Source organism: Poecilia reticulata, linkage group LG7 (assembly GCF_000633615.1).
Source record: "Poecilia reticulata strain Guanapo linkage group LG7, Guppy_female_1.0+MT, whole genome shotgun sequence".
Classification (NCBI taxonomy): Eukaryota; Metazoa; Chordata; class Actinopteri; order Cyprinodontiformes; family Poeciliidae; genus Poecilia; species Poecilia reticulata.
The window spans coordinates 16,009,436-16,080,309 of record NC_024337.1 but is presented as its reverse complement, the minus strand read 5'-3'; the positions used below and the strand labels follow the sequence as shown (position 1 = coordinate 16,080,309).

At 38.3% G+C, this 70,874-nt stretch overlaps 1 long non-coding RNA gene across 2 annotated transcripts; it reads left to right on the top strand.

Moving 5' to 3' along the window:
* The first annotated feature begins 11,490 nt into the window (after nt 1–11,490).
* LOC103467803 (uncharacterized) lies at nt 11,491–35,210 on the top strand. Of its 2 annotated transcripts, none has more exons than XR_534123.1 (5): nt 11,491–11,531; nt 12,840–12,953; nt 23,414–23,487; nt 25,083–25,192; nt 34,465–35,210. It is a non-coding gene; the product is annotated as an uncharacterized LOC103467803 (long non-coding RNA). The 2 variants fall into 2 exon arrangements; XR_534122.1 differs by having other exon boundaries at nt 23,414–23,536.
* The last annotated feature ends 35,664 nt before the right edge of the window (nt 35,211–70,874 follow it).

Sequence of the window (70,874 nt, the reverse complement as noted above, 5' to 3'; positions counted from 1 at the left end):
GCACAGGGAGAACATGCAAACTCCATGCAGAAAGACCGGGACCGGGAATCAAACCCAGAACCTTCTTGCTGCAAGGCAACAGCTCTACCAACTGCACCACTGTGCAGCCCATGAAAACATTTAATATGCTAAAGAAATAAACCAATACTGAAGCTGTTTTTTCTGTTCAAGGACGTAAGTTGTTCATATTTCCTTTAACAGAATTAAGCGTAGAAGTTACACCAGATAGCTTACATCTCGCAGGAGAAACCTCAGGGGAAGGGGAACCGTCAGTCATTCAGAAACAAACAACCCAAGGTCATCAGAAGAGGCTGAAATCGGAACCCTGCAAATAGCACACATCGATGCAGGGCAAATGAATTCACAAGTAAACATTAAGTTAGTGTACAATAAACTCCATAAATCAATCCCAAAGGTCAGAGAGGCTTTTAGGTGTCATCAATCACACTGCAGGCTGGTGAAAATACAAGGAGCACTCCGACAGCGAAAATGGCTTCAGCTTCTCTTTCTTCCGATGTCGGCTCACTAAAGCTCTGAAATTGCACACATATGTCCCTGTTATTCCGAAGAATGCTTCTCAGAACGATGTCTTTCGCAGGCTTCTAGCTGTTGCTCACACTGTAAATCAGGGTGTTATTTTTCAATTATTTGTGTGAGAACTTTCATTCCCTTTCCTAACAACTGGGCTTCTTTTTTGGTCTGTTTTGTTGTTTGCTTCCAGGACATGCAGTTAGTCTAACTTTGAGAAATCTTTTTCAGTTTTTCTTTTCCTTTTCTAGAATTTTGTCCTTTTACGATGTTCTGTGTGTAATTCCACAGCCTTGCAGCAGTTTGTTTTCATGTTGCTGTGTATTAATCTTTGTATGGTGTTTTCCTTATAAACTCCAAACCACATTCAGTAAATTCACTACATCAAACCTTCACTGGCATTCAGCTTAGAGATGCATTTCAATTAAATATTATTAAATGGAAAAAATACAAAATGTTTTTCTCTTGATAGAATATAGTGTTCATATTTTTAGAGAAACATGATTTTGGATTTGATACCTGTAAACCAAAATTAGCTAAATTTACACCGATAAATGTTTGAAATATATACCTAACTACGAGTTTCACTTTCTGAGTTAAATCCAACCCCTTCTGTCAAAAATATGCCAGTAAGAGTTCATTTATGTGCTGCTAGTTTGGCTTTCCATCTGGCTTTGTGTAGAGTTTACTTTAAACATTTATCTTTGGAGCACCCAGTTATGAGGTTACAAGTGCTGCCGACAAAGTTTGACACTTAAAGAGGTGTAAAAGCCAAGGCTGCTGCAAAAAGTTACAACTAAAGAAGAAGAAGAGTAAAACCTGTCTGAAAGAAAAATTGGGAGACATACAAAAAAACGTATCAAAAAAGGTGAAATGTGCTGCTGCACCCAGCTCATGGCCACCCTGTTATTGTTTGTGGTATGCTAGAGTATAAATAGAGAGATACACAGGCATGATGAGGTACCCAACGCAAATAAAGGCCATGGTCTCTAGTCAGAAAAGCTATCCATAGTTTAGAGTCTAAACAAATGATGCAGCTTGCTTCTGCCATTGCTCTTCTGCCCTTATCTCTCCGCAGTTGTGCAGAGGTTTACTACGACAGTTTGGAAACAAAACAGGCCAAGACAGATCCATAAGCAGGCGCGGTGATAATGATCCACAAAATAATTGTGGGGCTTGGGATAAATGTTTTGTGTGTGTCGAATGGAAGTGCAGAAGCTGTTTTTATTTTGGATGAAATAGTCTCCTGCAATATAGTTTTTAAAAAGAAAATGTATTTCTCAGAACCAATAATATTTCGTATTTTCAATTTAGCCTTGAGTACACAGAATGTTTTTATAAAGCTTGACGTTTTTCATTAGATGAACAGTAACACTCATAGAGACAGTTTCCCATCTTTATTGAGTTTTCTTAAGTTCAGTGTGGATTTGTGGGTTTTATTAAGATACCTTTATTAACTTTTCAATTAAGGACTGAGCAATTTATTTAAAAAAGTAAAATAAAAAGAAATCAGAAGAAACATTTTTTCTCCTGGAATAAATTAAGACAAAATCTGATGCATAATGATTTAAACTTTAAGCAATATTTATATCTATAATTTATGTACTTTTTTGTCTCTGTTTCAGTCAAAAAGCCAACAACACAAGCCATGACTGTAATGTTTCTTCTTCTCTCTGCACTATAGTTGTCTGGAGTTGCATAAACAGGATGAATCATTGTTGCATCCCAGCGCTCGGTGTTGTAATAAAGCTGACATCTTAATACAGCAGGGATCTGGCTGGCTGCACCGTTTTTAAGTAAGATGGATGTCACAAAGTATAAACTACTGAGGGGTGAAGTAAATTAGGCTCACAAGTGAACTTATAAATTTGACCGTTAAAACCAAAATGCAGCAGAGAGGACGAGCTGAGAAGCTCCCACAATACAGAGGGTCAATGTGATATAAATAAATCAAGCCCAAGTGATTTATGAGGTGCAATTAATATTTTTGAAAGAAATATCTCAGCTTTTATGAGACTATTTATTGAATAATTAGTATTATCTGAATAATGTAAATATACCTTTGGATAAAAACACAGTTCATGCTTCACGCTTAACTGCATTTATAAATAAAATGACATTCATACATTTTTGTTCTTAATTGTTCATAATTATGTTGCCCAGTCACAATTTAGTCCAATTTAAACATGTGTAAGTAATGTGAAAAATCAAGTAATTCAAACAGAATAGCATGTGATATTTGGTAGTGTTACCTGGCATTACATATAAAAATTAATTAAGCTTTTTTATTTTCTGTTATTAAAATTAAGGTAATTTAAGAATGAATAATCTTATCTTGATGAAATTGTAACTTCCTCTGTAGGTTTAATTACCTAAATCAATTATCAATGTTTAGCCCAGTCATTTATATTAGCATCTATTTAAAGTAGGAAAATAAATTAAAGCTTTCATTGGGTTTACACCACTTCAAGATGCATGTCCTTCTTTTCAAATAAAATTCTCCTTCCAAAATAAAAAGGGCAAAATCTTTACTTGCAAATTCGTTCCAAATGATCAGACTACAGGAATTATACAACGAGCAACGAAAGGACAGAGCGAGACAAAGTCTTCTAACAGCCTTTCCCCTCTGGTTAGAAAATGTCAGGGTGTCACGCCTTTCTACTTTGCACCACTTGCAGGAGCCTCATTGGATCCCCAATAAATGTATGACAACATTTCAGTGAGGCAGTCAGGCAAAGACCTGGGTCGCATTTTAAAAACATCTCCTGACCTTTCCTCAGAGACGGTAATTGCTAATGCCAGACAAGGAGGGAATGCGAGTCTCTTATGAGCCCCGGCATCAAGGATAGACTTTGTGACTTTGGGAAAGGAACAGATAGTCACTCTTTCATAGAAAAATATTTAACACTCATCTTCACTCTGCTGTAAGTGCAACCTAACGATTCCCCACCTGAGAAATCTCTGATCTGATGATGAAAAGAAACTCTGCAACATATCCTTGTGAGAAGACGCTCCGTCTAAGACAGCCAGGTTTCATTTTCTTTCCCTTTCCTTACCCTTCGTGTCGGGTGGGGGGGCTTAGACTAGATGGCACCTTGACAACAAATCCTCTCTTCCTTTTTCATCCCCACTTTTGCTCCAGTTCAGTGTGGCAGAGCTGTGGCAGACAGAGATCAGAAATGAAATTAGAGACGCGCATAGATGTCTTGAGGGTTGGTAAAGTATCTACAACCGGAAGCAACAGCTACTCTTAAGAGCAGAGTTAGGAGTCTCCCATCTAAGGGAATAAATATGCATTTTATTTAAGCCAGAATCTTCCCTCCAGAAGCTGTTCATACTAACAAGGTGCTTCATAAAGTCATTATTTCTTTCACATAGTTGATTTTTTTGGTTTCAGTCATGAATGGATGTGTGTGGATATATATGTGTGTCTGGGTATATAAAGAACAAAAACTATTCTCTCATCCACCTGATTTCAGACTTAGGCAGGGTGGGTGGCTCTTCGTCTCAAACTAGGGCAGTGGTTCCCAAACTTTTTCTCCTGGGCCCCCCCCAGTGGTTTCCAAACATTTTCTGGATGGATCACAAATAGCTGTCTGGTAGAACGACATGTGTGAAGGGGAAGGGCGAGGATTCTTAGAGACTCCCTATCTCTAAGAATGGGGCCGGACAGGAATCAACTCTTTTTTTGGGGCACAATGAATTTACGTAGCTGGACATAAACAATATCGATGGCCTACAGGCTTCTTGTTAAGCTTAAGGTGATGTTTTGATATTAGCTAGTCATCTTTTAACTAACTTTACCTGCATCCAACAACTTTACTCAACAGTTAGTTTGGGGGGAAAACTGTGAAAAGTTCTTGGTGTTTTGCTGGTTTGCTGCCATGATTCTAACAAACCTGCGTAGCTCTGCACAGCAGCAGCAGGTCTCTTTCGCTGCCGCACCTCATGTTAACAATGGTTTAAACAGTTTTAACTGCTGATAAAAGTGACAGAGGACACAGATATGGGAAGTGTGGAAGCCCCTACTGTATCAAATTGACATAGGAATAACAGAGAGTTGGCCATTCTAAGGTAAAAACCCAGCGCATACAGCGTTCATGTTTTTTTTTTTTTCATCCATCCAGAAGGCTTCCCGCACCCCCCTTTTGGGGGCATGCCCCAAAGTTTGGGAACCTCTGAACTAGGGTCCTCTACCAGAAGCCCGGCGGTATCTTAGGACTGCACTATATTCTGGACTAAGATGTCCTGAAAATGTCCAACGGGCTGCCAAATATTGACAGTGGTGACAAGTAGCTACTATTTGCACTTTAAACTATTTATTCGCACAATAAACTGGTGTGGTGTATAATATTGCACTAAGTTCTGCTGTGAACATATGTAGAGAGGCATATTGTTGCCAGCTCTTCTTGCTAATAGTAGTTAATGTCACAGTAATTAACAACTCCAACACGGTGTCTGCCTTTCAGAAAGCGCTCTACCTGGGTTTGGCATTATTCCCAGATCTGGGTTCAGACTTCTGAGATAAATGAAACACAAGATTATGCTGCTCATAAACACTCATTCTGTTAACAGATATGCTTCTTATGAGGGATTTTATTTGACTAAAGGTTCAAGCAAAAGAAACATACTTGTGAGATCTTTTGAAAACGCACCAATTCAAAATCCTTTAGCTAAGAAATGGTTATTTAAACATAGACTATGAATGAAACTTAAAATGTTATTGAAAAATACCATTTTAAAGCTAGGAACTTAAATTTTGACAAAAAGAAACTCATGAAAGTCTTTGAAAAGGCGCATCAAAGTTTTCTGTAGTGAGCACCTTTTCTGTAAGCGGTGCTGGCTGAGAACAAATGTGAGGCCATGAGGGTTAAATGATCTAAAGTGTTCAAGGGTCACCGAAGACAGATTTTCACGTAAAAAGCTGTATCAGCTCCCTCACAACTTTGAAAGACAGACAGCTCCCTATTTGCCTCCAATGATTGGTCCGGGACCTCAGACAAACCCCATCCTGAAATTTGGTACCTGTTTGGAGCTCTCCATCTCGATGAGTGAGTGCAGCCAGGTCCCAGGCAGACACTGTGAAATAGGCACTGCTCTGGATCAGAGAGCAGGCCAGTGAGCCCATCACACCCATATCTGGTCCATTTACCATGACCCATTAGTGAGATCATACTTTGCAGGCTCCGCAGCCCGGCTATTCATTCATTCTGCAGCTCTAACTGTGTTTGACCACGCTAATGTTGGAGGTACTCTGCTCAGCTCACTAGGTAGCGGCAGCACTAATAGCTCTGGGCTCTGCAGGCTAGTAATGACTTCAGACCTGTTTGGACATGTAGGATTGATAGTTTTGATTAGATAGTGTATCTTAGGGAATGAGATGCTTCGGCTTATTGATTTGTTTTGTGTGTGATATCAATCATGACAACAGCCACATATTGAAACATTCTGGGTGATTAAATTCTTATTAACTGCCAGGCTGTTGTCTTTTAACTGACAAAACAAATGAGCGATGAAAAAAAGGAGGTAAGCATCAATAGAATAAGCTGTGGTTCATTGCTACATCAATTATTAGATTGTCTAATATGTTGTAGAATTGCTTGTTGGGTTGTCTGCACATACATTAAACCTGTTGTTTGAGGGTTTGTCACATTGTAAAGGCCACCATTCCTGTCATGCCAGTGATTTATTACCTAGCCATACACCCTATGACGAGTCTGCGGCCATCTCCTCAGGCCACACCGTGCAGCCCCATCAAATCAACAAACAACCCAATGTAGCCCCGTCTTCGCTTCACTGATGCAGATGACACATGAATCTGCCAGCTGACACAACAGGGTTATGCTGGAAACCCCCGCAGGTCAAGCGCAGCAGCAATGGGTTAATGTAGAAATAGATTAAAACCCATGAAGAAATTTGTCTTGTGTTTCACACAAGTGAGGGTTAGTGCAATGCAAAAGGTGCAAAAGCATGCCGGAGAGTAATGATTTATCAAAGATTTAAAGTGCAAAACTAGATCTTTGTATTTTTTCTGATTTTGTTTAACAGAATGCTTGGAACTAGCTTTCTATGAACACACACTCTGCAATATTTAAAATCAAGAGATGCGCGCAAATGTTCAAGGCGTTAAAAGAAAATTGACTTTGTAATTTAAGTCATAAAGCAGTTTTATAACAATTGAAGGTAACATAGTTAGTTGGTTGTGCTATAAAATGGCGTTATGTGCCTGAAAAATACATTCTACTGCCATTTTAACACAAATAGTGATTCAGCTAATCACACAACAATAATCCAGTGCATTTATCCATCTGTGCTTGGCGTAAACAGCTTACTAAAGTTCAAACCCATCATCACAATGTGGAAGAAATGGGATTAGAAATGTGGATTACAGCGCTTTGTTGATGTGAAAGGTCAGAGGAGAATGAAGAGACCAGTTTGGGAAGAAACAAAGACAAAGTGTGAAGAAAACCATCTCTGAATGCACAACATAGCCAGTGGAAGCATAAAATTATGGATCCACCTTGTCGTGTTTAAACGTTTCTGTCGTGTTTAAACATTTCTGGCTTCTGGTGGTGTAACCGTGTGAATGTTTTTTTTTGACACACATCAGTACCAGCTGAACTCTGAGCAATCTATCTGTGTTTTGTTAGCTGTACATGCTTTTGTGACCAGGCAGGCTTTGTGGCCCTCATGTTTCAGAAAAGGTCCACAAAACTCCTACAAGTAAAGGCTATAAGGCACGATTCATATTGTAACTTCATCTAAACATCAGTTAAATAAGAATGCAGAGTTTTAATCGACTCATTCTGCTTTCTCAGCACATTCGGCACATAATCTCAGGATTAACTCATACCTATAAAGTCAGGATGCAGATCCATGAGAGATTATTCTTTGGAGCTATAAGCATTTCTGCATATTTTTTCTTTTCACACAACAAAAAAATGATGACAGGTTACTTCTCAGATTAAGTTTGTTTAAGCTCTGTTTCAGGTCAGCTCTGTGCAGCAGGAACAGTAATTATGGAGGAATTTTACACTTTCTGAAATTTCTCCACACTGCCTTCATGTTTTTGTTATATATTTGTACACAGTGGATGTTTTTTCACCAAATGATTTGTTTTGCTAATGCATTTGTGTCATTTAAACATATTTATTTCAGTCATTTTGAGGAATGTTACTGACAAGAATGTCAAATTAGATTTTTTTCAGGGAAATTATTTAGAGCAAAACCTTTGTCAGTCAATCAAAAGTTCTTAAAAAAGAAAAAAAACTAAATGGAAATGTTAAGTTTTTATATTTTAGGAAACTTAAAGATTATTTTTGATTTTTGTAAGAAATACATTAAGTCTATCACCTACAGTTGACTGATTCACTCAGTATGTGTTAATTTATTGCTAAATATGTTAAGGATCACATGTATTTCTGGTTATGCAGCAATAAACAAACATAAAAGCATAAAATATGTGGAGCTGGCAAGGTATTTCCACATTTAATCAATCTGCATTTATTTATACATAGTTTTGACATTAAAAAAGATTGTGTTGGCACAATAGGAAGCTGATGTAATTCCCTGGAACTTTTATTTCAACACATGCTCTCTAACAAGGCTAACGAGAAGCAGTGAGGGCTACTAAGCCGGCCCCCTGGGCAGAGGCTTGTTAATGTCACTGTCACATTGTCGGAGTGTGGGCCACCAGATCAAGGGCGTAAGATGGTGGTCCACATGGGGGACACGGAACCAAGGGCTGTCGGCATTCTCCAAAGCAGAACATCTGAAATTTTACACATTACCTAATAGCTCAGAGAATTATTAACCTTATTAGGGAGTTAATGCCACATGGTTCTTTGACAGCCTTTTGTCAAAATCCTCTGCATAATGGGAAGATTTTAACAAGACTTTTATTGCACAAACAGTATAAAAAATATCTACATAAACATTGATTGATTCTTTTATTAAGTGTCTTGATATTTTAGAGTTTCTGGCGCTATGCTCTATAATAGTCCACTATGCTGAACAGGAAGATGCTTTTCCACATTTACATCAGACCCACCTGAAGTGTTTGTTGCTGAAAAGCTGAATCTGACAACATGATGCCAATTAAAGACCTGGAGGAGTTTGGAAAACTCCGCCTATTTCTGTTGTTGATCGTGGTACAAAAACAGCTTATTTTGTGGCATTACTACTAAACATAACAGATTGCTGTTAAATAATGGTTGTCATGGAAACCTGGTGATGTAAATTTTGCTGTAGCCTCATTTGGCATCACTGCTTGAAATTAAGATCATATTTCAGTCAAATTTAATTAGTTGCAACAGATTAATTTGTAATAAATAATTTTCTTTTTTTTTTTTTACAACTGAACTAGTCACATAAAATGTTTACATGTTTTATATTATGTTTCTGTAACAACATATGAATTGAAGGTTTGTTTTTTAATATATAATTTTACCAGAGGAGCCAGTAATTGCAGAGCACTGTACAAGAATATGACACTGAATAAAAGGAGCTTACACAACAACTTTGCTGCTGTTGTTGTTTTTACACTTACACACACACGCATACACAGACATAGCCTGCTAAAGCAGAACACTGATAAAGATATTTAAATCATTTCAGTGTATTCCTGTCTTAGTTTCTTGGTGCTCTTCCTCATTTCGTTAGTTAGATAGTATATATTTGTAACTGGGCTGTAGATCTGCTTTTCTGTGGTGGGATGAAATCTTATTCTCTGTGGTGAATAATTCAGTATACCTTGAATGAATAATGATCTTCAACTGTCTTTGTAAGTGACATTGAAAATGTCAAACTCCTTGTGCATCTGAATGACTTATTTTATAAGAACTTCTGGGGCCTCTTGCGCTTGCAGACATAAGAAAATTTAAAAAAAATCACAAATTTCTTATTACTTAAGTGTGGGGGAACGTTCAGTTGTTATTGACTAACTTTCATGATGAACTTCTCAATTTGTTGTAAGAATCTGCATAGTTTCCTGTAACCTTTAAGCAATGATCCTGAGGACACAGAAGGATGTGTTTCACCTCCTGACACTGTGTGAGCTATTTCAGCTCGGATCCCGTTAACCACAGTTGGGTTCCTCTGCCTGGAAGCAGGCCAGTCTGGACAGTCACTTTATAAATGGGGCACCTCTGTGATAAATGTTCTCCTGTCTAAGGATCTGAACCCTCACACTGTAATGCAAGGGGAAATGAGGCCATTCCAAGATAAAACCAAAGATTAATGTACAGTAAGAGTGAATAGGCTTTCCAACMAAATTACTTTACCAGATGAAAATTCATCCTTCATGCATCTGGAAATATGTTCAGAAAAATTGCTGCTACAACTGGAAGTACAGAATTATGCAAATGTGTTCTCTGAATTGCTAAATAATTAACTACAAAATATGACAAAGCAGATTTTATATCCACTTTTAAAAAATGATTCACTTGTTCTACATCTATTACCAACATGTTCATCCATTTTATTTTTATTTTTCGGTCGATGAGAAACCGACAAGTGCTGTGGAGGTCCAGAAAATGTGTTAATTAAATCTTACAATTTGTGCTTCACACTACAGTGATRTTATTTCATGTCAGTAGGACATACAAGTATAGTTATGCTATGTTGATATCCTCATCTCAAAYAGTGTATTGAAAGAAAAGACAACACCAGTGATTATGTGACACAACAAAAAATGTCAATGTCTCAATAGTGTGTCATGTGCCTGTGAGCATCTATCACAGCTTGACAACAWCGTCTCATTCTGTTCACAAGTTGACTTATTGTCTGCTGAGGCATGGTATCCTACTCWTCTTGAAGGGACATCTTCAGGTCGTTGAGGTTCAGTATTACCAACCTCCTCATGGTGACACAGCTGGGATTCAGAATATTCCTCCTACACAGACCTCATTGTTTTAGGGGGTTTGGGATCTGTTCTAGATTCACGTTCAAGAACTGCAGCCTTTTGCAGATTCAGCAACCTGAGTGGCCCATCCCAAGAGCCGGCYGGAGAGGAAGAGGAAAACCAAGGTAGAGAAAGTGAGTGTAATGTGTGATGACACACTATGATCCAGATACCAGMATGGAGTTTGTTAAAGAGCTCTGGTTCCGCATTAAGAACCTACTGTTTGGTTCATTACATTAAATTATGTCCAGAAACATTWAAAAAAATCTTCCCTGGGTAAATAAAAATTAATGTGCATTTTAAAATGGTTGCAGAAAGATTTATTGCCTTTGTCTATGCCCTTCACCTCAGTAAGTGTGTGTGTGTGCGTGTGTGTGTGTGTGTGTTTGTCTAGTTTTGTTCTTTCCTCCGGTGTGTTCTCTGCTGCATGTCGGCATCATCTGGCCTGTTGTTTCATCAGGGGGTTTGGGTAACTTTGTTATTTTGAGCTGACGCTGCATTCTGTAGGTCAGATGTCTCTGCTGAGTCCCATCCTGGAGCCTTCAGGTCCCCAGCGGGCCTCCCAGCCAAAATGGCACACTTGCCACCAGGCTGATATAACTCCTGCTGCTGACATCTCACAGCGACATCTCTGTAATTTAGGATGTAATTCGCTTTTCCTCTGAGCTGTATAAAATCTATATTGCCGCCATAAAACAATACAGGATTTGTTGTTAGCCTTTTTAAGTATGCAGAAGGATATTACTGGAAATGTGCAGCGACAAGCAGTTCTGACGTCTGAAAGGCCAAGACACGACAAAGCAGCATGAAGTCACGTCTCTGGTCATCTTGATGGAGCTCATTTTTGGCCCTACTGTAGAGTCTAACTGTAATGCAGATCTAATTCATAGTCCTCTCTCTACTGTAGCTTGTTTGTTGCTGACATTTTAATCTGCAGAAGACTTTTTTTAAAAGCCAGCCTCCTCACTTGCACCAYAGACTTAAAAGCATTTTGAATAGTTTTGCATGTGATGGTAGTCATTATTATTGTTGAAACATTCCTCATTTTCCTCCCTCCACCAGGACATCCTCTCGGAGCACTGGATGATTTGTGACAAATACAGTAAGTGAAATAATCATCATCATTATTTTTCTGGTTATTTATCATTTGCCTGACAGAATGTCAAAAGCACTGAATTTCAGCCTTTCATTGTTCTGCAGTAAGGCTAATTACGCATGTCTAAGTCTCCAGCAACCGTAACAATTTGTGCTTATGAGGCTGCTCATTGTGGCAGCTCCATGTGTCTGCTGCTGCAGAGGCTTCAGGCATTATTCCACTTCAGACTGACACCAGTGTCTCTTCCAATTCCATCTCATTGCGTTAGTCATTAAGCTCGCCACTGACACCACCCATCATATCATCGCCTTAATCACATCTGAGCTCTGCTGTGTACATATGACCATATCATTACCACAGACTTCCATCCCCCGTTCCTCCGTGCCCCTCCACTCCGCTCGTGCTTTATTTTGTCTAACAGATCTGACCCCGTGTTTCATCCATCACACCGGGGTACTACAGTGACAAATGGCATTCACTTAACACTGATTCACTCAGTGATTATTTCCCACCACCTCATATGCAAAATTATTCATCCTAAGGTAAGGTTTTGGGGTGATGGGGGTGACTAACGCTGATGGAGCTTGATGTATGTTCCCAACCTTGTGCAAAAAGAATCTCCATATTCCTGATATTAGCCATGCACCAGAGCAGTGAGATATRGCAGGAGTGGGATTTTTCCATCTCCTGCCTGCTGGGGTAATGATGAGGGAAGTCTCGCCAGCCACAATGATTATTCAGTGTTATTCAGTTCTGCTTTCTGTGTGCATGTGTGGGTGTGAGTGTGTGTGTGTGTGAGTTGAGGTAATAGTCTGAGGTGGTAATTACAGACAACCTATCACCTGTTTGTATTAGTCTGCTCCGAATGGTGAGGTCAGGCCCCATCAGCAGGATTCTAAAACCAAAATGTCCCCTAATATTTATTTGCCAACAGCACCATTACAAGACATTTAGACCTCTCTAACTTTTCAAATATTTTAGGTCACATCCAAAACTTTATCAGGATAACTGTGAAAGGATAATTATTCAAATATAAATGTGATGTTATGTGCATTTGGATTCCGTCAGCTAAGGCTGCATTCACACCAGCCCTGTTTAGTCCACTTTATTCAAACTCTGGTTCATTTGCCTTGAAAGTCCAGTTTGCTTGGCGTACATCATCCACGTGTTTGCTTTGTCCCATATGTGGCTTGTGGCAAACTTTAAATGCACGTTCTTGTGGCTTTGTTGTCTTTCAGCAATGCTTTTCTTCTTGCTACTTTGATATAAAAGTAGATTTATGGATTAGAGGACAAATGGTTTTTCTGTTGACAGATTCATCAAACTGACTGTGGATCTCTGCAGCTCCCCAGCCAAGAGACCCAGTTACCGTGGTCGTCTTGGCTGCTTCTCTGATTAATGCTTTCCTTTCACACCTCGACAGTTCAGGTGAGCCAACATTTCTTAGTCAGTTTGCGGTTGTGGATTAAATTGTGTTTACGAACAAAAGTTGGTAACTTTTTTCTAACCTAATCCTGACTTAAACTTGTCAGGATATTAAATATGACCTACCTGATGGTATTTGTTCTCCATCAGACACCTGAGGCGTTTACAAAATGGAGGTAATTRTACTAATAYTAAATTAAACTCACATTAACACTAGTTGCTAATTAGGTGGCTTCTAAARRAGCCTGGCTGCACTGGATAATGCATCAGGGGTATCAGAATGACGTGCTGAATACAACTGCATGCCACACTTTTCAAATGCTCATTTGTAAAAGAAAAAAATATTTATTTTTGCTCTARTTCACAATTATGCACTAGTTTATCACATAAAAGCTCAATAATTACATTTAAGTTTTGACTTTCAAAAGTGGCATGAATACAAAATAAGTCTGACATCTTGTACATGAATAAATGTGATTGATATCAAAGAAATGTTTTAACAATCCCTCGTTTTCAAACAGCAAAGTTATATAAAAGGTTTCTTTTGAAAGAAAGGTTGGGAATGTTTTCATAATGTATAAGGTGGGCTTTTGATGCATTAACTCACCCATCCTTCAGTGACTGAGTTACACGGATTTACAAATCTACTTCACGAAGATGATTCCTTCCAAGACTAGGAGCTGAAATGTATCGTTCAATTTGTTTCCTCTACATTCCTCTGCATTGTGGCACCCAGAGAAGTTGTGCATCAAACTATTTTTAGAGCTGAAACCTGCAGACGACATCATTCCTGGGCATGAATACATAAATGAGTTTCATCTGCCGGGTGACTGCATATACAATGTAGTGCATATAAAAGTGACAAAGGGTAGAGAGTGATTTTATTTGGTTCTCAGCTTGTCATATATTTGTCGTCATTCTCATTATGCGGCCCATATTTCCTTGCGCATATGTACTTGGTGTAGCTTGGTTAGTTGCCAAACTCTGGGCTCCACTTTTATCTAATTTATGATGTATATATGCATGTCATTCCTTCTTTATTTTAGGGTACAATGTGATAAGCCTTTGTGATTTTTTTTGTCATGACTGAATCTTTTGCAGCAAACACAGGGTTTGATGGATTAAATGCACAGATGGTGTGACATTTTATCACTGAATCACTGGAATCACTCACTTGTGTACCTACAGCACTTTGTTCTGAGTTGCTCTGTAGCACTTTGAAAAGAGTGACAACCTTATGGACCATCCATGATTTATCTTCTAACGCTGCTGAGGCTCATATGAAATGGTGGAAAATAAAATATTTGTTAGCTTTTGTTTCATTATCTAGTAGGAGTAGCACTACTTCAACATATTTTACTCAAGCAAGAGTAAATACTATGAGGTAAAAGTCTACTCAAATACTGAGCATCTGATTTTATGTTTCAAACTTACGTCATCAGACAGACAAAAAAAATATAGTTATTATATGCAAAGTTTGGTACGTTAAAGACTAAAATGAAACATTAAAGACGTGCTTTTCCAAATATTTGTTTTCAACATATAACTTGTTGAACTAATGCAGTAGGTATGTTGGAACAGGGTCAAATATTTCCAGTGATAATGTACAGTGGATCTTTCTCAACTTCACAATTCTCAGCAGACTCACAGATACAAACTAACATCAGAAGAACAAAGCTTGTGTTCAGATGGAATAAACATAAAGTGTAACTGTGTGTCTGTATCCAGTGCATTTGTTTTATTAAAACATGCTTGTTATTCATTTATTGAAGTTACTCACAGTCAGGTTTTGTGTTGGGGCATCTAACTGTCCCAGTACTTGTTGTACTGTAGCAAAAAAAAAAAAAAACAGAAAATCAGCAATCAATATTCAATACTCTGTTCACAACAGCATTGTGCTAATTCACTAACTCAGACCCAACATACAAGCTAAACAGAGAATTGAAATGTTTCCTGCATTTAATCAAATCAAGGATTATCTATCACTCAGTCATTGTCTTCTAATATCCAGTCTGATTAGTATCAGACTTGTTGATGATACTAATGACTTGGTTCTTGACTTCCRCCATCCATATCATCAGACCTATGAGATGTAACTAGAAAAGTCAACTGTTTGCTAAGATAATCCAACATTAGAAATCCTTGTCAACCACTGAACATACAAAAAAAATCTCTCTTCTCTGAAATTATTTAATTTCTTTTTTAAATTCAGACTTTTCCAACTCTATTTTTACACTGTGGAATTTTTTGCATGCACTGTGAGGACTCTGACAACATAAATGCTATCTCCTCTCAAGGCTGAAGTGGATTTACTCTGTCTGTAATTTGACCCATTTTCAGATCTGATTGATGGTTGTCACATCCCAGGTCCTCTGGAGACACCACAGTCCGCCGCAGTCAGAGGTTTATGAGGAATTAACACAGCTGTRGTTGATGGTAAATGACAGATGCTYATTTCCACCAGGGACCTACCRTAGCCATATAAAGGTATTTCTGCTCTCTGCTTCTTCAGCCCGTGTGATTCACTGTAATGAGCTCTGCCCAGCCACTCGTGTCCTTAGAGAGACAGAAAGTCTCCCATTGACTCTCCATACTGCACTGACAAGACGTTACGGCATAATTACAGGAACATGGCGACACCATCTGCAGCAGAGCTATGGYTGTGACCAGGGTTGAATCTAATAGATGTCCCCGTTCTCGATAACTCTGTTAACCAGATGTACAACAAAGGTTTGCATAATAAAAGACAGAAAATATTGTTGAGTTTTCCACTTTCCTCACAATGACTGCCTTTAATGGCATCTTGAATGACTGTCAAGAGAAGCACGTTTTGTTAAATGAGGCAAATGTGAATAATTTAAAAAGAGATGAAGCAGAAAACTGCAGAGATATGGCAAGTTGATAATACCGGATGTGAGGAGATGTGTGAGGCTTCCCACACTTAACAAGAAGCAGTAACCCCTCGGTGCTGCCTGAGTCACTGCTTTCTAATTTTAGCAGCAGTCACACCATCCTTCCACAGCTGCAGACATTTATCATTGCTAAAAGTTACTGGCAAACATTATGAGTTTCTTTACTGTTTTTTTTCCCTACAAAATATTAAAAAAATATTAGATCAGGGCTGCACTGGGGGAAGTTTCAGCACTGCTGAATTGCAACAAGAAGGTAAAAAAGTGCACATTGGGTTAAAGGATCACTCTGAAATTCTCTATGTATATCGCTGTGTGTCTATTATAATTGACTGATTAAATCTCCAATTTGTGCCTAGCCTCTCTGACACCGGGGACAGGCAAATAGTCCTCTGCAACCCTGCAAAGATTAAGATACTACAGAAAATAGATGTATGGATTTAAATATTATAATGATATGCCCATATCTGTAGCTCCAGCTAAARTTCATACTTTATKTTTATTTATTTTGAACATGATGGCAGTAAAAATCATGCACAAGAACAAGGAATGCAAAACACACATAATTTTGTACCACAGTGATCTTAACATGCTCGAAATATTTTATAAATTTGCTAAAGGCAAATGGAAGGATAAATTCACAATTAGCCCTTGTGTTTACGAATGGGGTCCAACCGACTCCACACCCAATAAAATATTGTTTATAAAACATTGTAAACATGATCCACAYGAGAATCTTCAAAACCAAGAGTACCAGAACTTGGGATTGAGGTCCAACTGTGGCCCACAAAACATCAAGGTTCTCAAGAAAATCTCCTGAAATTAAGTCAAAGTGAGATAAATCAAAGTGCATTATGCCAATTGAGGGGAAGAAAATATGAAATATCAGGACTAAATAAGCACATTTGCAACTCATTTAAATCATAGAATTGTTTTTGAGTCAGAAATCTTATTGCACCCAAAACTGTGATGATATATAAACATATTATATTATAAATACTCTAAAATAAGTGTACAGATTCTAAAACTTAATTTAATTCTACCTTCTTAGTTTCACAAGTATGTATGTTTGCTTGACTATAAATTGATTTTATGAGGATTTAAACCTGAAGAAATTATGTAAATTTTATGAAACATGAAGTCTCGTCATGTCTGCAACGTTTTTTTTTATTATCTTTTATGAGGCGCTTTTATAGTGTGGATTTATCAGGGTGAAGCCTGTATAATTTATAGTGTGCTGCTCCCTCATAAGTCAGTTACTGTAAATGTCAATTTTTTCCCACAAGATTGTTTTTCCATCTTRCACAGAAAGCTCAAAGATCTATGAATGTCCCTCAAATGGTTAAATTATTATTTACTGATTTGATCAGAAAACAGGTTGGACTGCACAATGTGAGTCTTTCTCCGTGTACATAAAATGAGATTTTCTAACATTATGTGGTTATTGTTGTGATATTTAAATACCAGTTGTGTAGATTTTGTAAGCAGTGGCACTAATCTGTCATCTGTAAGTTGTGAAGCTTATGCTACATAGCTGTAKCAGCTGGGCCTACCAGACAAGCGATGCTGCAGTACCAGATGTGTAGGACGATGATGCCAGAGTTTTATTCATTTGAAGCCGTGTACTTTTCTACTTAAAATGCAAAGTTAACACGCAGCAGAATAAATGGGTGATGGCAGTGATGATCATAGCAATTATTTGCAGATAGTTAAAAAAAAAAACTTTATGTTGGCTTTCATTCAAAGTTTGACTAAACTATTTTTATTTAGTTTTGATTTCATCATTCCAGCCAGCATTACTATTTCTTTTTTATTGAGATCTCTGAGTCATGCCGTCTTGTTCTGACAGATATCAAGCTGCACAAACACTGTTTATTGTTCATAACCCTGAAAAAAGCAATCTCATCTGAGTTTGATGGCAGTGCACCCTCTTGACAGATATACAACCTGCCTTTTGACTTGAAAAGCAATACAGGGGATGCAGGATGACAGAAGAWATTACAAACAGAAATCCCAAAGAATCCTGCCTGATGCTTTATGCTGAAAAACAGGATAAAATATATAATAACCAGATGTGCTGAATCTTTGCTTTGTTGTCTCTGAAAATGGTATATGTCTAATATCTGATTTAATGTGTGTATTACTCGAATATGAATGTCCCTCAAATGGGATATAGGGTATGAGATCTGACCATATAGAACATGCATGCATAAAGACTTTTACATACTGAAAGTCAAAATCTCAACATTAATGTGTAAAAGCCTTGGATAAAAGCACAACAGCTTCAGTGACTGTTAGCTTGGAAATATTATATCTACGCATTATTATTATTATTATTATTCCCAGACATAACATAACAGAGCTAGATCCAATGTAAGTATAAAATCTGCACAGTCTTGAACTATCCGGGCATCTGTCCAGTAAATACAATTTTTAAATGCAATGACCTCAATGCAAGTGGCAGGTCTGTCCTATTCAAAGGTCTCCCCTCTCTGTGTGTAAACAGATCTCTAAAAGGCAATGCCTGGACCTCACATCTATATCTACAAACTTATGTTGAGCTGGAAAAAAATCTACTTTAACTAYRCTTTATAAAGAATCTTTAGCTTAAACACAGAAATATACACTAAATTTCTGGACATACTTCATACTTCTATAATATTTTGGTCAGATTGTACTTAAAAAAACAATCTGGTTGGTTCAAAATGTTGTTTTATGTTTGTTACAGGAGAGGAAGAATTATGTAAAACATTTTTTCAGCTTTAAGTTTTCATAAACGAATCCTAACAGAAACTGAGTCCTTAAAACACTCTGTAGCACTACATTCGATTGTTAGAAATATATATATATTTAAATGCCACCTGGACAAATAGCAGGACTCTCTTTCTCTAACATTTTGATGTTTCTTGTCACTTAGCTGAGGCCTGACTGTGTGAAATCAATGTCAAATTTAAATGTTAATAGAATCTTAAATTATTCACCACATAGTAAAACCCATTTGACCTGTTCTCTGGGTTCAAATGACTCTTCTATATAAATATATGATGGAGAATTAAGAGTCTGGCCAAAGTCCAACCTGTGCTCTGTGGTAGAGATGAAGGTTCATTTAAATAGTAGCAGAATCTCAGYATATRTTAAGAATATTAAGCAAAAAATKTTAAATGCTAGCTTTAAACAGCATGGAAAATATATTTAATTCCACATTGAATTTTCAAGGTTCCAGGCTTACAATGAAATGATCAACTTTTAAATTTTATGGTAGGATAATTACAAGCTGGAGAAACAAATGCTTAAAAAAAAATCAAAGCGAAAAATGTATATTTTTTTACAACCAGYTTGTAATTTAGGCTAACCTTAACTTTGAATGTGCAAAGAGCTGTTATTTTTTTTCTATTCCAATCTCTCCACCGACATGAGTAAGAGATRYGTCAAAGGATACCAGGGGAAGAAAAACAGAAGATCTGAACATGGCTTGGGCTGCAAATCCAYCAATAGTTTAGGTGGGCGATGATTGTTGGCAAAGTTTTTTGGAGATGTAGAGTAAACACAAATCAAACAGTGAAATGAAGCTGTGCATTGCCAAGTGACAGCCAACAAACCTTATGACGGGTGTGTTTTTTTGACAAACTTTAAAAGAGTTAAAGTGCAAGTAAGTTTTGTTGATGTCCGTCATGGCAGACACTCTCTGAGGAGCGTGACGTCACATACGATGGGTTAAAATGTAAAGTGGTTTAGTATTCTCTCAAACACAATTAGCCAAAAACTCTTAAGAAGCAATGAATAAAAACAACAGGGGCAATCAACTTTTTTTGGGGGGGCTAAATGAATGTAAGTAGTTGAACATAGACAACAACATCAGTAGCCTATAGGCTACTTGTTAAGCTTAAGGTGATGCATTGATATTATTCATCTTTTAGCTAACATTACCTGCATCCAACAGCTTTAGTCAACAGTCGGTTAGTTTGGGGGAAAAACTGTGAAAGGTTCTTTGCGTTTTGCTGGTTTGCTGCCATGATTCTAACAAACCTGTGCAGCTCCGCACAGCAGCAGCAGGTCTCCTTCACCTGGCGCACAGGTAGCGCTCATGTTGCGTTTAAAGGCGGCTCGGAAAAACAGGTTACACATGTTAACAACGGATTAAACAGTTTTCACTGCTGATAACAGTGACAGAGGAGACAGATACGGGAAGTGCCGAAGCCCCTACTGTATCAAATTGACATAGGAATAACAAAGTTGGCCATTCTAAGGTAAAAACCTAGTGCATTCATGTTTTTTTTTTTTTCATCCAAACGGCTTCCCGCACCCCCCTTGCAATGTCACGGCGCCCCCCCACAGTTTGGGAACCTCTGGCTTAAGAGCTGATATACTCCCCTTTATGGGGATCTGAATGCCTAATGCAAGATTCTTCTACACTCTTTAATGTGTGTTATATGTGTATATATTTACACATATAAATGTGTAAATAGTTGTATTTACACATTTACGCAAATGTGTAAATACAACTATGATGAAATGTATTAATGTTTTATACCCCAAACCATTTTGACTTATTTTAAGGGGTTTTCAGGCATTAATTGAGGAGTAGCACCTCTCCATTGTGGCTTTCTAACAAACCAAAATCCTTATGGGTCAACTTATACATTGGCAAATGACAAAACGTTCTTAAATCCTCAAACCACATTATAGGTGTAAAACCATGGTCAGTTCTTGTGACCATGCTTGTTAAATGCATTTAGTTGTTTTATGTGTTCAGGCAGGAGTTAGAGCAGGTGAAAAGAGGCTTTAGATGCCAGGAGAATTCATTCAAGGATGAAATGTCACCAGTGAGGTAAAACGCCTGATAGATGTGGGTGTGAATAAGCTGGTGGCATCTTCTCAGAATATAATTTCTTCTCCCAGAGAGAAACAGATGAAACTTTCTGTGAATCACCAAGAAATCATTTATCACTTTTATTAGTCTCACGTTTTTGCTATGCAGCCTGCAGCGATTCAAATAAACACAGCTAGAAGACGGAAAGATTGGAGCCATAATGGCGGCAGCTGAGAGACACTTCCAGATGTTTAATGATTGGCCATGATGGCCTTCTTAAAAAGCAGCAGCAGCAGCAGCAGTTTTAGCCTGAAACTATTAAACTGTCTGTTTTCACCCATTTGTGAACAATGAACTGCCCCAGAGAATACTAAACATCCATCATGTCATTAGGGACCTGCTCACCATATGCTCAATCCAGTGTCTTTAAAATCACGATAATAATGGTGGGAATGGTGGACGTAAATGGAAGTTGTCATGATTCCATCTGTTCCCCTCACACAAACTGACAGCGGCTGCCTAGTAGTTCTGGAATCTATACAGAGAACCACCTGCTCTTAATACTGCAGGAACTATTTTATTCTTTTCAAAATCATGTTTACGTTTTATGGTGAGGCTTTAAGCACAGATTCAAAGTGCAGAAATATGCAGTCAATCGAGGCATGTTGTTGTTTTTGTCATCACAATATTTTTTTTTTCCTACCATGGTAACCCGTAGCAAAATATACGGTTTTCATTTTTTCTCCCAAAAATGTAAAAATGTAGAAAATAATAATATTTTTTCTTTAAACAGAAAAGCTATGTTTAATGCTACTTCAGTAATGGTTGTTACAATTATATTCATTTTGTCTAAATATAAATTAAAGCAAGATTACACAATGTTTAATAAGCTTTGAAAATTGGTAGCAACTTTCCAGACCGATAGCAAAAATATCTTATTTCTTGTGTTGTTCTGCAAAGAACTCTACATTCTCTATTGGGCTTTTCAGGTTATATCATTGGTAAAGCTGACACCTAACAGAAACAATTGAGAATTTTATTGCAGTTTTCTAGAAAGTATTTGCAAGCAGACTGCAGGAACCTGTTATGTTAAAGTTACATTCCCTCCTCAGCTGTGATGCATTTCTGCTGACTGAACTCACCTGGTTCTTGTTTTACTAATCCCCTACAAAGCTTTTATAAGCCTGTTTGTTTCCTGCACTCCTGTTAGACCCTTGCATTAAATGCCATGCATGATTGCATGTCCTCCTGCTGCCTTGCCAGCTCAGCATTGTTCTGGACATTTATTCTCCAGTTATCTCATATCTTGATTATAGTAATTAAGAAATACTATAATTTTGAGTATTTCTTTTAGTAATTATCAGTCTGTACAGTGCCTGGCTCTTAACCTACAACAGTTCATGACATAAATGTGTCTTTATTTAACGCAAGAGGAAAGGGAAATATTGGCCGTACAGAACGCAGCGTGGGAGGATCATCACATTTCTCTGTTCTCCATAACAACAATGAAAACCATCAAATCAGGTGACATTTTCTGACGTTATTGGAAACGTTTAGGAAAAAATGTTCCCCTTCTCAACCAGTAGCAGTTGCTAGTTTGGTTCCTGTGCCACCCCAAGAATTTACAGGTGTTATCTATTAGATGACCTTCCACTTGTTCAATGTTTGAAGGTCGTCAAATTTGAAGGTCTAGCCTCTGTAAATAATGAAGCATAGTGAGCATAAAAACAGAGGAGCTTCAAGTTCTAAACATATTTAGGATATTTAGGATATTTTTCCCTCCCATACAATAATTTTTTTCTCTCCTAGAGCGTCTGTCACATTCAAACATGCAAAGTTTAGCATCTTAAAGTTGCTTTTTGGACATCTGATAGCTACTTTTCTCACCCAAGAGTTGGTATTTAAAAAAAAATACTTTTAAACTATGAATTATATGAATTTTCTTATGCAACTTTTTTTTTTTAAAGTCTATATTCCTTGTTACATGCCTAATAAGAGAAGCGAATCATTTGTGGCAAGTCTTTTGTAGTGCATTAAAGTTTTACGTTGACTTCTAAGATCTTTTCTACCAGCTGCTCTGAATTTTCTTGGCACCTGCCTGTGACATTGTAGCACCCTGACAAGCTGTGTCCCTGTTTTCTCTGCTGTGACCTTCAGACTGTTTCCGGCAGTTCCATATGCAGGCTTTTAAGGAAAACCACACATCACTTTTAATGCAGCTGCTGTTCTGTCTTGTCAATTTGATGCCTAAAAATATGTGACAAGCTTTGAAAACAACAAAGCCCCCACACTTCAATCAAGGAACTAAAGCGCACGCACACACGGGACAAAAAAAACAACAGACATGCACATGTGTGTGCACAAACATAAAGCCATTCACAGATGCCTATAAGGTGTAGCAATCACTCCACTGAGCTGGATGAGACACCTCAGCAACAGCCGCTGTGCTTGTTTCTTCCCTGAGGCACAGTCATTTAGCCAACAAGACCCGACAGCGGACAGTCAAATATTAGTTTTCTCCGTCTCCCTCAGTACATACCTAGAGGGGTTCTCGGTGCCTCATCCTCCCCCTTCTTCTCTGCTGCCTTCTCCCTCAGCCCCAATCTGCTGCCGCACTCATTACTTCTGCAGGATTGATGTTTTCTTTTCATAAAGCACCAAGCTGATATCCCATGGATTTTGAATTAATAAAATATGAAGGACATTAACATTCCCGGCATTGGTGTTTTTTGCTATTATTGCAGAGAGGCTAGGGAAGCCTGCGACTCACCCACCCTGTCAATCACCCTCCATGTGCGCTGGCCCCGTCAGGCTGGAGGTGAGCACCGCTGACAGACTTCAAGCAACTATCTCAAGGACATCAGAGGGTATTGTGACACAGGCACGCTATGCCTTTGAAAACCTCTCCTACCTCTTAGAATCTCCTTATGCTGGCAAAATAGATACCGAAACAATGTCTGTCTTTCATGTTTTTGTTTCGTGGCGCCAAACATGACATGTAATTTTAGGTTTTTAATTGGTAAACCCATAGACATTCATTTCCATTCATTGTTGAAATGGATGGACAAGCGTATTTGCTTTCCCTGAAAGCTCCACACAGAAAATCTTCAATTTTATCCAACTTTAAAGGTTTTTAAATATGCTTTACTGATCAGATTTCTTACTAACATGAAAATATTTCCTTGTGAACTCAAATTAAAATGCATTAACTTGTCATTTAAACTGTTATTTCGGGGCACTTTACAAGAAAAGACTATTTATATTTAGAAATATATAATCAAATCAATTCAATAAAAAAAAATCAGTCCTAATTATAATATACAACACAGCTTACAATGATAACTGGTAAATTTCATTCTATCCAAGGAAGCTCAGCCGTTTGCACTGACTTGTTGACATTAAAGCTTTTCTGAGAAAGTATGTGAAAAGAATTTCTTCTTTTTTACTGGGAAACATCTCCACCTATAATGGTTGTAATGGTTCAAAATGGTGGCCAATAAGGAATGGCAAGACTCCTTGCTCTCTAACCAGATATACTGGGTTAGAATTTTTATCCCAAATGTTTGGTGAAAACTGTATGACAGTATAAACTCGGCATTTGCGTGAATTGAAAACAGCAGTTTCTGTGTGCATGGCAAATCTAAGTCATTTAATTGTTTGTTTTCTTCTCTTAAAATGCCATTACGTTTAATTCAAACGTCAATGTGAAGAATAGATTTAGCAGAAGTGGTCAGAAGCAGAACATTGAACCTGGCAGAGTTTATATTCAATAAAATCGCTGTAGCCTCTTTCACAAAACATTTAAGGTGAGATTAAGACGTAATTTTTCTCATTTCCCTTCAGATCTTTTGCTCACATCTGTAGGGTTGTGTAAGGTCAAGCTGATTTTACTGGATGAGGTGTGGTGTGTGCGTCCAGCAGGCTGCAGGATGTAAATGCATAAGATTCAGAAATCATTTCCAGGAACGCAACATGGTGAGATGCATTATTTACATTTTAAGCCTCTCCTTGGCCAGCAGGATTGCTACATTGATTTTGTCCAGCATTACTGTTTGGAAAATAATTGTATTGGAGAGATATTTGATTTTATCCATAGTATAGATGATGTTTAACTTCGTCTCCATTCCCACAGTGTGGCGTTCTGGCTTTATTTTTAAATACTCACAGCTTTAGGGGAGAACGCGCTCCATACTTGTGATTTTTGAGGGATCTCAGAAAGCAGTTTCTGCTTGTGGGTTCACGACAAATTTTCCACGAAAGAGGTTTAAGTGTGTGCCATTTCTCAGATTTCCTATTCGAAGCAATCTCTTGCCCAGTAATGATTGTCAACACTTCTGCACAGTTTTACTAGTATCCCCTGAAACGTTGCAGTAGTCTTAAAGGAAAGTCTGTTTATTTGTTTTTATGTTGCAGCCAGGGAACTGGAAGAAAACCGTATTTGGATAGAACAAGATGAGCCCCGGCACAGGCTACATGTTTCTTTCTCTTACTGTCACCCGGGCTGTCCAGCGCTATGGCTCCAGGTGGGTTTGTCTGACAGTCTTTAAACATGAGAGATAAGAGAGAATAATTAATTTATCAGAGCGGGGCAGGCTTTAATCCCCGGTGTCCTGGTGATAAGGGAAGGTTTCTTCTCCCCTGATCCCTCTGCCGATATGGACCTTTTTTTTTTCCTCAGCGGTTTCCCGTTAATAAGCCTGTCAAAGAGGCGAACGGCTTTGGGCTCTGTCTCGTACAGGTTATCTCACTGCCACACGTTCCAATCGACTCTCTGACAGCCAGCAGCAACCAGGTTGCCGGGCCTTTGAAACTCTGGGAGAGCGGGGCCTGTGGGCTCCTCTTTGAGGCGGTCTTGTCATTTAGACCTGCTAATTCAAATATCAGGTTGGGGACACAGGAGAAGAGAGAACAACTGGACTCCGTAATGGCCAAAATGACACCTAGTAAATTTGCTTTTTAATGAGCAATAATATTGTCAACTTCTCTTCCTTTGGTTCCTTGCATGTTTCTACAATTCTCCTATTTCAGTCTGACTCTCTTTGCAGACCAGCACTGACACCAAACGAGGGCAATGGCTTCCCCTAACTTTGCTGGCCCCCTCTAGTATCCATCAAATTTTTATGCATGGATATAAAGCTGCAGTTTGTAACTTTTACAAAAATCTGTTTTTTTACATATTTGTTAAAATATATAAAAAAATATTTACATACGGTATTATATGAGACAGATAATGTGTGAAAAGCTCAAGCTCCTTCACCTCCTTCAGGTACTACTAATGCTGTCTGAAGAAATGCAACCAATCAGAAAAAAAACAACCAATCAGAGCTAGGGGGAGTGTCTTAGCATTGTCAATCACTCCTGTGTATGCACTGCTAAATGTGCTAATAGTAGAGAAACACCTCACTTTTACACTAAAGGTGTTTTATCTGTCGTCATCTGTAGCTATGCTAGCTAACCTCAGCATTTGTGACAGTCTTCGATGTGGTGAATTTTCCTTTGTTTCCTTCTTAATTTCCCTAAAACATCACCTTTTGTAAATCCTGAATTTTATATGGGTAAAGAAGACCTTAAAAGAGTTCCACAACTCTTTTACAAATGCTTGTGAGTTACTTTGCCTTTTGCTGCACACTGAGGTTTTCATATAGCACAAAAGTCACTAAGATTAAAAATATTGTCACTATATCCGACATAATTGCTCACTGGCACAAAGAACATCATTTTAAAATCCCATCTTTGATGTTGTGCTGTTTCTCTATTGATCGCCTGTGCTCAGTTTTTTTTTTTTTGTTATTATTTTTATCTTTGAACCAGCAGACCGGTTTATACACGATCAAGTCAAGGTCAGGTCTGAGTGATTCACTTTATGCTCTTGCTTTGCCAGTCTGATTCTATTTGTCTGTCTTCTGGCTAACTAGAGCACTTCAGCTTTTCCAATTTGCCCAGCCCCCATTCTGGAAAAAAAAAAAAACATTTAGCCAATGCTGCTCCTTATCTCTTTCGCTCCTCTAATCTCCTGTGAGCCGCAGGAGTGGAGGCAGAAGGGCCAGCATTGTCCGGGGATGTGAACCTGCAACCTTTTCAATTTCACCCTGCGCTTCAAAGCCCTTCCGCCTGGACGATCTCACGTCCTGGACAAAGGTGCCATTTGCTTTTCATTTCCGCCACGATAAGAGAGGAGAAGAAAAGTATTGTATATTGTAATGCTCCCTCACCTTTCTGACATCAGCAAAATTGAGGTGCAGGTGAAAGATCGATACAAATTAAAAGTAAATACAAAAAGAGGTAATAAGGAGGAGGGGATGCATGTTTGGGAATCTATTTCCTTTGTCTAGCTTCTTTCAGCCTGGAGACTTCATTTTGTTCAAGTGGTGGCAACAAAGAAGAACAGAAATCGAAAGGAAAAAACCTTACAGATTGAAAGTTCTTAATTGAAATATTTTCTTATTGATTGCTTTTTAATGATTTGTCCTCCCTGGATATTAGGCAATTTCTAAAAACATAGAATTACCGTCCGTCAAGGCAGCCTTGTCATGTTGCACAACAATTGTACAGATTTTTAGTCATTTTGACGATCTAAGCAAGAGATTAACAGAAATGACTCTTGCAACRTTAAAGTCACAGAATCACATTTAATGGTTGGTTGGTAGAGATCAGACAGTCATTATGTTTGTATCATTAAATCTTGGCAAGTGATACAAAGGCTGTTAAATTTTTAAATGAGCTGATTATATAGCGTACTTATTGTGCAGGAAAGATGGTGTTATATTTGTCATCTTTTTCTTACATTATTACCATCTTAAAATTTTTCTGTAGTAGTAAAGGGTTGGGTATTAAATATTTATTCACCTTTATACGAATAGCCCAAGAGAATTTGCAATAGCTGTCCCTAGCTCGTCTTTTAGCTACATACAATCATAAAGATTGCTAAGGCATGTTTAAAATGCAAATATAAAACACAATAAAAGCATAAGTCATCGTGACCCAACAACATAAAATTATGCCACTGGCTCCACATAAAACTGTCATCTGCATACATCTTGAAATATCACTCAGACTGGACATAAATACAACAAATAAATTTTATTTAATTTCTTTAAAAATCTGGACCAAGAACTGAGTAATGGGGTAAACCTTAATTTTTTTAAGGCAACAATTTCTCACCACTGACAGTGAATATAAAAGCATCCACCCCGTTGGATGTTTTTACAATCATTACACATACTAAATCAATAATTATTTTCCTTACCAGAAAAAGACAATGAAACTCTTTGTCAAAATGAAAACTTTTCAACAAAATGACATAAAAATGTGTGACACAAAATAAGTGACTGAATACACTATAAAAACAAAATTTTACAAAGTATTTTTGGTCTAAATTTTAGTGCAAATATCTTAGTACATTTGAAATAAGACAAAACCACTTTATAAGCAACTTTTCAGCAAGAAGCTGGTTTTAAGTCAATAATTCCTTAATACTGATTCTAAATAACTTCCCATGACAGATTATTTCACCATAACATGGGAAAATGTCTTGCTATAGTTGGGTAAAGCTGGGTAAAGTTCCCACATTGTTTTCAGGAAACCACCTAGACAAGCAGCTGGTCATTAACAGTTTGCCACTAAACATGTCATCTTTGGCCAGATCAGGATGGGGGCAGGAATTTGAAAGTTTTTTAAACTTACACACTGAAGCAACACCAATTTTATTGACCTTCAACCACTAAAATTATTCCAGCAAAATTAGAGTTAACTAGAAACTACCTTGAAGACATACAAGTAATTGCAATCAACTCATTTGTCACCAACATTGAATTTGCAGCAGCTGTAACTTCAAAGCAATATTTTTGATTAGCCTGGTATATTCCATACCATTCTACCAACCAAACGTAGTGGATGTGAAATAAAAAAAAATAAAATAAAATCCTGCTTGTTGGTGTTCAAACTTTCGAGCTGTGCAGTTATCTGTAAACCAGTCATTTTTCATCTGGACTGGTGTAACTGAGCGTCCTGCTGCTTGGTCAATGTAGCGCAAGACACAGTTTTGTTTTATGTTTTTTCAATGAGCCACAATGCTGCAGTTTTAGCTTCGAGACTAGATTTATTGCAACGTTTTCCCTTCTCCTTCCCACCTGCACGTGCCACCTTCACCGTATCATTATTCTTAACCAGCGTCCTTTCCGTGCTCTTGTACCGACAAGGAGGAAACCTGCAATGTGGTGTTCTGTCATAATAGCAGCAATATCTACACAACATTAAGCAGATTACATTTGGCTGGAGGCATTTCCCAGCACTGAAACACACCCCACGGCGAGGCAGGTGGCCTTGCATYCATCAAACCAACCACTGCCAAGTCCGCTGGACAGAATAAGAAAAATGGTTACTCGCTATAATTGTCTGCCCTCTCTTACTATTCTGTTTTCTAACAGTGCTGTATTTTCATAGAACAACTGGGGAAATAAAGATGGCTGCTGTTTCTCCAGGTGCAACAATGAAACCCTTAAAAACATTACAATTTACACCTTTTAAGACAAAACCAATAGGTGGAATTTTCAAAAACTACTTGCMGCTTTAAGCTGAATAAAAGTTAGGTTTTGTTTCTAAGAAGGATGATTTGAGTGTTTCTTTCCAATTTWAATYTTTTWAAATTAATTAWTCAGAGCTGGGAGGAGGGTCTTAACAATGTCAATCATGCTTGTGTACATGCTGCTCACGCCTTCCCCCTTGTTCTCTGCTACGCAGCAACTAGTTCCCCTCAATGGAGCGGCCATGAATGCTRAGGCTGGTCATTACATGACCACTGATGACGTGGRTGAACAGTTTTTCATAATATTGCAGAAATTCCATACATTGGAAAAATATGATGAAAAGAAAAGGAGTTGTATTTTCCATCCTTCCATCTGTCTGTCCGACTTCAAACTTTGTAAGTTTGAGTCTTGAAAATTTTAAAGCTTCCAATAACATACGTTAAAATTGTTTGCATCTAACATAATATTGGGAAAACCTCAAGAARAATASATCCYTTTCCTCAGCACTGTMTCCTCAGATCCYCTTAAAAATATGACTACAGTGGGTACATACCAAGCATTTAAAGCTTGGAAGTGGAAATTTTTCTTTTTATTGCTATGCTAAAGTGAAGAGGGCCTGCAGAATGACAATCGGAGCAAATTAAAAACAAATGACTCCTACAGAGTTTGAAAAGAAGACAAAASAGGAACCTATCATTATTCTTTGATTTATGGACAACAGTTCTTGGCAGGTTGGGTCATTGAGCAAGTGGGTGTGCATTACAGCAGTCCCATTGCCAAGTCACCTGCCAGTCAATAACCTATTTATTTTAATTTCACAGCCTACATGAGCAAAGCATATTGACAAACTGCACAATGCACCTCTGGAGACCTCCAGCTGGGTGARCCAGATAAACTGCATTTGAAAAATTCAATCTTCTGTCCACGGACGCTCTTAAGTTTCTATAAATTATTAAAAAACTGCACACTRCTAAAGTGTGGGAGATAAATTTTATAGTTAAGTTGATTTCTGTGATTTCATTGGGGAGGGTTGGTGATCAGTTGTTACACAGAAACTCTTGTTYCCTGCATGAATTTTCAGCCATTTGCTCTCAGAAGAGACACAGTCGCTAACTGGCCTTTATGAATCTTTCAGCAGAGAGAAAAATATGGCATTTAAACGTTTAATAACATGTCCCTCCTTTAATGTAAAACTGGTTCAATATGTTGTGTTGCACACTGACATTTAAATAAGGGTTCCCTTGCTGTTCTCCAGGCATTCATTCAGAGGTAAATATTGAAGACGGTGTCAAATGAAAGTGCGACGGATCGGTGACGGACCCGTCTCAAGTTTTTCTTGATTAAAAAAACTAAATCACGAGTTGCAAACTTTGTGATCCGTCCCTTTTTGTGTCTCGGAGACATCTGAAGGTGACTCTCTCCACAAGTTCATTTTTGATGCCTCTGTCCTGTCGCAGTCAATAAGCCATTTAATCTTAGTGCTCAGCCGAGTCGATGAGCCAGTGTTGTGTCCGGGGCTTATAGCAGACAAGAGGAAAGCCYTGCCCAGCTCTGATAAACTATTTATTTCCTTGAGCTGCTTTGTCTTCAATTTGAATCAAAGAGAATCGCTCTTGGCCTATTTCGATCCTGGGCACCTCGTTTTAATGAGCTACTTTAATCCAGAGCAGCAAATGTAGCTTTGCCTTTCAGCACGACAGAAACATGCTAGATTAGAGGATTACTCGCATTCTTGCATTTATGTACTAATTTATAAACACAAGCTATTCTAGGAATGCMGTTCAAACATGAACATTTAGTGACTAATTCCAACCTTAAGGAATATTAGCAGCCATATACGCTCCTGTATACATGTTACGCACGTACAATGTTTTTCATTCCCTTGAGGAAGAATATTCTCAGAGATTCATGTTGTGGACAAACACCATCTGGAGGTATGATAGACTCTGTGGTGATTGCACATTAGCAGAAAATAATAGTGCTAAAAGGCACTSGATAAAGATTGTAATGACTGAACTTGAAGTCTAAAATTAAAACAAGATCGCCTAAGTTGAGCTTGGATGACATGAAAAAAGAAGAGGCTACTTGTTATGTTAAGTCCTTTCAAACAGTTGCTACTGGTGAAGAAATATTCTTGGTATAGCGTTTGTTCATTAAACCCACATCCACCTCACTGTGCCTGACCATTGCCTGTTTTGGATTGCAAATTGTTGGTGTTTTGGGGGAGTTTGTTTGTGCCGCTCGTGGACGTAAGGAGCTCACCCTGATCAAAGGTGTTGGATTTATCCTCTGTCTGTAAAGTAAAGTACTTTGAACTGCCTTGTTACTGAAATGTGCTATGCAAATAAACCGGACTTGATCCACTTAGCAATCTTAATTAGGTAAGGTTTTCCTCCTCCTCAGTRGTAGTCAGAGATTAGTCAGGACAACAAACTCTCCCAGCAGTGGCGCAAAAAGTGGGTATGTAGCGCATGCAATGCAYAGGGGCGCAGCACCAGAGGGGGCGCCAAAACCCCGTCTGGAGGGGACGGCGTGCCGATGATGTTTTCCCATACACTTCAGCGCGCCTTACGCTCCTTCACCTCGTGCACATAACGAGGTAAATGCAGCGAGTTTTACCTTTCACATATTGTCGCCTCGGGTGTGTGTGTGGGTGGGGGGGGTGGACGAGGTCCTTAGGTCCTTAGCCCTGACCTGACGTACCTTTGTGGGGGTGGAGGGGTGCCAATTTATGTTTTTGCATCCACCTGAATTATGTGTAGTTGCACCACTGTCTCCCAGAACAGCCAAAACTCCAAAACCATGAAGTAAAGGCTAAATATTACATAAAAAATGTATTTTATTGTCCAAAGTAATGGACTTTTCATCAAAGTCCCCTCACATTTTCTCAGTATGTTGGTCTTCACATCCAAATACATGTCACTGATACACTAAAGCCATCATATTCCTGGCCAAAACCAGCCTTAAGTCATTTAGGATTGACTGTTTTAAATTAGCCAAGAAGTAGTTCAACACATCACTCTAATTCAAGCCATCCCAGACAAGATGCGAACATCAATGTCCCAATAGTCTCTTTGATTTAGTGCACTTATACACTGTGATGAAAACGAATGCTTATGCTTTCCACTCATTAAATGCACCAGACGAGAATGTCTGGAGACCAGTGCTTCATTTTAATGGGATAATATATGTTCTCATTAGCCCTTTTTATTGCAGTATTATCTCCCTGGTGCTGACAGTCTGTTTTTGTGCTTTAATGCTAGTTCTCTCCCAGTCAGGTTTTTTATGCCCTTCCAGCCCAACTGCAGTGAACGCTGTATGAAATTATGTAGAAACAAGCAACATRCAACCCTTACTGACCACATCTGCATTTTACACTAATAGTACAATTTCCTTTGTAATTTTTGTGCCAAAAAAGGAAACATTTTGAAATAATAAATTGTTTGTACAGGTCAATCTTATTTAAAAACTCAATGAATAAATTTAGACCAGTGTTTTTCAGTTCCAGTCCTCAGGGACTACTGCCCTGCATGTTTCAGGTGATCCCCTTTTACCACACACCTGACTTGAATAATTGGGTGATTAACAGGCTTCTGCAGCACATGATGGCTGCRGAGGACRTGACGCAATCGTTTGAATTTGGTGTTCGGAAACAGAGACGCATCTAAGATGTGCAGGGCAGTGAACCCTGAGGACTGGAACTGAGAAACACTGATTTACACCYACAATAACATGTGAATTAGAAAAGCCAAACACTAAGTGGTCTTAAAGACGCTGACTGGTGCTGTAATTGTTGTACTTAGAAATATCAATATGCACCCATGAATAATTGTTTATGGAGTATTTCAACTCTTGACAGGATTTTACCAAAATAAAGTACTTAAACATGTTTAAGTGCTCAGAAGAGAATAGCTGCTCACCTGATATTTGTARATATGGAGACTRAGCAACGTTTTACAAACGTAAAGACAGAGTGTGAAATATTCAAGTTACACTTGAGTTTTAATGGGTTCAGCCACATGTGTTTAAGACTAGAGTTTATCTGACTSTGCTGTGGATACATGAGGTTATTTTTCAAAGATTTTTGGATGTTGGATATAATTGTTGAAGCAATGGATGCCTTTACAAGGCTAACATATAAATATGTTTATCCTTAAATAGCTGTGATTTCCCCGGTGAGTAGCGCTCCCTGAAGTCTGAACTCAACCTCCTAAAGGTTACCTGTAAAGAAATTAAGAACCTATTATGTTCTTCATCTGTTACAGTAAATATAATCATAATCAATATTGCGAATAACATTTTCAGCATTACCACAGCATGCAGATAAGCACATTTAAAGCAACAACATGAATTAGGGGAAAAAAAACAAAACAAATGGACATAGCCGCCCTATGTGATTTCCCCTGAGGAGTTTTTTTTTTGTTTGCTTAGTTGTTTATCTTAAGTATTAATTAACAACAAAAAGACTATGGAAACTGAACTTTACATGTTCAATAAGAGACAATATATCACAGAAGGTTCAGGGTAGTCACTTTAATTTAGGAGAACAAATATGGCTGTTTTTTTTGTTTTGTTTTTTTTTTACACACATTAACAGTATTTAATAAACAAACATATTCTGCAGTGTGAAAAGCCTGGCAGAGACCCAGCAATAATAATGGTTTAAATCTCTCCATTTCTCCGGGGTCGGGTCACGGGGGCAGCAGCCTCACAGAGGAGACCCAGAATTCTYACTCCCCAAATTTAAAATTCTGWTATTTTTAATACAAAGTGAATCTTTGACTTCTGATAAAAGTCAGTTTATGTCTTTCTAGTGCCTGCTTGTGTTGTTAGAAATCCGGAATGAATATGAATTAGGTTAAATATTTACTTTTGTACTCAAATACCATTGCGTGGCCCACAGATCAAGACACTTGCAGCTTTTGTGGGGGACAATCAGCATGAGGGGTGTTGTTGGGCAAARTGCAGTGGGACGCCTCCCAGCCTCCTCGGGATCCAGCCACAGAACATCTCAGTAAATGCGGTCAGACAGATGAGTCTCGCCTCGGAGCGCTGCCTCCCAAGGGCAGAGTGACATTTTCTGGGGACAATATGGGACTGCTGTGACAGGAAAAAAACAAAACCCCAACGCTCTTCAGTTCTGTCCCCGCTCTCCTTCTCCCCCCCATCACTCTATCCTTTTTTCCGTTCTAGCTCATCCCTTTCTCCACTAATTTCCCTGGTCCTCTGTGCTGCAGTAACCGCCGAGTGCCTTTTTTATTCTCTTACAGGTCAGAAGACTTGACAAAGTTCCAAAAGCCTGGCGGCACTGCATCAGGGAGGAAAATGGCTGAAAATGTGACTGAGTTCAACAAAGGAAAATGATTACTGACAGTAAATATACAGAGCAGCAGTACATGCACTTTTCCTAAAAGTCTGATGTAGACAGCTCTTATAGATTTGTTGTAATGAGTACAAGAGGAAATTTAAAGGACATATCTAAATAGTTTTACAACTTTTCCTTTTCTGTTAAATTCTGGCTGGTCGGATATTTCAGTTAGACTTATAGCTCCCTGACTAAAGTCAAGAAATGTATTAAAATGAGTGAAAGAAAATGTCAATAACACAGCTGAGAGTTGTGAGTGATGGATTATGTGACGTTCACCAAACTCGGACTTTATTTCTGAATGCAATTTTTATCCAAGACAAAAGTGACGGCAAACCTAAGTGAATATAGTGAAGACTAAAAAAATTAACTTTGTTAGCTCAGGGATTTAAAAGGTGATTTTTGTCAAGTCTAACTTTTTTCCTCACTGTGTAGCAGAAGATGAACATTTTTCCCCTTACCAGTATTTGCACAATAGACCTGCTACGACGCAAACTGTTCATAATCCTAAGTGATGTTTTTGTTGGATGAAGAAAAAGATATGTCTTGACTTGTTTTTTTGCTACAAAAGTACTTTAAATTTATTGCTCTGCTTGAAAAACGTCTAGAAAAAGCTGATTCATTAATCTGTAACTATGGTCATATTTTCTCAAAAACTTGCAACCTTAATTTTATGTAGACATTTTAAATGATTTCTAAGCTTTCGAGTGTTTCTTATATTTTTTTCTTTGCTCATTATTCAGTTGACTAAAGCTATAAAAGTAAGTAGATCAAAGAAGAAGAAAAAAACCCCTGAAAATCCATTCCTTGAGGCATAGAGAACTTGTTCGACATACAAACCAGATTAACGACCATCAAGCCTGTATACCAACAGTTTGTTCTAGCTACGTGTCGGCGTCCCTGTATGTATTTACTGTTCAGCCTCTCGTTCGGCGCTGTCATCCGTTTGAGTCACAACGCACATCTGTCATTGTGGATCGGCACTGTGGCCTGTGTGACAGATGAGTCCTTCCCTCTCAGCGGGGACGCTCTCCGGGGAGGTGCAAATTTCTGCGCATCCAAGCGTTGGCAATCATGCACAGCACCTTGATGAGAGAGGGGCCCCCGCCACTTGATTGACTGACGCGCTAACGTGACGAGATGGCTACAAACAGCAGAGGCAGAGAGGCACATAAAGACCCCAGGCGAGCAGCCGCGTCCTCGACACACAGAAAACATGCTTGGATCCACGGAACAAATCAGCGCACATTAAGAGCTCATCTTTCTGCCCTTGTCTTGTGCTAGACTGTTTGACTCACTGATATCTATGGCTAATCTAGTTAGCGTATGTCACAAAGCTGCAGACAGCTTGCAATGAATCCTGCATGAACCTGGTGTTACTGTTGATTTTGTAAAACACAAGGCTCTCAATTGTCGACAATATTTAGTCTACTTCGAAAGGAGCATGTTATTTGTAGGACAATATTATGTAAAGTAGGCTTTACATCATGTTATAATGCTATTCCCTCATCAAAACCATACCCGGAGTCTTGTTTCGATTCTTTCATGCGTGTTTGAGAAATCCTTTAATCTCCATGGCAACCATTAAGCTGTGCAAAACACCTGGTTGGGCAGGTGTTTTGCACACCTGCCCAACCAGAGATCTCACCTTTGAGATCTCTCTCAAAGGTGAGATCTCAAAGATCTCACCTTTGAGATCTTCATCTCAAAGGTGAGATCTCAAAGATCTCACCTTTGAGATCTTCATCTCAAAGGNCAAAGGTGAGATCTCAAAGATCTCACCTTTGAGATCTTCATCTCAAAGGTGAGATCTCAAAGATCTCACCTTTGAGATCTTCATCTCAAAGGTGAAGATCTCCACCTTTGAGATGGAGATCTTCCTCTGAGTTGCAATTTGCAGTCTTCCAAACTTCAACCTCATAGAGCGCCCGTCCAGCGTGATCCCCCAGTCAGTTCCTTCAGACTAGCCAGTAGCAATTAGCAAATACCCTGTGGAGCTCGTTATATAATCTACTTCTCAGTGAAGTGCTGGTGAAAAATATTTTGAATGGGTTAATAGAGGAGCGGTGTTGTGATGACACCCTGAAGGAGGAAATTCAGAAAAAGCAGGAGTTTTTAAAGAGACAGAGGCCCAATAACAAGCCGTTAAATAAGGAAGTATAAATTCTTTTGACATATGTATAAATAGCATTTTTTTTACATCTAAAGTTGACACGGTTACTTGATTATGCAGTAAAGTGGCACTATGTGCCTGGAAAACACATAATACTGCCCCTTTAATATTCAAGGGTTTGGTGACAGTCAGGGTTAAATCTAGCTGCCCGTGTGTTTTTCTCTTGCTGCTCTGCTAAAGCCAACTAGATCCAATTAAGACTTTGGTTCAGATCCTACATGCCGCGCTCTGCAGTGGCATCCTGCAGGTAGACATTTACAGGGTAGGACGAGGACTCCAAAGAGGTCTGTCTGTTACACAAGGATTGTTTGACACTCTGCTGTGATTGCTCTACTTTAAGTGCCGGGTTTCGCTGCAGGAGGTTAACAGGCTCAGTTCGAGTCAGTCTGCCCCCAACGAATGAGGACAGGCACCAGGGTCCAGCAGCAGGACAGTGATTGGGTGAGAAACTCGGACTGAAAGTGAGCGAGAGGAAGCGCACAGCGGTCCTGCTGTTTGTTTAAGAGCAGTAAGCCTAATGGAAAAGGCTAATGGCCTAATTGTTGTGAGTGGCAACGGACGGTACCTGACGAGACTAATTAATCAGAGTTGGCTGAAAATGCTAGAGGCTTGGATACCAAGAAACAAATGTGTGTGTTGATTAGTATGTGTGGGGTGTGTTGGGGGCTTTATCTTCCTTGTCCTTTTGGCTCCCACTGGTTCAAAACCCCCACTGACACGCTCAGAGCTGTGCCTGTCACAGTTAGTTACTTAACTACAGAGGACAGATAAATGCAAAAATAAATAGAGTATGTTTCCCAATCATACAGAAATGCCTTGGAACAACCTTTTCCATTATGTCACTTTACAATCTCAAATACAATTTATTGAGATTTTATGTAATAGTCCAACACAAAATAGCACATAATTGTAAAATGAAATTAAATGGTTTTTAATGTCAGTAGTACAGCCTTTTTACTGTAATTGAAACCAACTTACCAACATAAGATTGCAAAAACAACAAAACAAATCCCTGCAGAGACAAATAGAAATACTCAAGCTCTCCTGAACATTTTTTAGCTCATGTCCTACATAACTAGTTCTTCCAGGAAACATTTCAACACAGCAGCATTAACCACACATACATGCACTGTATAAATAACTACAGGCACAAGTACAAAATGTTTCCCTGTAGACTAGTGCATTAGACACCAGCTATTGTTCAGGGTCTGATGTTCCTCTGGACAAAATAAAATAATGTTCTTTACTTCACTCCGTCTTTCTCAGCACATCCTTTCAGCATGTTTGCCCGATTTGGTTCAGGTCACTTCACCTAATGGAGTCAAATGAAGTCCCTGAAGCCAGAAGTTGTCCCCTGGACACCAACATCCATGTTTTGAGACAAATGTCTTTGTATTTCCACTGCTCTTTCTCTGTGTTGCTGCCTCAGGGTTGTATGTGCCACTTAACTGCTTTTTACACTGCCATTTTCTCTGTGTATTCATGGGCATACCATTAAAAAAAAGGCTGGCAGTTCTTGGTTGTCAATGCTTTTTTTTTGTCTGCTTCTTGTTTTCTGGCTCAGTCATCAACATAACAGTCAGCAGCCTGTAGAGACCAATACTGTGATTCATAAATACACCACATTTGAATTTTATTAAGATTTCTGTTTCACTGWTTGAAATAGGACATAATTCAAAACTTAAAGAAAACTGTAAATGTCTGAAGTAAACTAAAAATATGAGTAGATTAACAGATGTTCGGCAATGAAATCGTTTAGATCATAAAAGCAACTGAGTTTGGGAAACATAAACATGTGAATAAGATCACATGTAGCTAAATGTTCTGGAATATTTTAATGTTTCCAAGGGCAGAATTGCAAAACACAAGACAATGATGTTTTATACAAGTCAATGCATCCTGCAGATCAGATAGAAAATGAATGCCAAACGTGTCCAAAATACCATCTGAAGAAAAACACATACAACTTTATATAACGGGACTTTAAAAACTCACTGAGAAAAACTACAGGCAACTACAGATGTTTTTCTCAAATTTAAACCTCAAAAGTCGACACTGTCGTCCAAAATGTTGCTGCTGCCAATTCTGAAAATAATATTTAAGACGCAGAGTCGCCAATACAAGCAAATTCTGTTTATTCTGTTCAGTTTTCCATTCTCAGATTTATTGGCATGATCTCATTATCTGAGCTTTGGTTCACAACACAGCTGTGCAGCAGCCTGAGATGAGCTCGTTGGCGGCAGTCRCTTCCTCCTCTGTCTGCGATTCTGTTCATCTGGAAGCGGAGATATTTGGGATGGCTCAGTATTCTTTCTTTTATTCATCYAGTTCTCATCCTTAAAAGATGCAATCTCATGGTCCAAACAGTAAATACAATTCTCAGAAAATGTATTTACTTAAAAAAATTCAGTTTCCCATAAGTTATATCATAAAACTAATTGCATTGATTTTCATATTTCTTCCCTGGTTTTCCAAGATACATGTTGCATATATGAGATCAACTATCATCAGCAGCTCCAGTAAAATCTAATGACTCTTTTTAGACATGTTACATGAAACATATGCTCTTCCACCATGGATAAAAGCAGCAAACCTGTGAGCATGAAGTGAATTGAGTTGTGTTCTTCTCAAGCAGTAATGATTTCTGCCTCAGAAACTCCCAGCTATGGAATATTTGTCCAATTATTGCTGAATCATGAACACTGATCTTAACYGGGCCAAGAGGKGTTTTAMATGTTGATCTGGTTTATTTCATGATCTACTAGATAAGCCATGGATCAGATTTTGGGGTAATTTTTTCAGGTCAGGTATTCCTGCAAATCTTCACCTCTGTTCCATGTTGTATGAATCTGTRGATAATCTAATCCCACAGGCTTAGAAACTTCTCCAAATACTTGTCAATGACTAACAGCCAAACTTAATCAGRAATAAGTTTGGCTATTATTACCCATTGATAAAAAAAAAAGTATTAGATGAAATGTAGGTGTGGAAAAAATAACTTCAGAAAACATAAAAAATCTTTTAACAACATAGATGAGTCAACACCATTTACTGATCCTTCTCTGCTTGACAGCGACATCAGTGGATTTATAGGTGGACCATTAGAAATACAATGCTGGTTTATTATGTTAATGCTTCACCCTGACACATTAGAAAAGCATCAACCTTTTTGCTGTGAGAGGTGCAAGATTCTTTAGACGACACAATCCCGTTTTCCTGTTAAACACGTCTGAGTTTTTGCTGAGTAAACTTTTCTTTCTTTGCCCACCACAGAAGTTATGTGATGAAGGTTTTTCAAGAAACYACAAAATGTAAGAATTTCAGCACATTAAATACTGTTTTTTTATGTATGAGTCAAGGTCAGAAGTACTTAAAAGCAGCATTATTCTTAGCTTCAGCTGTGTGCTGTCAAACTGCAATGAGCAGAGWGCAGTCATGTGAAAAGTTTGCGCTTGACGATTTTTCTTTTTTTTTTGCTTCCAATTTTTCAGCGTGAATGAGGCATTTATGCCCCCTGAACAATAGAGCACATCCACACAAATGTGAAGAGACAGATTTGCTTCACACYACCAGCAAGGTTAAATAAACTAAAAAATGAGGCTGGGCAATGTTACCCCTGATGTGCTGCCATACTTAACAGCAAACTACTTTTAAAAATCGCAGTGATGAAGAATCCTCCTTTCCTCTCCCCCTTTCAAATACAAACACACACGGAGACACACATTTTTTGCTTATTACAGTGCATCAGCTCTCCTCCAGCTGTCAAGATTTTAGACACCCAGGCAGTGGCATCTATTCAAAATCAATTCAAGACGGTCCCTGCCACTTTTATTGGATTTTACATCAACAGAAGGGACAATTAAGATGATGAGTTTTGGTGGGCGGACAGTTGAAGAAAAACATGCCGTCCATACAAACAGAGCGTGCACTGCCAGATGGGGAGGTACAGTGTTGCATAGTGTGAGTAGGTGGTCTACAGAGGGAAGATGTTCACAGTTTTGCCTCATTTTTAAACAGTGGGTTTACGTATCCGGACAAAGTGTGTGTTAATTGCTTCACAGGAAACCAGCCAGGGAGGGTGGACGGCATTGTTAATAAATTCAGAGGAAAACGGAAACAGCTGCTAGTTTCAGAAATGAATGTACTTGTTATGCTACACAACATGATTTCTTTTTCCATCGCTCCATGCAGTAGAAAAAAGGAACTTCACTTCTAAAAGGTTTCTCATTGGAAATAAAACTGTTAAAACCATTATTTATTATTGCCATGCTTTCTGCAGTGATATTAGAAATGTTCTGTTGACAGTCAGTTGAATGTGTATATAGATAAATGAATTAGAAACCAAAATATAAATTTAATACACTACATATTAGGTTTAATAACTTCAGTAGGAGCATTTTAATATGCACAAGCAAATCATTACAAGATAAAATATTGCTGAACACAGACTACGGAAGAACTCATTACAAACGTTTTCATAATTTTTTTTGTTGTAAAAACTTTGAAAAACATATTTAGATTTTTTTTCCACAAGTTGTCCACTTGGTTTGTCATATAAAGAACCAACATATTTAGAGAAAATGCTCATCTTTGTTGATTCCCACATAACCTTTTAGCTATGTTGCTACTTTTTAGATCTCTAAAGCTACTGCGGTTTTGAAAACAATTCTAATTCAATCTGTCGTGTTTTACTATGTGTGTATTAAGAATCTGTATTTTAGCTAAAAAATGAAATGAATTAAAGGTGATGTCATGTAAATAAGGACTTAAATGAAGGATGAACGTTTACTCCAGAGCATCCTCACGCCATCAGAGGAAGGAAGAATTATTTTTGCCATTTGACTCGACGTGACGTTGGAGGAAAATGAAGCCTGGCAATAGATATTGTTTTTTGTTTTTTTTGACTTAATGGTGTTTCAGCAAACAAAACAAAACAAAACCATCAGCTTGGCAGTGTGTCATCATTTCAATTCATGAGTAGAACAGATGGACAAATCTGTAGCTGATATTAATAAGAGCAAAACAATAGAGTATCCATAAATAACACACTAGATCTTGTAATTAATTTTTCTGTTTTTAATTGATAGTTCTTTTCAAAAATGTTTACAAAAGGTGTATAATGGGAAACATGGGATATCAAACAGCAATATTGTTTAAGGCATATGCCAACATTTCAAAAATATGAACTGCTGGCCTTAATAAGAATGTAATTGCCTGTTCCTGGTATGCTACGTCCAAACAGTGAGTTTAAATAATCCCCTAACACTTTTAAAGTAAGGATGTGTTAAAAAGTAGAAGACATGACAGAGTATTTAGGGTCTTTACACTTAACCAGCTGTAGATAAGCTGTCAGGTTGGCTAAAAGAAATATTAACTAACTACAAGAAACACATTTAAAAAAAAAAGAGTATCTTCATTTACACCGTATGACAAAGGCTGCAATTTTTTCGRGATTATACATCCCCATCAACTTCCCTGTCAGCCTTCATGCTGCTTTTTTTTTCAAACTCTAAATTGATTTTCAAGGTATGATAAAATTACCCAAAACAGTCTTGCAGATCTGAGATGTAGTAAATCTTCTGCACCCTGTTGTGTGTTTAAAATCCAGAGATATTCTCCATCCTGATCTGTTAGCTTCATCTACATCCGTCTCTCATTGTCTTACTCCAGTTTTGTGTTTTTTTTTTCCTTTCTGTCACTCTTCATTAAATATAGGCTCAGCATCAGCAGTGCGTCTCACAGCACGGGGTTAATGTTGAGAATATGTCGCCTGGGGAGGCTAATGCTTGACACCAGCRAGTGCTCTGCACCTCTCGTATCCCACTGTGTCACCCGCCGCCTCGCTCCTGCTCCCCATGCTCGRCTAAGTGCTCCTCTTAATCTGCTTACAGAGCTTTTCTAAACATCACACATATTACCATAAAAAATTAATTTACCTGCCAAAGTGAAATGGCTAGCACCGCTGGACTCTGTTTCTCTATTTGATTCCCACTGACAGGGAGAATGCATTATATTTGAGCAGATTTTGCCATTCAAATTTATGCCCATGGACTTGGATGGATTTCTGGCTTTTATCCATTTACTGTGTGTGGCATTGTCTAGGAGGGCCCAAAGGAGCAGACAGTTTTAGGGTGATAGCAGGATCCAACCTTTGTGGGCCTTTTAAAGTTYAATCCATTCAGTTTATACACACACACGCAGACACACACTCACACACACTTGCATATCACAAAACAGGGAAGATGGAAGTGTCTTCTGTGACATTCACAGCCTAAAAGTCTGAACATTTTAGTATTTTTGATAYTCCTTTCTTAGATTTCACTTAAGATGACACAACGTCACATGCCATGTTTCTTTTCTGAAAGAACATGAAAAGATGGACATTTGAAAACCCATACAAGAGGAACAAATAATAATAATAAAATTCAGTTTTCCCAAAARACATCATACCACATTTCAATATTTTGTCTTCTGACAACCACATGCCTCAGTATGTTTTATTTYACMCCATATTATAAYATTTTGAATGTGTTTAGACCAACAATGTGTTGTTGTATGATTCTGAAGTGAAAGGAAGATGCTACTTGGTTTTCACATATTTAGTTTTGAAATTATAAAATCTAAGAAAACATCTGTATTCACCCACAGGAGTCCAAACTTCAAAAGACACTCACAAAAGCAGGTGTTTTTGTGAATGTTTTTTTTATTATATTACTAAATAGATCAACATAGAGATTGGGCAGAGAGTGTCTGAACATCATATTTCAAGTTCTGCCACATAATTCTAATGGTTTCCATCAACAATATCTTTTCGTTGTTACTCCAGAAACGGTTTGTATTTTTGAGAAAATTAGTTGTCCTTCCAATAAACTGGATGCACTGGGTTTTATTTAAGATTGTACGTAAAGGTAGCTGAACAGATATCCACTGTAAAAACTTTAATTGAAAAATTCTATATGTATTACTCTCCTTGCACTTCACTCTTTCACTGATTAATTTAGCAGAATTACGCATTACTTTTTGTTGACTTACYACACAGAATCTCAATGAGTTTGTTATTGTGACATGACAAATGGTGGAAAAGTTTCAAAGAACTGAATTAATTAGCTGCTTCTGCTTAAGTCAGGCAATGAAATGTTTGCATATTTRCTGCAAGTTTCCTCCTAAATCAGGATTTATACTCTCCATCTCCTCTCTCTGCCATGTTTCTTTGTAGATTGCATTCCTCCTGCAATGTGAAGCATCACACTTAACCTTCTCTATGTAATTTGTAATGAGGTTTTTTTTATTGTTATAAAGCACATCAGCATGTCTGCAGAGATCTGCTGCCAGCTGGCTTAGACCCGACTTACATAAAAGGATTAAAGTGATCACTGTCAATCTCTAGTAGAAATGATTTATACTGCCTAAGGTGTATTTATTCTTCTAAGACAAAGACAAGTCATAATTAATTAGCTACAAAGCATTTTTTCACTACAGTGACTTAGAGACTGAAAAAAAAAACATTTTGAATAAGTGTTAATTTTAATGTATGGATTTTAGTGGCCTCATTATACTTGTGCTTATGCACAGTAAAAATCCCGTTCAGTTCAGTGAAATGCAACCCTCTCATGTCGCCAGGGAAATACCTCTCTTATTGCTTTGGACAAATAAATATATTCCATTACTTGCTATGCATTGAAGAACCTGGCTTAGCTTTGCCTATTTCAAAGTGAATGATGCTGGAGTAAGCTGCGGCAACAAAGACACAAAGAAACCTTATTGACATTAAAAAAGATATCGTCATCCTGGACTCTACCTGCCAATGAACGTCTCCCCTCCATGTCCAAGAGGCGTGCACAACTGAACGTGAAGTTTCTAATTTCAGGCAGGCTTATTGAGGCGTCATTTTGCACCTGCCGTGGGCTCACACTCTGATGGCCTTTCAGACCTTTACTTTCTGTCTCAATCAGGGAACTGATTGCCTGGCTGGCTGCTACCTACCTTCGTCATCCTGTAATTATACTTACTTCCATTTAGAAACATGCCTGCCAGCTCTGAATGGAGCACAACGACTTCCATAAAGGAAGTGAGGCCGGGTATCAACAAAAGTTCACTGTGTGGGAACAAGATCAGCTCCTCCTCACCAGGACTTTTATTCTACACTTGATAGATTGTCATGTGTTCATTATCTCTTCTTTGCAGGGTTATCTCATTAGGTTGGCTTAACACCATTATGCTTCGCTTGTGTTGTGACATTTATGTCTTGCAACAACCTGTAATATTAAAAATGATCAATAAAAACTGGTCAAAAACCAGAAGATTTTCTCTCCAAGCCGGTTGCCTTATTAAAACCTCTGTTGATCCCAAATTAGCTGCCATACAGCCTCAGACTGTTTCATGAACAATCTCTGCAGAGGGACAATTTTTACACAAAACGCTAAATTTCAGAAACTACAGTGTATATATTGTGGCACAAAGTTCCTCATTTTCCCAATTTGGGAACTATTTTTACAATTTATTGGCAATTCACAATTAGTTGTGTCTTGTAAGATTCCACACAGCGTCATATGGGAAAGTCACATTTTGCATTTTAGCAGTACAGAAAAATTTATGTTAAATAAACACTTGAAGAAAATGCGATTAGAAATGCACAACTATTACAACTTAGAATGGCAACCGTCTGAAACAGATTGTATTAAATTGCACTGCAATATGTCGACTCCAACAGCTGCACGACTTCACCTAGCTCTTGTTTAGCCTTGCTTGCTCTTTTCTGGAGAGGTCTATAAAAACAGTCTGGACTTTTAGTCCTCTCACAGCCCAGCTGTGTAGAAATTAAAGAATCCAGATATATGGGACAATAGGCTGCTTCCCCATCTGTTTAGAGAAAGTCCTTTGTGAAACTTTGTTGCCTCCCATAATGAGTGGAATAAAAAAAACTGTTTACATCGGCACAAATGCATGAGTTGCTGGTAATTCACTTCATTACACAAATATAGGAAAAGACAAGATTTCTTTATGTGAGGAAAGTCAAACTTGTTGCTTAGATGTTTTTTTTTATCATTAGTTGATTAATTTACATGCTGTTGTCAAGATATAGTACGATGACTAGAGAGTACAATTTTTAAATATCAATTTTAATATTTTTTGCTCATTTTTAATGTGATTAAACTTTCTTTTTTAACTTTTTTCAGCTTTCTGTGAATGTGACACAGACCATAACTATATGTGCTCATCTGATGCACTTTTATTGTGAGAATGCTGCCTGAAGTATTCTTCAATAATAATAATTCTGAATTAAAGTTCATATTCACTGTGTGGGTTAGAATCTGTAGATTGTTTCTTTGTGTGAAATTCCCAATAGTTTGTGGTAATTTGGCAAAATGTGAAAAGCTTAAGTGAAGATATTGCATGTTGAGCAATTTTCTGATGCCATCAAATATAGTCTGGATGGAAATGTAACCGTGGCTGCAAACAGATTCACGAGTTTATTCAGTAGGTAATATCCTTATATTGTTGTATTGTGTTTACTGTTAAAAACTAGTTATGCTACGAACAATTTCTGCATGAGGAATTAGACGTAGTTTCTGAGTTTGGACTAATTGTGCAAGTAGCATCAGCATACCACGGGATAAATCAACCACACAAAATACAGCTGGAACAGTCAGACAGGAAGATCCAAGAAGTAGGTGATGCTCTGCAGCTGAGACGCTTGACAATATCTAATTTATCCGTCATGTCCGTGGAATATGCCTCAATTAACAAGCAGTTCTCAGCAAACATTGTTGTTCAGCTTTCTGGCCTATTTTTTCCTGCTCTCTGCTCAGATTCAGCTGCAACAATACTATGCATTAGATGCATGATCACTGCCTTTAGGCCCTTTTTGATCACATAGCACAGCATGCTGGTTTCTAGGAAACTGAAAGAGAAATTTGGAGCAAGGGGTTATACATTGCATCGTTATGATAGGCCATTTTGCTAAATAGAGCCTGGCATAGAAATGCCTTTCTTTAGTAAATGTGGAAAATGGCCATCAAAGCTGCAGGCCAGCACAGAAAGCCTTCATCATCATCCGTGGTTCTTATGCTGTTACTTGTGGAGTAATGAGAAATCAAATGGAAAGAAAAGCAGAAAAAAAAGTGAGCAAATAGTTGCAAAGATAAAAGATAGAGGTAAGAATAAGTTTTCTTTTTTCTTTATTTTGCCTGTGAATAATTGCATCGACTTCTAGAGGTGGCCACATCACATTTCAGCAGAATATAAAGGACAAGTCAATCTGTGTTTGCAATAATGAGCTTTTTGATTAAGAATGAAATACTGCTAGGGGGGAGAAAAAGTCTTCTGATGGAGTAATTTCTCTTGTGCCACATCATTACGCCTGCCTGCGTACAAAGCATCAAACGGTCACCACAGCCAGACATTCCCATCCCCCTTCAGCCCCGTCTCTTTAGACTCTACACAGAAAAAAAAAACACAATTTTTCTTTCAGATTCATGCATTTGTGTTATTTAAAATGAGATAGCTTAGAAGCACCTTTTTATCCCTCAAACACTATTAGCACCTGCCTCAGTCGGCCTCTTGAATCCACGTCTCAGCAGAAAAGTAGGCAGGGCGGCCTGCAAATGGAGGGGCGGGAGCACGGCACAGGAGGCGTGTTGCCCTGTCTCTCCTCGGATAAGGTCTCTGCCATCAGCCTGGTGGTAAACACACTTTCTGTCGCGCCTCCGTCTCGTTATCTACCACCTCCTCCCTATTCCACATCCTTTTATGTGCCTGAACATCCTGCTCTGCCTCTGTTGTATATTTGGCCTGTGTGCAGAGTTCATTACTCTCTTCCTCGCTTCATTACAGACTAAAGATGGGCTGTCATCAGTGCTGACAGCTCTGAATTAGCGCTTCCTATCTCAGTGGAAGGACACCCAGCAGAGTAACGCAGGCAAGACGGTGCCAAGAACATGCATGTTCCTTTATCTGATAGGTGGAACTATTTCAGGTGGAATAAAACTCATTGCCTTTATAAGATCTAAGAAAATCAACCAGCAGAGTAATAAGAGGTAGACAAGAATGGGTGAGAGGTGTTTCTAGTAAAAGTGTGTGTCGATTTTGGTGGTAATCGGAGGGTGGGGGTGATGCTTCAGGGTGCTGGTAGACGTTCATTGGCAAGGTACAAATGACACGCTGGGTCTGTGTGTAGAGTTAATCAGCCTCCATTCAGCGGAAGATCAGCCAGGCTTCGATGCTGGGATCCTCAGCACCCGATTCTAAATAAACAGCAAGAACGGCACGCCTGGYGGGAAGCTGTTGCTGCTTCCAGGGGGTGATAGACGTGAAGCATAGCAGCTGATTGAATCGCAGCTTTCATCAAGTGATTTGCCTTTGAGTTGCAACGTGAGTCACAGTTGCTTCATCTTCTGTTTTTGAAATGCTTTCATGATGAGGATGAAGTTCTTCGACGAGCAGCGGAGATCAGATGCGGTGCATGACAAGGCGCTGGCTTTGAGTGAAGTCATCTGAGGCTTTCTGCTGGCAAATGTATCACTGACATATCTGTTATGGAGATTTTAACTTAAAGTATGGCTCTGCAGATTTATTTTTTTTTTAAGTGAAAATCTCTCTATCTTTCTGGTGGGATAAGTTGAAAATTGACCATATAAAGAGAAAATCTAAATCATAATAATTATTTTTGTCTTTTGATGGATTTTAAAAAGCAGTAAATGTACTTGCTACGGTTTCTGTGCTCTCTATGTGTTCAGCTCTCTTATCCATCTGTAGGGGGCAGTGTTGTGATTTATCAGAGGCATCAGGCAGCTGAAGCAATGAAAGGAAATGTTTACCCCGGTGACAAACTTCTTCTGTTTTTGCTTTTTTTTGTGACACTTCTGTTTAAAAGCTTCAGTAAAAACAATAATCAGTTAAAGAAAATTAGAGTAAATACAAAAAAATAATTTAAAACTGATTATTTCATTTATTAATGGAAAACATACGTCTAACTAGACATGATGTGAAAAGTGATCACTCCCACTTCTGATTTCCAACCTGTAAAATCAAGAAACGACTTAAACAGCATCGATCTGACAACAGGAAGATGGATAGAAGAAGAAGTTGAGAAACAAAATTACAGGCAGCCAGCAGTCATGAAAGGGTTATGAAGACATTTCAATAGCTTTGGGACTCTGATCCACAGGGAGAGCCAATATCAGCAAATGGAGAAAACATGGAACAGTGGTGAACCCTCCCAGGAAAGATTGGCCTAACAAAATTCAATAAGTCATCCATGAGATGACAAAGAAAGTCATAAACGACATCTAAAGCACCGAGGCATTACTCACCTTAAGGTCAGGGTTCATAACTGAGAAAAACTGACATCCACAACAAAATCCACCTGTGATCAAAAACAACACAAGCTAGAAGCTTAATTAAGCTGAACTAATTTACAAGAAAATATCAAAGTTAATACAGAAACATAAAGATAGAGCCCTAGATAATCTATTTAGACAGTTCATAAACATAAAAAAATTGGGGGGTTAGTTACACATGAATCTAAAACCCACTTAGGATATAAAACAGGACTATGATCTGAAGCTCGCCAGCAAATCTACCTCCAAAATTCTGACTGCTAAGAACCAGTTATCAGTAGTGATGTGAATTCATTTTCATTTTCATTTGTTTTCCTTGATGGTTTGGCCTTCCTTGATTAATATGTAAAATAATCATTTGAAAACTCCAATTCGTATTTACTCAGAATATCTTTGGCTGATGCTACATTTAGTTTGATCTGAATTATTTAGGTGTAAGAAGAAGAAAAAAACCTGTAAGGGCAAACACTTTCTCAAAATATAAATGTCGCAAATATGTAACACTAAAACGTGAATATTTTTTAATGAGAATATTTTTACATTAATAAGGTGTGAAATTGAAACAGTCGGTGTGCATCGTCCCTGGTTGTTATCTTTTGGTGAAAGCTGGCTACAAGAACAGATGTAGGTTGGTCATGGTGCGTGTCGTGTATTTTGTGTGTGTGTGGATCTGGAGTCCATCTGCGGCAGAACAAGAAGGTTCCTGTGTCATTTCCCACTCTGCTGCACTAACATCTTCAATTAAGAGCAGCCAGATACTGATTACAGGCTTTCAGGATGTTGCTCTGCCTCTGTGACCGATCTCCTCACACTCTGCTGGGTTCCACTCTGCCAAAAGAAAGCAAAGGTTGAGCAGTCACACAGAGGAAGAAGCAAGCGTGCCTCGAGTGCCCTTCCTATTGGTTTCCTCTGCTGCACTTTTCAATCTGCTCGCGGAAGGAGAGCTAAATGTGACTTAAGAATTGGCACATAATCACATCTCCAGGTGTAAAGGAATTTGCCGTATGCTTTCCCCTTAGCTGCATATGAGGTGCATAATCAGTTGGCACTTGACCTTGACTTGTAACATTAATTCAGCGACTAAACTGTCAGCGTCTCTCACCAGCTGTGCTCAGGATTACAACCTTGATGAAGGTTGAGTGGTCTCCTCAAGAGTTTTTACTTTTCTGTATAGGAGGGGGCTCTTCAGCAAAATGTGGCTACTTTTTTACAAGTATGATGCTTTCACAGCACATTGAGTCAAACCAATAAATAAGATGAAATTATTTATTAAAGTAAAACGATCAACAATGTAAAACTGCTTTATTACAAGTCAAATTAACATCAAAAACACAAGAAGTTGTTGTGTGTGAACACATTTATACAGGGCATAAATGTGAAGAGGACAAAAAATTTTGAATCATTTTTTCATGTAAAACTTCACAGTGTGGCATGCATATGTATTCAGTTACTCTGACATATCTGAATAGAATTGCCAATTGTTTTTAGAAATCCCCTAATTGGTTTTGTGCTACATCTTTGCCAATATCACAAACTTTAAATATTTCAAGGAGCATTGTCCAATCCATCACATGAAAATCAAAGAGCATGGCACATTTTCCAAGATATGTCTGACAACCTAAACTGACAGGCCTTGTAGGATTGGACTACATGCAAAATGTGAGGCAGTGATCACCCCAGTTACTGTCCGAAACATAAAGGTAGCATCATCAAGTTGAAGAGTTGCTTTTCCTCAGCAGGTGAAGACAAACTGGTCATTGTTTGGAGTTTGCAAATATAATGTAACTTATTAGTTTACCTTTAACAAGCAATTCACTGAAAATGTCCAATGAGAGATCTGAAAACATGCTCAGTCCCTGTCAGTCACATTTAATCCAGTGCCTCAATATCCACTGCTGTTTTCGGGGATCTTGTTTGTGGCCATTGGGTTAGGCTGTAAACGAGACATCAAGTCTGGTGAAGATGCAATCAGACAAAGATCGCTGCTTGTGAGCGGACTTGGTTACCAAGCTGGGAAATTCAATTATTACCAACTGCCTACCTGCATTCGCTTTACAATGGTGAGACAAACAAAGTGTTCCCGCTTGGCTGGAGGAAACAAAGGCTGATGTCTTGACACTACGGACATCTCGTAGAAAACATTGACTTATGTCTTTAAATTTCTCTTCAACTTTTCTTTGAACTAATTTCTTCCCTCCTTGTCTTTAATTTCCATTAAGCATGCATCACCACATTAAGCATTAGAGCAAATCTATTTTAGTAGGAGGCCTGGAGTTAAATGAGGCTTTCCAGGAGTTAGACTCAGACTGACCTTAAAATGCTCATCAAGAAAAATGCCTGTACTTGGTTTGCCCTTTCGACCTCGATGCTTTCGAGCGGTGTCTCCAAAGCTCCTGTTTATCAAGGATACATCATGCCATTTGCTCTTCCTTGTTTGCTCTGCTGCGGAGCTCAATCAAATAAGGCTTTGCTGATTGAGGAGGGGGTCACTGCAGAGATGTCCCTGTCTTTAGAGTGACGTGACTATCTCCTGTGAAATGAGCTGGAAAAGCGGCTGTCAGGAGGTGCCAAAGGAGATGCAGCAAAAGGGGGCAAATAGATTGTAGTCAGATCTAGATCTGACTTTTGATAACAGGCTCGTCGGCCTTTGTGTGAGCGGACACACCGACGCAGCGTTAGCAGGGGCAGTCATCCTTGGAGTCAATAGAAGTCACATGAACCATGAAGAGTAGAGGTCAGGAAAGGTTAGCTGCTCCCTCGCACACTCCTGAAGCTAACACACAAAACGGAAGCATGCTAAACAGGGGAAGGCATACATTAATATGTGAAATGAATCTGAACTGCCAGCAAATTCACACACATGCTTCTGGCAGTTGCAGATTGTAAAGCATTAAAATGAAATCACTGATTTATCATTATAATTTGTCATATTGTTTTTGGTTTGTTTGTTTGTTTGTTTGTTTTAAAGTTCATTTCCCTGCATTTTATTTTATTTTCCACCACATTTACATTCAAAAACTCCAACCAAGGCAGACTCTGTGGATCAAGACAAGTGGCATTTTGTTGAAATTGAAAGACAAAGAGCTTTATGTCAGTCTCAATTTGTGCTTGTCAGAGGTTTACTTGCCCACTCTGTGGGTATAAATATCTTGATAAATTTTAATGATTTCTTTGAAACACTCTTTTTTTCAGAGTTTATTGATTATATTATAATACCACATGAGAAGTGTGGAAACACAAAAACCGACAGGGCTGTCAAATTTTTCTCTAATCCTGAGGTCAAAATTCACGCATGCCCTTATTCTTGTGCAAATGTTCTTCAGGAAGTTGCAGAGAAAATACATTTAAGTGACAATTAAGCTTCTAGCCTAATTCCAGCTGAATGTCTCACTTCTCTTCTTTGCCGAATAGTTAAGGCTCATTTAAACTGTCTATTTTCCTGGCACAGATCATAGTCAGTACATTTTCAAAATGGCTGAGGCTGGAATCATTCCAGGAGTTTAATGTTAGCCTGTTGTGGCTTTGACGTGTGCTTAGAGATCATTGTCTGGATGGTGTTCAACTTTTAACCATCTAGCTATTAATTTTGAAGTTGAAGAATTGAGATCATTTCCTAATTCTTTATTATTCATCCCACATTATGCGATGCATGAGTGCCACTGAGGAAAATATCTCATTGGCATGTTGTCACCACCACCACCGTGCTTGAGACTTCACATTTTCTTAAGCTTTACCTGGATTCCTCAAACATATTTCTTATCATTTTGGCCAAATAGCTCAAACGTTGTCTTGTCTGTCAGTGTAACATTGTCTGTCTGTTACATTGTCATCCTCTGCTCTTGTTAAAATTTATGAAAGATGCTTAAAAGCCGAGCACAAACAATTTTAAATAGATGACTGTTGGAACGGTCATGTATTTGAATTAATTGTCAGTAGCATAGAAAGTAGAAAAATGTCATGACATGAATTTAGTCAGAAGAGAGCAGAGACTAGATGCTAGCATAGCGCCTCCTCCCCAACACCAGCATTTTATTTTGTAAAAACTCTAATTCTTTTCTGCGAGTTATCAAAGTAAAGTTGAAAGACTGAAAGAAAAATAGTGTTTTCAGTTTTTGGTTATTTTTCATTTTTTAATTAAAACTTTATTGGCCATAAATTTCTTGAAATAATGGTGCCAATCCGCTGTGACTGTGCTTTTCCTATCAGGCTTAAAACGCTGATGGCCACTGATGCGCAATCGATTTAATGGTGGAAAAGGTGAGGCCTGTTTGAAGGATTGATTGGGGGATTTGGATGGACACTGAACAAACCAAAGCGGTCACAGTCAAGGTCAAAGCCAGGGGCCAAGACAAACAAATAGCTCCCTCCCTCAGTCATGGACTCCCTCTCATTGATTCTCTCTCACACACATTTAGCTGAACCCAGACGCACCTCAAGACATCAAAAACCTTGCAAAGTTGTTGTTTTTTTTAAACGTCACACCATTTTTCTATTGACCTGAATCTATGAACCCTCCCACAGGGATAAAAATGCATAAATGCATCGCAACCATGTCTTTTACTTATGTTTAAGAAAGAGTCTTGAAACAGAAAATTGCTTTAAATTTGTTCTAAAATTAGACCTTTAGGTCATACACTCATGCTTCCAATGAAGGGTTTAAGCATTCAACATTTTAGCACCAGCTGTCATAGCATAGCACTTGCTGCCTTATTTAAGAAAGCATCTGCTCAGTATGTGACAGATGATGCAGTTTAATGGCCCTTGAATGTCAGGAAGTGAGGTACACAATGGCTGAGTGTTCAAGGCACTCCGTTCTCCCTTTTCACTCCAGGTGACGGTCAAAGCCACAGCTCCAGATAGTGAGCCATAACTGAATTAGCAAACTCAATCTTCCAAAACAAGATCATCTGTAGTTCAAAAAGAACCTACTCCACATTTTTAGCGTAATTGCCTTTTCAGTTATGTTAATTGGGAGGTTCAGCACTGAGTCCAATGCATGGCTGTTAAACAAAATCCTTTACAAATTGAGGCAAAACATTCCCGTGTTTAGGATAAAAGGCCCAGATAAATTGCACTGTCTTCAACAGATTGAGTTCATGTCTAATTATTTACAATGCAGTTCGGTCCAAATTCAATTCAAATTAATCCAACCCATTCCATTGAGATCTAATCGGTGAGATTGACTTTTAAATTTCATTATAATCCAATAAAATTCAACTGCTCAGTTTTTCTGTGTAGGAAAGTCCAGTTGAGTTGTTGACTTTGCAGATATTACTCATCCTGTACAGGAAAGAGAGTAATATCTAATCAATATATAATAGTGAGTAACAACCAAAGAAAACTCCCTAAGAAACTTTCAGCAGAATCAGTATCAGTATATGAGCATCCATCTGCTGCAAACTAAACATTGAGAGGACAGAAAGGAGCATTGGACCAAGAATAATGCCAATGGACAAGAAAAACAAAAAGTAAAGCATCAACAGCAGCAACAATTTTGTCAATGATTCATCAAGAGAAAAATGGCTTAGATTTGTAGCCTTTATACTAGCAGTACCTTTCATTGGAAGACAAACAATAAAGAGAATACAGGAATTCATCCAGGAAAAAAATACAGTTAAGCACTGAAAGAATGGGTTAGGTGTAGCTCCAATAGAAACAAAACGGCTGAGAGAAAACTCAAGCTTAATGACAATAATACCTTTAAGTAATGTACAAATAGCTGATTGAGTAAAAGTGGTTTTGATGATCCCATTATCATAATGCAACACATTTCTTTGAAAATCATGTCCAATTGTCAAGGTTTTTGTTTTAGGTTGTAAAAATGTGGGATTATGATTGTGTTTAAGACAAAACGGCATGAAAACACTTTCTCTTGTAAAATACATAAACCTGCCTGGGTTTTTCCACCTCCTTCATTGGCTGTTGGAGACAGACTCCAGTTTATGCAATTTAGTGTATTTGTTCTTCTTTTCCTGCAAACCCAACCCTCCACCAGATCCCTGAATGTGAGCTATTGTATCTGACACCAAGGTGTGAGCAGGAGATCCTTCAAATCCTTTAAATTATGAGGTGGGACCTCGTTGGATTTGACTTGTTTTCCCAGCACTTTCCATACATGCTTAATTTTATTGAGATCTAAAAAGTTTAGAAGTAAAGTAAACATCTCAAACTTGTACCCCTGCAACCAATCCTGAACCATTTTTGCTTTCTGCCAGGGCATATTATATTGGATGAAGAGGCCACAGTTCGCAGATTATATCCTTTCTGTGTTCCTGTCTAAATCCTAATCTGTCCCTCTTTGGTGATTTTGACACCAATGAGTGTGTCATTAACTGAACTCCAAAAGCAACAAATTGTGGCGGATTCTGTATTTCTGCTCCTTTCCACCAGAACGAGAATTAACTTTTCTTTTTTTTTTTTTTACAATTTGAACTACAGTACACAATTTGTTGTATCACTTCTCCACATGGACCACTTCTCCTTTTGCACCAGGAGTGAGCATTGCCCTCTTGTGACCCTGTTGTTGGTTCATCTCTAGTCTTTAATGGTTGTTTGCTGTGTAATATGTCCCACTCAGTATGAAGAGATAATGATCTATTCACTGACTGTCCATGGTCATAATGTTATGCCCAACTGGTGTATCTTACAACACAAATCTTTCCCAGAGGTAACATATCCCTTGTTTGTGGTTACAATTTTAAAGCGGTAGAAGAGATGGCAACAGCTTCTGCCCACACTTACATCAAGCTAATAAAACAATGCCACCACATATTTTTTAGGCCTCCTCTCTGAGACTGCACTTCACACCTGTGGACAAATATGCCTGTTATGCACTTTGTTTTGAGACTGGGCAGAAAACGGTTTTCATTTTGTGTCAGTTTCAAATTTTACCATGAGACCCTGCGGGCAGCTCAGTCTTTCCTTTCTTAATAATGCATTTACCTCTGGCCTCGGCTCTTCCCAGATGGTCACATTTATGTGAATGTGTTGAATGGAAACAACTGAAGCCAGCCATTGGGCCTGTGTAGCACTTGCGAGTGGTCATTACTTGGCAATCGTCAAAGTTTAGAGGATTGGAAATGCTCTCCTGCATTGCTAATAGAAAGGGTTAGAATGGAAAGGAGCTGGAGTAGATGTAAAATTGCAAAAATGTAATTTAATGGATTTAAAAGGAATATATATCAGAACTGTTTTGTATTCAAGGTATGTGCAAAGAGCACTCATCTTTCAATCATGACATTTATTTAAAGGTAGACTGAAAGTTGATATTGTCCTTGTGAATAAAAATACCAAAGTATGACAAATTTCAGCATTTTTACATCTTCATTTGTGCTTTAGGATTGTAGAGACGTTTCTTGGGTGATACTATCATCACTTTGCCCACCTGCACAGCCTCGGGGCATAGGATCAAAATTGCTGCAAGTTATGCATTCATTATTTATTTCAACCCTCTCTACAGGGGGCAGTGTGCAATAAAACATAGAAAACGAATAATTTGCCTCACTCAAAATATGTGCATTGCCCTGTGATTCATCCATGAAGAAACACATGATGGTATATGATTCTAGTGGAAATTCATATGAGTGCACATTTAAGTCCAACTGCAGATAAATGCCTATTTTTTTCAATGTTTCACTGGGTTGAGACTCCATTAAAGTAATAACCCTCCAGAGGAAGGCGAATTGATGAAGCATCTCAATCTCGTTTTTATCGCCTTGAAAAATGCAGTCTTATGGAAATGCACATTCCATGGAAGATATATATATATATAATTATTTTCTTTTTTTTTTTTTCTTTTTGCAGCATTCCCATCAGTGGACATAGTACAATGAGGGAAACAGTAATCATGTGGTGTCTGTCATGTGCCTGAAGCTTTCACTCAGGAATCAATCAGCCCCGAGCTGCTCACAGGCGAATCAACACTTCTGCAGGTGGACAGGATGGACTCTGACTGGCAGCTTATTCTATCTGTCAACACAGAATTGAGGAAAAATCAAACACAGCCCTGCAACAAAACTACCAGAAAGCTACCGAGTGTCTGGAATGACTTCCCACTGCAGAAATAACATGCATACACATGCAAATTGACAGAAACTTTGATCTCCCAGTAGAACCATCACATATTTTAGTGCGCTGGAAATATAATGAGCTAATTTAACGTTTCAAATAAGACGCAAGGAATCATCTCAGATTTATATAGAAGGCATGAAAGAAAATGATTGCGGGTTAAGTGCCCATGTCATTGGTCAGCAGTTGATAGTTGCACATCTTCACAGACTGATGCAATGATTTGAAACCATCTCTGTGGACTTCTAACTGAGTCTCGCATATTTTAAATTTTGTGGAAAGAATGATTGTAAGAGATATGCATCTGCGTCATGCTGTGAAGTCTTTGAGTCAGTCTGTGCCACAGATGAGCCATAAATCAGGGTAAATAATCAATGATTTTAATGTTAAGATTTGTCAGATGAGGCAAAATAAAACAACAGTGTTCTTCTGTAATGTTCTTTTAAATAATGTGTAGTGTTGGGACTGTGGAGGGCTCAGCTGTCATCCAGCCAAACCTGTGTTGACAAGCTTCATAAAGATTTTACAGCCTTTTTACAGAGTCGTAACAAGTCACAGAGAAACATACTTGGTGTCCCCAACAGCCCTCCCCTAAAACGCCAGAAACTTCCACTTAAAGTTAGTACTTAGACTGGAGGTTGCATAAACCATTTGCATCAGTTCAAAGGAAACATAAAAATCTTTTAAGTTGTTAAGTAAACTTTTTAAGAGAGAAAACTAATATTGATAGGTTGAATATGTGCTATCACAAATCAATCTGTCTTCCTTACATTATGGGTAAGAAAAGGTAATGTATAAATGTACAAATATGGCAATTATTTACCAACAATTATTATTATTGTTTTTACTAATGGATTTTGGATATCTATTTGTACTGATTATTTTATGTTGTACCACGGCCTCTGGAAATGGTGTGGCAGCACACATGATAGAGGGTAAGAGCTGGTCATTTTCTTTGTTTGCGGTGTAGGGCTAACGCAATCAAGCATTTGAACCTTCACCCATGGCTGGGATTGAGTCAAGCAGAGCACGATGAATGCCTTGATTAGGTTTGCCAGAGATTTGACAAACATGACTATAGCAACAGTGGGCAATTATATCACTATAAAGGCCAGAACACATTAGGTTAAATCAGCTGACAGGATTTTGTTACCCTAAAATGTACAAACCACTTAGCAACTTATTTCTACGGCACTCATGCCTGGTGGTGCAAATTCTACACATACCACAGATTATATTGGAAAAACTCTGTTGCCCAACTATATCAAATTATCTACTTTGCATACTAAATGCCAAATGTGTGTTCATTGTATGTGCCATGTTCAGTTGAACTAACGCTACAAAATTTAGAATGTTTGACAGGAAAAGCACAAGACAGACGTTTTTTTTTTTTTAAAAACGTGTTGTGTTTTGATATCCTGAGCTCTCAGGTTACAACATTCCTGTTATACCCCCAGTAGTCTCATGATTGGAACAGTTTTGACAGGTTAGTTGTTTACTATCTGTGTTGTCTCTACTAGGACAGGATGAGATTCATGTAATAATTAAAATCCTCTCTTGTGAGTGGAAAATGTGAAACTTGAAATGTGGAAGAGTGACCCAGAAAAGTATCCAGGAAGAATGGCAGAGAACAATGTGTAGACTTAGACGACAACAAACTAATGAGCACATCCTACCTGTTTTTCAAAGAGAAACTATATTACGGTTTAGCACGAAATGACGCCACTTCCAGATTCAAGTTCTTATTTCTGATTAAGGTTTATTTCTAAAATAGCCCCTGGTCTTTTCACATCCTGTTGTTCCCGGCTTTTAGTTTCTAAAGGAAGTAATGATCCTTTTTTCTTCTCTCAAGAGATTTATTTTCTTGTCTCCTCTCTGAGCACTGTAGTGCTGTGTTTAGACACATCACACAAGGAGAATACATCATATTTTTTTCTGCACACTTCATTCAAACTTAATTAGCCCTCAAGTCAGTGAGGTGAAGCAGCAGGAACAGAAGCAGAAGCAGATTCCAGTTGTGATTTAAAAGAGCTGGGTTCAGCCATCATTCACATCTGCACATGGCAGGGAGAGTGGGGTTTGATGAGTGATAATGTGTTAGCCCTTATGGCCCCTAAAAGTCTAATATTTATCATTGTGGTACAGATGCATAATATGCACATCTCTGTAGAAGGAACCAGGAAAATGACTGGAGGTGGTTTTACTGCCAAATTTAGGCTTATTTCATCTCAACTAGTTTATTTTACTATTTTATTTTATTGTTTTTCTGCTGTACAACAGAGAGCAGAGACCCAACTGACCTATCAGTTTATTGACAAACTGCCTGCAAGAATTTGTAAAGAAAGGGAAAAAAGCACACCTTTGTTTGAAAAGTAATTCAGGCATTTTAAATGGAGCTTCATGATGGAGGTAAGTGATTAGGTGAAGCTGAACTGGATTACTACCAACTTAAATCAAGCCCTATCTCAAAAATGTCTTATAATGTTTAATCAAATGCTGTTTTCATTTTTCTATCAGGCTGCTGTTTCCCCAGAAACCAGTAATAATGTCCAAAGGAAATGGAAGTAAGAAGTTGTGCAGTGACAAAGGTTTGTGTTCCAATGGAGCTTGCAAAGCACTTCCAGTCAGTGCCTAAGAGAAAAGTAATATACTGCTCAATAAAATAAAGGGAACACTTAAACAACACAATATAACTCCAAGTAAATCAAACTTCTTTGAAATCAAACTGTCCACTTAGGAAGCAACACTGATTGACCCGACGAGGGTCCCTGTTGTCAATCAGTGTTGCTTCCTAAGTGGACAGTTTGATTTCACAGAAGTTTGATTTACTTGGAGTTATACTGTGTTGTTTAAGTGTTCCCTTTATTTGTTTGAGCAGTGTACGATGTAAACATTAAAATAATTGTGTTTCTCTTATAAACTGTGTTATATTTATCAGGCATTTGAGCTGAAGACACACTGTACAACTTTTATTGTCCTTAAAGGTTCTGGAAATATGTTGACTACTAATCATTGTTTCAGCAGAACGTTATATGAGCATTAAACATTTGGTGATTATGCACCCGATAAACGGGCCTAAAAAGGGATCACAGGCTACATGAATTGTCAAACTAACTAAAGCCAATTAAACACATCAAACTTTCATGAAGGTAAGTGAAACATCCCAGCTGGCGAAGCTAATGCATTCATCTCACTTGTAAAATCCTAATTCATTCCCCTTAAAGCTGTATTATTGAAATCCTAATCAAGTACATCTGCTCTGTCATTTAAACTTGAAACAACAGAAACTGGTTGTATCTTTGTACAAAAACAAAAAAGAACTTTCTTTGTTTTCTTGCCTATTCTGCATTATATTTCCTGTGGCCACAAAGATCTTAGAGAAAAGGAAAATAAGATAAGGAAAAGAAGCTTGAAAGCACAAAATGTATGCTGATGAAGTTGTTTTTTGGGAATTGTGGACACTTCCTGCCATAAGCAATGTTTGCTGTGCAGCATGGGGCACATGCTAGGGCAGGCTGCACAAAAATAGTAGCATTACTGAGGATCTTAGAAGGGCTTGGCTGGTCCTGGATCCCTGTGGAGGAAATCCTAATGTGCTCTCAGACACCTACAAGCACGCACAAACAGATGTGCAGAGAAAAGCTAAAGCCAATAAATGAAAGGAGAGAACGACAGGTTAAACTCTTGGATAGATGAAGTTTACTTTTGTCTACCCTCCTGTTCAAAATCAGAATTGGCAGGACAATGAATAGGGAGATATAGTGAGTCATTGTTATTGCTGTCTTGTTGTGGATTTTGTTGCAGCCTGTACAGGGAGAGATGTCACAGTTATAAATACAACTTCCAGCGCAGATGGAATAAGATCTGATACACTGGTGAGCCCCTAGGATTTGCATGATGACACCCTCAATCGTTCAAATACTGGGCATGTCTGCCAACTCAGGGAGTTGTTTTTGAAGTTATTGTTTTTGTAATCCTTCCAAAACCTGCAGAGTTTAAGAGAGCAACTATCTTTGTATCTGTTCTTTACAGCAACAGAGCGATCTTTGTTCAAAAAATGATTTTACATCCATGTATGCTGCTTTTAAATATGTTTGATTCATGCGCAGTTCTTTGGTGTTATTCGCTGCATGGCTAAACAGATGCACATTAATTGCGTTTTTTGGTAACAGTCACTTTGAATGCAGTCAGCAAAACTTGTTGTTAATGTCTCTCAGAAATGTCTTTGGGAGAACAGATGTGGAATTTTAAAGCGCGTCCTCAGGCAAGGTGTACATTTTTAATGTCCTTTTTATGGATAGCGATAGCCTCAGACTCCTACCAGGGACATTCGGTTGTGCTTTGGTTATTTCAATAGTGAATATTTCATGATTGAGAAATTAAACTTTGAATTAATCTGATTTAAATTTTGGAAAAGAAATGAATGATTGAAGGACCTGTTGCTACCACCCAGAAAGGGATTTAATCCTGTATGCAGGACAGGATTAAACTTTCTCTTGTCTGCGGGAGAATTGAGCTCACAGCTAAATCCATTAAACCCCCTAAATTCAGAACTACAAATATTTATACTCCTTGAACGTCTTTACATTTTATCACATTACAACTACTGATTTATCCCTGAGTTGGAGTAAAATAGTACTCAAGACCAGTCATAAAGCAAATTTTCAAAGTCTTGGTCTTGTTTGTGCTGGAGTTGAGAGTCCAGCTGCAATGTCCTTCCTCTTTACTGCAGCTTAGTGTCAACCTCTTGGCTGCATTCAAATACAACCAGTAAAGTATTTTTGCTTTTTAGATTTCCAGGCTGCCTGCTGTGTCCCTACATGCTGAGTGTGAGAAGATGAGAATAATACAAGTGAGAGAAACATTTTCCAACTAATGGACGTTTTTCTGACAACAAAACAAAAACATTTACTGTGTTTAGTTCTGCTGCATGGTGGTGCAGTTGGTTGCGCTTTTGTCTTGCAGCCAGAAGGTTTTGGGTTTGCAGCCCAGCCTGGGGTCTTTCTGTATGGTGTATGCATGTTTCCTATCCATGTGTGGGTTCTCTCTGGGTACTCTGGCTTCCTCTCACACTCAAACATAACTGTTAAGTGGTCTCACTAAATTGTCCTTAGGTACGCCCATAGTTGTTTGGTTCTCTTTGGTGGACTGGCAGCCCGTCCAGGTTGCTAAGTCAGTTAGTGTTTAACAGGCTAAATGTGCTGTTGAGTGTTTTCAGTCTGTTTAACTGTTTACCAGCTTGTCAGATTTATTGGACTAATGGCATGAAGTTGAGTTCCTGCTTATATACAAGTTTGGGTTCACATAAATGTTGTGGCAGTGCAGGTGACAGAAAAAAATTGGAGCACTGATATAAGTAGCATGATAATGATCTACTACATGCAGATTTGTGTTAAACATTTGCAGCAAATGCTCCAGTATTCTGATTACAGCGATGGTCTTAAAAATGCTCTTGAATTTGTTTGATCTTGGATTTGCTCTTGCATCCCTCAAGTCTCGCTCTTGTCTCGGTCTTTACTTAGGCAGTCTAAGGCGCATGCAGAGTTTTCAAAGGCACAAAAAGTCTATAAATGCAAACACTTGCAACTGTCTACATTTAATCACTGGACAAACGGAACATTTTTGCATACATTCCTGTGCAGCTTTTGACAGGGTTTGTATGTTAAACAAGTCCATTTTGCTCCTTTTCTGCTAATGATATCAAGTCTTCAGTTCTTCCTTCTTAGCTTGTGGCATGACTACATCTGCCTGCAATGCCAGAATTTTCCTATCGACCTCTTCTATCTCACATTTACATTTCATATCTGGATGAACCGCGGGCGTCCGATGTGAAAGGCCAAGTCGGATTAAGGTATCTCTGATCGCATGATACCTTATGGACAGGCAGGCAGGCAGATCTAAATCCCCGTCTGGAGCAGAGCAGGTCTCGAGCTGCTGGTAAGCTCTAATCAGTGTCATCCTCTCCCTCACAGCCTTCTTCCTCTCATACCAAAGGGATCAACCCTGATGGCATGTACTGGTGGAAATAATTGCTTTGTCCTCCACCTATCTTTTTCCCCCATTTGTCTCTCACTTGAAAGTGACCAAATGAAATTAGGTGACATGTGAGAGCTCGAGCTCTCAGTCTCAGTCGAGGGGCCCTGCAATTTTTCCCTTCAGATTTAGAAGCAAATAACAGATTGGTTGTCATCCAAAAAATATTTTGTTGATAAATCTGGCAATGTTCCTCCCTCAGCCACGTACAGCTGGTAGCTAAGTGTAAGTCATTTGTTTTTATCTGAATGCAAAGCAGACAGTAGCAGATGCTGCCTGCTGATGGAGTACGCCACTCTGTCTCTGCTTCACAGGGATTCCAAAGCCCAAAATCATGTTTCATTTCAGGAAACATGCTCCTCACTGCTGCAAACTGCAGCATCAAACAATGAGCTGAGGTGGAACAGTAATCCAACTCAACATATACAGCAGTCTGGATTTCCCTCTGCTCCTGTGGACACTCCAAATAAAGTGATTTTCTGACACTCGGGAGAGAGAAAATGTGTTTTTTGTTGCAATAGTATATGTTCACTTCTACATAACCGTGAAGAGTAAGGACATCCAAGGTCCCTCATTAATATGCAAAACAATGCATCATATTTTTCAGTGTGTCTCATTTTCAATTGCAAACAAGCGAGCGGTGGAAAAAATATGCAGGTGATTACTGCATTAAACAATTTGGTTCTGCTTAATAGTGACTCCTTTGATTTGGTCCGAGGGCCCCGGAGATGAGCGTGGATGAGGAATGATTGAGATGCTTGAAGGAGCTTGTTCCCGGCTGCCTGCTCCGCTAAGCAGGCCTACTTCATAATAATAAGAGGTCATCCCTGGCGGAGAGTGGAAATGTCTCTAATTAAAACCAAAATGCTTTATCAAGAGCCGAGACAGAATAAGCAGCCCGAGTAAAATAAATAGCTGGCAATTTCCTGAGATTCAAATTCTGATAGGCATCTTATTAAAAACTGTCCACTGTCTAATGGAAGTGCTTTGCACCGTCAGAGGACTTTTTGCTCATTTTCTCTCTTTTGCCATTTTCATTCTTCCTTTTCACAGTCTTCATGCTGTGTGTGCACAACAGCAGTCATGTGCATCCATGTGGAAGGCGGGGAAGTAATTTTCAACACGCCAACATTTTCCTTCTTAAATTTCTGCCACCACTGACATGAAATTTACATGACGTGTCAATTTTCTCTCTCTAAAACCAAGTGAGTTGGTGTATCAGACAACTGCTTTGCTGAGTAATCCGCCCTCAACATTAATTTCTAAATTGTTAAGAAGAATGTTCCAACACCATATTGCTTACAACAGCCCTGCACTGTGATGCTCTCAGCTCCAGACTTGACCATTGGTAAGTTTTTCAGTAGTAATTTGCAGAGCTACTCCTTCAGGTTCAGACCATTGCAGTTCAGAATACTTCATTGTTTTGAAAGAAAGTCTGCATCTACTAAACGTAGGCTTTTCCAAAGCTCTCTGTGAGCAGCTTTGGACAACTTCTTTATTTTATGTCCTGTCAGACATCTTGTGAGGAACAACTTGTTGTGGTCCGTTTATGGTGAAATTATTTTCTTTCCGATTCTTTGCAATTGTGTCCACTGGAGTATTGAGAAATCTTGAACTTCTGTAACGAATGAGAAGCATTTCTCATTGGTTAAGGTTGAAAAGCTCTTAAGAAATCTCCTTGCTCTAACCTATTATGCGTCTTGTGAAATATCTTCTAAACAAATAACCTTTTTTCGTACATCAATTAATATTAACGCAGCAGATAATTTTGCATAGACATGGGGCAATATTGCTTCCTAAATACTGACAGATTTCAGACATTTTCTGTTTGTTTCAAAACACAATGCTTTTGATTTCTTTTTATGTGTAGATTGTTTGTGTTGCTACTGACATATGGTGTGAATTTTGTGCCAAAAGGCAACTAGAAATGTATCTACTGAAAAGAAATTTGTGTTCAATATTTTCCTTCATACGCAGTCTGCACACATAGATGAGACAAAAGGATCGCAAAACGAATATGGAGGCGTGCCTGCTTTGTAATACATTCAAAGTTTTGCTCGCCTCGCTTTAATGCAGAGTGTAAATTACTTGTTTATTCCATAACATCATTATTCATCTCATTTGACAACTCAATGGCACTGATGTGTTGAAAGATAGACCATCTGTACATTTTCTTTTTTCTCACTTTCTCACTCTCTGCTGCTATTTTTAAAGAGCCATACTGACGGCATCTGAGCCCGCGATTTGTTCAAGTCCGATGTGTGAGATTACAGCACGAGCCTGCAGCTAATGGAACGGCTCCAAGCAAGGACAAAATAAAAAATAATCTAAACCATTTTCAGACAAAGCTTCTCTCTGCAGACACATCACAGGACCACATAATTACCAAAATCTCCTTTGATTGCATCTCTGTAGAAATTAATTGCTGTTTTAATTTTGCTTGCCCACAGACAAACTTGAGTAAATCTCATAAAAAGACATTTGGCCCACACACTAGGCAAATTTTTTAGCTTTGAACCTGCATCAGAAAGCAAAATAACTGACTTTTTAGTATAGAGTACACTCCCAGAACCCACAGGTAGCCAACATTTGTTGACTCAAATAAGCGTAGGAAATGCCTGCGTCGAAGTTAATATCCATTTTACTGCCCCTTCTTTTCCCTTGTGAAGTATTTCTCCTTGCTGTAGAAGCAAACTGGTCCATCATCACCACATGGTTGCTGAGGCTCCATCAGTGGGCCATTACTGATGCAATCGGCCACCTGTATGAATGTGGTTTCTGTCAGAGAGAGAGTGTGGGCATTTGTTGATTGCATTGCCGTCTTCCTTATAAAGCCTCGTGGGTATGTATATGGTAGCCGCTAACAGGTGGATGGTGGGAGGGAAACACCAGGGGTGGACTTGCATAATGGGCCCAGTTCAAATGGCACAAATCTGTGACCTAAACCATCCATGCATGTTAGAATTAGTCATTTGTACTCCTTTCCAAAAAGAAGTAAAATAATGAATGTTCTCTGTACATTGTTTTGTAAAGATGCCAGATTTTCTCTTTTATGGCATCCACTGTTTAAAAGAAAGACAGCCACATTAAAGGCAACACTGCACACGTTGATGCCGGAGCTTCCTCCCAAAAAGAGGTTACAAAGGATTTTAAGGAGCTTACGGTACAAAGGCATCAGTCAGGAAGAGCGTGAACAAATCCGCAGCATTTATTTTTATCATACGACAGTAAAAAACAGGTATCAGAATTGGAGCAATAAATGTAAACAACTGTAACAACATTAAAACTACTGATGAAAAAAAATAAAGCAAGACAAAAAGTGGTTAGGGAGGTCACCAAGAGTACAACTGAAGGTGCTGAACATATTTCTGGTTGATGCTGGTCGTGTTGTGACAATAATCTCCTACATTTTTAGAAATATTGAACATTTTCAATATCGGTCAGGTTTCATCCCAAAATCTTAGATGTCCACTAGAAGGCTGAAGATGAAGAGGGATTTCATTATTTAGAACCACAGTGAGTCCAAACACACATCTAAATAAAAAAATTGTTTGCTGAAGAAAATTGAAGTTTCTTTAGTCTTTTGTTTCTCACTAAGGTGCGAAACAAAACAGAAGATCTCTGGAAAAATGTCAAGAGGGCTCTGGACAAGAGATTCCCTTAAAATCTGACAGATTTGGAACATAACGAAAGGTAGAGTGGGAAAATACTGTATAATCACGAGCTTGGATGCTAACAAATTCAAACTAAATAAATCTGAATGTTGAAATTGAACCAAAAGGTGGTTCAATAAAGTTATAGCCTGAGGACATCTGAACACAGGCCACCAGGTTGATGCAAATGGTTTACATTTGTTTTACTTACAGATTTATTTGTTTTGGGGAACATAGGCACTGTTGCCTTGTTTACGCCTCAATATTTTGTTAAATGAAATCAGTTTTATTCTCCCCACAAGCAATTTTAAGGATTAATTTATTTGAGGAATTGTTGCACATCTCTACCAGCGGTTTCAATAAATGTGGCCAGTTTTGTATTCCAGTAAATATTTTTCATCAGACTGAAAAACTAATTAGCTTATTTCTTGCAACAAAGAATTGAATAAAACATTAATGATTAAAAAAAGCAATTGCTTATTGGGAATATTATAATTGACATTTACCTCTGGAAAGCAACTCATTGGCATTATGGCTCTCAGGTTTTGTTTATCATCTAATTATTGCCTGGTATTTGTTTTGATCTCCGCTCCGGCTGATTCCTTTCACGTACCTGAGACAAGAGGGATCCGTGGTTCAGTGGAGTGGACGGCTTCCCACTTTCCATTCCTCATACACTCAAATAGAAAAGAAAGAATTAAAGGCATCAGTTGGAGCCCTCTTTGAAACCCTCCAACATGCTATAAAATCATAGCATATGAGGCCCTTTGATCAGCAAAACAGTCAAGCAACAGCTCTGCAGTTGGCCATCTCTTCACATAAGCATTCAGTATTTCATCCCTAGCAATGTGCACACATTTATCCACCTGACCACYGTTTCATATATTCACTGAAGTGATCTTCAAGGAATTAAGCTTTGTGCATGTTAGCCATCTCTAGCCTCATCAGACTGCACTTCCAGTATTAATTGTTTCACACACACAGATGCCCCAAATAGTCAACTGTGAAAAGCAAATCCATTATAGTATAATTGTAGTTCATTATTGTGTGTGTTAAATTATCTGTATTCCTTATGTACCAATTATTTTTCAACAGTGGCTTTAATAAATAAAAATCTGAAAAGTGTGGTTTGCATCTTTTTCAGGCTTAATTGATAATTAATAATCTTAAGTAAAAAATTGTGCAACTAATTGCCCTAAGCATGCAACTAAAGAGTAAACAGTCCAAACATGTGTCATTTTATCTCAATATAAACAGCTCTTCTGTGAGGACCTCACAGCTCTAATAAAGCTATTAATAGCAAACAAAGTCAAAAAAATATATATTTTCAAATTTCTTCAAGGTATAGCAAATATAGACAAGAAGGTGCTCTGGTTAAAGAGGCTCTCAAAGTTCAGATTCAAACTCTCTTTGAGAGTCTTTATTGAAATTTGATGTTGACAAACACTTAATCTAACATTTCAGTTTCTAGATGTGCAGAGCTGGTGGAGACACACCCACAAATACAAACCAATTGAATAAATTACAATATGATTTAAAAATCCATTTATTTTAGGAACTTAACATTAAGTAAATCTCATTATGTAGATTAAGTATATTACACACAGATGGATGTTTGAAAGCCTCAATTTCTGTTAATTATGGTGATTTTCCACTTATTGCAAATAAAACATGAGATTTAAAATTAGAATATTACATCACACCAATAAAAAAATCTATTTATAATAACAGAAATGTGACGTTAATACTATGTGCTTAAAACTTATTTTCAAAAGGTAGTTTTATTCTGACAAACCAGACTCGTTGGGATGTATATTATTATCAACTGAATATGAATACATTCGTGATTGGAAGATTAACCTGTTCCCGTCGATCCACGGACATGCGCATGCGTGATATGATGGCAGCTTTCAATTTCCAGCACTTAACACGAAAAATTCTAACTACACCGGATTTTACCTGATTGTACCAGTAAAATTCGATATGACTGTATTAAAAATAAAATAAAATAGAATAAATCAAGTTATTGACCAAAGAGGCTTCCTGTAGACCGCTTCTGTGTGGGCAGGCGCCAGTACGTGACCACAACAACTGGCAAACATGGCGGAGCAAGAACCGATACATTCACTGCCACACTGTAAATCTAAGATTTGACAACACTACAGACTTTACAAGAGAAACGGACAGGTTGATGAAGCAAATGCAATATGCAAACTGCTGTCAAATACACTGGAAGCACGACTAAACCCACTGTATAAAAACCCACTTGAAATGACGACATGGAATCACCATGAAGACACATATCAGAGACAGATTCACGTCGTTTTTCGTCCTTCAGCTCCGAGCATGGTGAGGCTAGCATTTCATCATTTTCAGCCGACAACTGGCTATTGACTCCACTTGTGCAAAAGCCATAACAGATGTCATAGACCTCTTGCATGTTAATGTTTCCATCCAGAAATTGTGCGCATGCGCACAACGCGTGAGGGTAAAAGATGTTCTGCCATTCATAGCCGAGCTGCCGCTGTAGAACTATTCCCTTAACAAAATGAAACCTGGCGATGTAGGTATTATTAATTCAGTATTAATTAATTCAGTGAGCCACAGCAAAGGGGGAAATACCGCAGAAAAACCGTTGAAGAATTACTCTAAACTAGTCCTATTCGTTTTTCTCATTCTCTGTTGGCTATGCTACATAGTCTAGTTGCCATAGCAACTGACAACAGGATTCATCACCAAAAACCACTTAAATATGTCCCTCACAAAGATTATATGACATATTTTTTGTAAAGAACCTTTATGTAAAACAGCAATTCAGTAATAAATTATATTTGAATTGTTTCATTCAGTTTTATTAATGGATAAACATTTACACAAACAATATATTTTTCAGCTAAGTTCATTTAAATCGAGATACATTGTGATGAGGACAGAACTCTAATCTAACTGAATCAGTGGCTGATGAGACGTAATCTTATGTATCAGATTGTAGGATGTGAATCCAGATATTTATTGTATCGGGTAGAAATCAGAGATTCCCATCCCTGATGGGAATCAGGGATGGGATTCCCATCAGGGATAGGAATCCCTGATGGGAATCTCTGATTTCCCATCAGGGATTCCCACACAGCTCAATGGTAAATCTGGTAAATCTGGACAGACTACTTTGAGTCCCAATTGTGGCGTGTGGAGGTCACGCCACAATTACTGTGGCGTGACATCCACAGTAATTGTGGAGAAAAGTTCTTCAAACCATGACCTCGGGGGAGGTCATGGTTTGAGCACGCCATACTTTTTCAATAGCAAAACATTTTGAAAGGTATGGACCATTTTTCTTCCATTTCATGTTGTGCTGACCAATCCAATAAAACTGCAGTGAAGCACATTGAGATTTGTTGTAATGTCACAAAATTTGACCAAGATTAGGGCAAGTCACTGTAAACCTCACTGGGATTTCATTCTGCGCTGTGGGCAAGCATTCCCGAGTTATGATCACACCAGTAAGAAACTGTTGGTTCTTTGCATTGGCTTTAGGTGTTTATAGGAATAAAACCTCAAACTATGACACACAGGAGACCTAGGCAGAAATCTCCCTGCTAAACTGTTTCCCATTTGTGGCATATCCACTGACAACTTAAAAACCTGATATAAATTATATGATCAGGCTGATTCAGCACATTTTTCGAATTTCAATCTGAGCAATATTCTCCTCACTATTTTGTTTTACAGTCTCTGCCGCCAAAACTCGACTCATTCTGTCGATATGTCTGAAAGTGAAGCATAACGGCTTTAGTTGTTCTGTAGGTAATAACTAAACTTCTCCTTGCAGAATAAGTTAATCTATCATGTTTTTCTGTCCAAAAAGGGCCAAATCTCTTCCAGACTGTTCCGTAGCAACCTGTTCTTTCAATATGAATTGAGTTATATTCCAATCAAACAAATCATGGCTTGTTCCGAACAGGGTCGTGAGTAATGGATTGAAAAAGTCTGTATTTGATTACCCCTGCTGTCCAGGGTTGACTGAGATCCATTTGAGAGGCATTGCGGCAGA